This window comes from Piliocolobus tephrosceles, chromosome 11 (genome assembly GCF_002776525.5).
Source record: "Piliocolobus tephrosceles isolate RC106 chromosome 11, ASM277652v3, whole genome shotgun sequence".
Classification (NCBI taxonomy): domain Eukaryota; kingdom Metazoa; phylum Chordata; class Mammalia; order Primates; family Cercopithecidae; genus Piliocolobus; species Piliocolobus tephrosceles.
In genome coordinates, this window is record NC_045444.1 from 36,294,152 (window position 1) to 36,356,194 (window position 62,043).

The 62,043-nt window shown below is 38.2% G+C and overlaps 1 long non-coding RNA gene across 1 annotated transcript; it reads left to right on the plus strand.

Moving 5' to 3' along the window:
- The first annotated feature begins 39,861 nt into the window (after nt 1–39,861).
- On the plus strand, nt 39,862–45,971 carry LOC111546172. The gene is made up of 3 exons (XR_002732672.2): nt 39,862–40,086; nt 43,276–43,365; nt 45,640–45,971. It is a non-coding gene; the product is annotated as an uncharacterized LOC111546172 (long non-coding RNA).
- The last annotated feature ends 16,072 nt before the right edge of the window (nt 45,972–62,043 follow it).

Here is a 62,043-nt window from a genome sequence, read left to right on the forward strand (position 1 = left end):
TAGAGCGAGACTCCATCTCAAAAAAAAAAAAAAAAAAAAAAAAAGAGAGAGAGAGAGAGAGAGAGAATAACCAGCAAGAAAAATCTTAGATAGTGGTGGCTCCTGTTGTGGTGGGATAACAAGCATCTCAGAAAACAGGCTGGCAAACACATAAAGTAATTGTTACATGCAACATTGAAATGTAAATTAGAAATTCATGCTTTTGGGAAAAGTAAGGGACTTGGGTAGACAAAGTATAGAATAAATAGATTCTATTTGAACAAGAATTGTTCTGCTTTGTTTTCTGTCACTGTGGTTGAAGAGCATTTCGCAAATGAGTGCGGGTAGTTAGCTGTTACCATGGGTCAGGTGCATACAGTATGCATAAGTCAACTGTCAGGAACCAAAATGAGTCCATCTGCTCCCTTTAAAAATCTTTTCCAGTTATTCATTTCTGCTTTTTTATGCACCAACAACATTATCTCTTGCAGATACTCTGCATAATTGGTGATTTCTGATTGCCTGCTGAAATTCTGTCTTGACGCTGGTGGTAATCATTGCCTGATGGGAACATTTCATTCTTCAGCATGTGTAGTCATAATTATTTTAGATTCCTATGTAAAGTTAATCAACCCTGAAGGGGAACCCCTGGATGTCACCACAGAGGTAACGTCTAACATTTCTGCTATTTTACTTTGTCTGATCTTTGTTGAATAAGTAATCATCTTCTGTTTACAAAACTAGCCTAGTAAAATTGAAAGTATTATGTGAAGCATAATTGGCAGATAAATACACCTAGTTATTGATATGTGCTGAATATCATTATTAAAAAATATAGAGTTACACTGAATGAATGAAATAGGCACCAGGTAATGTATTTCATTCTTTCTTAAATTGCCTAGAAAGGCTAAGTTAAACAAGGAAGTATTAGCAATTGCCTTCCCTGGTACTTTCCTCAGATTTTTCTTACCTGCCGTGACTGTTACCAGTAATGCTGAATGGAAAATTTGTGACATTTTCTATAATAAGACAATTTCGACACCAACATAATATACAATATCAAAGATATTTCTAGTCTCAAATACCTGCTGCTATGGCAACTTCCAAAGAATTCACTTTTCAAAATATTTGGATATACTGAGAGCATGTTAAAAATTTATTGACTTTTCCAAAACTCTCTGATTTGAATTAAGGCCTATTTTTATCAACCTGTTAAAATTATTTCTGTTCATTATAATTTTTGTCAACTAGTTTTAGAGGTTAAACCCTAGGAGATAAGAAACCAAATAGATTAGGATTTCAAGAATTAAAACATGAGGTGATTGAAAATATTACATGTATATATTGAGATTCTGATGCAGTTAAGGCCAGCGTTGTTTGGCGTTCTCTGTTGGAAATCATGCCCAATAGATGTAAACTGTAGGCTGCCATATTATGGTTTTGGGTTTTTTTTTTTTTTTGAAGATTAAATATTAATCCTGTGTCTTTTTCTCAGAACATATAGGCCAGTTTTGGGAAGTAACGACAGGTGTAGAAATTACAAGGGACTACTCTATCCACATCTGCACATTGTCACGTTTGAATGGTGTTGGGCAGTGTTAATTGCTGGAACGAACAGTCTGTTTTTGCTGCAGTGGGAGTCATCTCTCTGATCTCTTTGAAAGAAGCTGTGTACATTTGGGAAATAAAGCAGACTGTCGGATGTTGTCATTGCCCCAGTATGGCTGTACGTACAGCTAACATTCACAAGATATCAAGACCATGAAAAAAATATTCCAGAAAACTAAATTTTCTCCATAACTTTCTACAGAGAAGCACTTTATGAAAACATTCTGCATAGTGGCTGAAGCTTGCTGTATATGTGTTAATCAGATGAAAGAAGTTAACTATAGGAAACTTTCTCCATCTCAGGAAGACTTAATGATAGGCTTCTATGCTATTTTCAATTGTTTCATTGTTTATATATATATATATATATATATATATATATATGAATTTTTTTTTTTTTTTTTGAGACAGAGTCTTGCTTTGTCACCTAGGTTGGAGTGCATTGGCGCAATATCGGTTCCACCTCTCGGTTTCACCTCTCGGTTTCAAGTGATTCTCCTGCCTCAGCCTGGGGTTACAGGCGCTTACCACCACGCTCAGCTAATTTTGGTATTTTTAGTAGAGATGGAGTTTCACTGTGTTGGCCAGGCTGGTTTTGAACTCCTGACCTCAAGTGATCCACCCACCTCGGTCTCCCAAAGTGCTGGAATTACAGGCGTGAGCCACCATGCCCAGCCAATATTTCTTTAATCTTTTAAAAACCCAATAATAAACCCAGATCAGCTATTTTGCCCTGATATAAAAAAATAAAAATTTGTTTGAATTATGTATAAAGTCATTATAAAAGGCACAGACTTTAGTAAGAATCTCTTCATAGACAGAATTTCATTGATTTTTCTTCCAAAGTTCAGACAACTTTATTTATTATCTGAATTGTTACTGTCTTAGAGTTACAGTTGAATGTAGCTAAAATAGAACTGAAAAACTCTTTAGAATGTTCTGATTCTCTGTTGAATAAAACTTGGTCTTCAAGGAAAGCCTGGCCTCTCAGGACATTTACATTTCCATTATGCTAATTGGAGGTCAGTATAAACCTGACAACAAAATGAAAAGTGCAAAATCCACCGGTGAGCTCAGATTCAGAGGGCAGATTCTAGGCTCAGTTATCCCATTCTTCATTCTATATTTCTGACTAAAACTCTTAGAGTCAGAGCTTCGTGACACAAATAAATTGAAAGTCTGAAGTGACCTACAACATCATCTATTCCAATCCTTTCATTTTAGAGATGAGTTGAGGCAGAGAGATGGTGAAGAACTTGCCTAAGATCACTTGTCTACTTTGAATGCGTGCTAGGACTAGAATCCCAATCTCTGGGGCCTGCTTTTCTCATTCACCAAATGAGGTTGGACTGGATATACTCACAGGTCCAGCTTTATTCTTTTATGTTGTCTCCATATACAGTAAGTACTGGAAGAGACCAAGGATCTGAATATCTATGGTACCCCTGCTCCATCTCAAGGGATATTTCTATCCAAGGAGAGGTGGGAAGAAAGAGAAAATTCAAAGTGCGCATTTTGTATTGGAAACTCCTTTTGTAACCTACTACTGATGTAGTCAGTGCTAGCAGCCTCATCCTGGATATTCATGAGATTAACTCATTAAAATAAAACCCCAGTTTCTTAGGAAGAGAAGCCAAAAAAGCTCTCATTAAAATTGCATTTCTATTCATGCAAATATCTGGTTTTGCTTCAAAAAATGGCCAGTCCATGCCAGGTTTAAAATTTGCATCGTGGTTGCATGATGGATCATGGATGAGTGAACAAATTTCAGCTCTCAAATATTTTTGGCCAGAGTTGAAAGTTAGAATATATCGGGTAATATGGCACAAACATTCCTCCCCAACCCCATGTCCATTCCACCCTTTTTAGTAATAGAATCTCTAATTTTTAAATAGGCATGCAGCCTCTCAGAATATAGGTTTTAATTTCCTGTCTTCCTTTCAGTTAGTTACGGCCATATGACTAACATGACTAAGCTTTTCAGGATTTCTCAACATTGCCATTATTGACATTTTGGGATGAATAATTCTTAGTTGTAGGGGGCTGTTCTTACCTTGTGAAAATGTTAGCACCATCCCTGGCCTCTTCCCATCAGATGCCAGTAGTCTCCACTGCCTCCCATCCCCCATCCCAGTTGCAACAACCAAAAATATCTGGAGACATTGTCAACTATCAGCTAAGGGACAAAATGTACCCCAGTTGAGGACCACTGAGTTAAAGGAATGCAAGTGAAAGCATCCTGTTCCACTTCTAAGGAGTATCTTTAAATAGGATGTTCTTTGTTATTTCATCTTTCCTGCTGTGATGGCTGGAGCTTGAGCAGCTATTTAGGACAAACATGAGGCAGTGCATTATTAAAGACAGAAGTGGAACATGATATAGGAAGAGAGGTTCCCTATGATCAGTGGAGCCACCCTACAGCCATAGGTCTGCACACCTCTAGACATTTTACATAAGAGCAACATAAACTTCTTTCTCCTTTATTTCCTTGTTATGTTGGGTTCTCTAATAAGGACACAGTTTTCTCCACCTTATTTTCAATCCCTTTCTGGTTTCCTAGAACACAGTTATGTAAAGAGGGAAATATTTATAATCACAATTCAGAAGCAATCGACTGGTCATTAAAGAATCTAAATTTAAAGATCCCTCCTTCCTCACATAAATTTTTTGATAAGGCAAATTGAAGGTATACAAATGTAGATCAGTGGCTTGGAAACTTAGCTATATATTAGAATCATCTGGAGAGCTTTTAAAAAGTCCTCATGCCCAAGCTGCATCCCAGACAACTTCCAGCAGAATTTCTGGGAGTGGGACCCAGGCATCAGTGCTGTTTGCAATGCTGTTTGGGTAATTCCTGTATGTGCAGCCACATTTGAGCGCTGTTTGTGTAGAGCATTTTTCTTCAAGTTCTGCTTGCAGTTAATTAACCTTGGCTGCTCTTATTTGCCTTGTAAAGGTAAGGCATATGTTACATCATGCACTGGAAATATTCTGCAAAATATTATGTTTTTGCTTCTGGAGATACTCACATTTTAGGTGCAAATGGTTAGTGTGGGCCAGATATAATTTTGTACCAGTCAGCAAAATCTGGCTGCAGAAATATTTTGATATCTCATGTTGCTGAAAATAATTGAGCTCATTAAATGGTAAGTTCCATCCTCACTGTTCCCTCAACACACACACACACACACACACACACACACACTCTTAACATAATTAGTAAAGGCTGATGAACTTGGGAGAAAGTAGTTTTGCTCTGATTGTTAAAAGTTAATAGAATGAAGCCTTCTGTAGGTGAATGTGCGGCTGCTATTGGGCTCAGATGAATTTTGAAACCAAATTAGATTCGTTTTAATTTTCCCCAGAAGAATAAGCAAAACAACTGTTAGGTTGAATTGCAGTTTTTGCCATTACTCTAATGTAAATCAGACCTAGTGTCATCCATGGTGCAGTTGTGCAATAAGAAGAATGTTCCATACCATCACCAACTCCATCTATTTCAATGAAGACAACCTTGATTAGGGATCAGGAGGACAAATGACAGTTTGCACTGTTCTTATTTCCTTTTTGTCCATTATCTTCAAAGAATATTTTATTCAATGTCTACTGTTAAAAGGTTCTTAATGAAGCTACAATATATGCATGATCTGAGAAATATTACAACAGGCTGTCATCACAGAAACCATTCTCCAATAATGGGGTTTCTGTTAATGCCAAAGGAGGTGAAAAGAGGGAAGAAAGAAGAAAAGAGAACAAACATGCATTGCATTTCTACAATAAGTCGGTCACTGCAGTAGGCAAGTTATTTGTATTATCTCTAAACAGTAATTTAAAAACATATTAACACATCAAGGTACTTATGAGAGTTACAGTAAGTTGGAGGTTAAATAAACTTGAAAGATCATCTGCAGGTTAGAAAACTGACTACTTGCCTGGGCTCACTTTGCTGCCTGGGACAAAACTGGGTGCAAAATGATGATCTCCTAGCTCAGGGTGGGCGTCCTCATTTCCTGCCTCTGTCCCTACCCACTCATTATTTCCAGAATCTAGTGAGCAGAGGCTTTTCCTCTTCATCAAGAACCGAATAAGGAATTGGTTTAAGCTGCAATACAAAAGATTTAAGATGCAAGACAATTTCCTGATGCCAACATCCGCTTACCATCAGAGGACAACATGGAAGATCTCTTTTATGATATAATTGCTTGTCATCTATTTATGAGAGTAAATCTCAGTAGACTTTGCTAAAGGTAAAGAGTACAGGGTCTAGTGTAACAGTTCTATGAAATGTCTTCGGCATCCATAGCATGTACAGAGAAGGCTGAGAACTTTGCTTAGGCTCAACTCATCACCACCTGGCTGGCAATCGTCAGGGATGGCCTTATCATCATAGCTTATTCAAGACTAATAACAACAATAGCCCATACTCATCTCACACATACTGTGGATGAGCATTGCCCATGGCACTTAACGTGTCTTTGTATTATTCCCATTTTGTAGATTAGGAAACCAAGAAATTTATTTGCTTAAGGTCATGTAATGCCATCAGCAAGGGTGGAAGCTGGATACAAACTCACATGATTTTCTTTCTACAGTTCTGACTTTAAACTGCTAGCTGTGAGCTCTGTGCCATAAATACAATGACTCGTATTTACATTATTAATGTGGTTCTAAAAAGGACACATGCTCCAAATGCTGTATTTTAGGTTCTATCAAGAAAATCAAGGCATCAGATTATTTCCAAAATCACAGTAAAGTGATTCTCAGAAATTGCCAGTCAGAAGTGAAAGAGTCAATGGCGGCTAAGGTTTTTACTATCATGCTAAGGTTTCGGTAGGAGAGTCTGCCCTGTGGCCGTCATCTGAACAGCACCTGGCGCAGGATTACTCACAGGGTTCAAACCTTGTTTTATCAAGGCTTAGTAGGAACTTTGGAAGTTAGCCTCTAGGAGGAACAAAAATGGGAGGGGGAAGAAGCATACAGCATTCAGACTGGAAAAAGGGTTCCTCATATATCAAAGCCATATGTTTCTACAATAAGTAGCCTCATGGTGAGCCCCCATTTTTCTGGCTTAGAGAAGACTTGTCTGGATCTGTCTAGAGCTGTATCTATCTAGATCTGGAATCTTTTGATATTCAGCAACTCAAAGGTAATTAAGTGACAGAGAAGTGGGTAGTTCATTTAATGCGTGCTATGATTTGGATGCAGTTTGCACCGTTAAGTATCCTGTTGAAATTTGATCCCCAGTGTTGGAGGGGAGCCTGGTGGGAGAGGTGTTTGGATTGTTGGGGCAGCTACCTTATGAATGGCTTGGTGCCATTCTCGTGGGGAGTGAGTTGTTGAGAATTGTTGTTGAAAAGAGTCTGGCACCTCTCTCTCTTCCTTTGGCTTCCTTCCTCTCACCATGTATGCTTGTCCCCTGTTCACTGTCCATCATGAGTGGAAGCTTCCTGAGGCCCTCACCAGAAGCACATGCTGGTGCCATGCTCCTTGTACAGCCTACAGAACAATGAAACAAACAAACAATAAAACCTCTTTTCTTTCTAAATTATCAATCAAATAGTCCTTTGTAGCAACACAAACAGACTACGACAAAGTGTTTCCCTCAGAATCTGCTACTTGCTGAAGAGTTTGGGGAATGCAAGGAGGGTATATAAATTTAGCACCAGATGGTGGATTGGACAAAACAACATCAAATCTTCCTTTCAGCGAAGAGTCCTATAAGCCTAAAGGAAATGGAGAATTAAAGTTTAATGTGGCCCATTCTGGACATCACACAGCAAAAACAACAAATAACCCACATACAACACATAGGAAATAGAGCGGATGTGTTTCATGGTCCAGGCAGCTTCCATACTCTGTCACCTCTTGGGAACCTAACAACCATCAGAGCTAACGATGAAATGACTGAAAGCTCAGGCACTTCAGTACTATTTTCCTGAGCTAGCTGCGTACTGATTTAGACACATGTTTCAAAAGTGCTAAATGAAATCCTATTCCCAAATTATGAAACTAAATATTTTCCTTAGACATATCTCACATTGTTCCGTATATCAGGGAAATTTCCCATGACCCTTGAAGTCACCCCTATTTATTTGCTCCCATACACACTTTTTCTGGGATGTAAGACAATCCGGTTGAAAGCTAACATGTAAGTATCCAGTGGCATGTCAAACAAAGCTGTTATTTTATAAGGAAGAAGTGAAAGCTCATTTCAGAAACTGAAGCTTCTCAGGAATGAATTAAAATGGTTTGGTAGGCATTCCTTGAAGCCTATCTGAAAATTACAAGTATTGTTTAGTTAGGAGATAGGAATTAACTAGTTTCTAAAATGCCTGAGTTTGGGATGAAGAATTTCAACAACTTGGTGCATTCATGATGGAGAATCCAACTAAAAAAAAAAAGTGCCACCTACATAGTTTTATCACTGTGAAAACAAGAAACGGGTTTAAGCTATTATGTTAACAGAGATTTTTAAGATACACCATGAAAAAAAATTGCATTTCAAGCAGCTGACACACCAAAGGCAGTTAAATTTGGTTTAATTGTTGATTGCTTTGCAGAGTCAGAGACAGAAAATTAATTAAAGTCAATACTCAGTAGACTTGGTTGCTATTAAGTAGCATTTGAAATCTGATTTAATTCACAAAATGACTGATGGAAAGCACAACAGCCCAATTTTTCAAATCAAGCAAAATTTATTGTTTACCTCACTGATAAATGTTTAAATCTAAAAGAGCCAAAGAACACAAACAGGCACAAGTGGCAAAATCAATTTAAAACTCACAAAGACCCAAAACAATTATCAAAGCAAGTGACAATGGTAAATATTTTAGTGGCATAACAGCAAGGGGTTATATTGCTGAATGCACTATTGTTCAAACTGTCCCAATCACTTAAATTCATCATGTCCTTTCAAAGTACCCAGTATTCTTTCTGTTTTCTTATTTTTCTTCCTTTCTTTCTCATTACCTTGAGCAAAAAAAAATGATTTGTTTTCATCTCTCTGGCAAAGAAACCAGACAAGCAGCAAATGATAATAACAGTTGTGACATATTTAGGCTTGCAGGGGGCGGTGAGAGGGCGGGGATGTTAAACAAGAGTAGAAGACCAACACAAACATAAAACATTTTAAAATATGATTCTATATATTTCTATCTTATTAGACTCTCATTTCTACATCATGTTGGCTGACAATAGCATCTCTCTTCTAGCTTCTAAATGCCTATCTTTAAATTTCTAAAATTAGTTTTCTAATGTTTTATGTACTGGATTTCACTACTCTAGATGTATTTTGTCTTTGTCTTGCCATTTCTATGGTGACTTCTCTGAGTCTTCACCATGACAGGATAACAATGCATAAAATTTCTGCATTTTAACATTGATTTTTCTATTTAATTTGTATACCGTTAGGAATGGGTAAAATATGCATATCTTTTTTTTTTTTTTTTTTTTTTTGAGACGGAGTCTCACTCCATCACCCAGGGTGCAGTGCAGTGGCACAATCTTGGCTCCCTGCAAGCTCCACCTTCCAGGTTCACACCATTCTCCTACCTCAGCTTCCCTACTAGCTGGGACTACACGTGCCCACCACCACACCTGTCTAATTTTTTGTATTTTTAGTAGAGACAGGTTTTCACCCTGTTAGCCAGAATGGTGTCGATCTCCTGACCTCGTGATGTGCCCACCTCAGCCTCCCAAAGTGCTGGGATTACAGGCGTGAGCCACCGTGCCCAGCCATAATTCCTATTTTTACAACTTACGGTTATGATGATAATATGCTATAAGTTTTAATTTTATTGTATATTGTAAAATATATACTCAGTGTTGAGGATTTTCTTTAATATGCTAGAGTTTATATTATTCAATGATTATAATTTTTTTGAATATTGCTTTTTGAAATACTGACCTATACGGATGGTAGGTGCCATATATTATTCCCTCCAGCCTACAGATTCATTTCTTTATGGATTACTTTTATTTCCATTATTAACCATTGCTAGATCAGCTGGAGAACCTCCATTTGCAGCCTCAGGGCCACTCTCTAGCCGTCTCTTACCCTGTTCAGTACCTATTGGCAGAGGCTGCTCCACACACTGCATCAACGGGCTCTGTGGCCCTCCATCTTCCTGTTGGGTTTGACATCTGGCAGAAGATCAGAAGGCAAGAAAAGAGCAAAGTTTGGGTGTTTATTCCCTCTGGTTTCCTCCCTGTGAGGCCTCTTTACACTGACAGAGCTGCAACCAAAGGCCACACCTCTTGCCAGATGGCCCTTTCCACACAAGGCCCCTTTCTGGATTCCAGTAAAGGTTTCTTTCACTATGACCTTAAGCCTGGAGGTGGAAAGCCTGCTGCTGCCACTACCTCTGAGGCATTGCTCCCTCATTTTCAGACTGCTTATACCCTCTTTACAACTTTGTAAATTATTCTTTTTATTAATCTCCTTAAATTACCCTTCTTGGATGTGCCATGCATTTTTTGTCAGAGCCTAGTCTGATAATGAGGCTGAGTGTATTTCCATTTGTTAGGATATTTTTCTATGTGATAACTTTCATGTATCATGATTTGTTCTCTAAAGGATTTGTTGTATTTTAAAATAATCCACAAAATATACAAAATAAAATAAAATGAATATTGGTAAGAAAAGGAAGAAAAGAGACAAAGGGAAAAATAAGAGCAAGGACTTAACTAAAATTGGGAATTATATTAGCATGTGAGAAGTGGAAGCCATTTTGTCTCCAAACTTGCTAACAGACAAAGCCAAAGAGAAAAAATATTTAAAAAAGAAGTTCAGACTGGGCATGGTGGTTCACGCCTGTAATCCTAGCACTTTGGGAGGCCAAGGCGGGTGGATCATGAGGTCAAGAGATCGAGACCATCCTGGCCAACATGGTGAAACCCTATCTCGACTAAAAATACAAAAATTAGCTGGGCATGACCTGTAGTCCCAGATACTCGGGAGGCTGAGGCAGGAGAATCACTTGAATCCGGAAGGCGGATGTTGCAGTGAGCCAAGAACACGCCAGTGCACTCCAGTCTGGCGACAGAGCGAGACTCCATCTCAAAAAAAAAAAAAAAAAGGTCATAGGAGAAATACAACATTCGTCACATCAAGAACAGAGAAAACTCCTTTAAGGTAAAGAGGAAACAATAATGCAATAAATGGCATCTTTAACCACATTCTGAATGTCCCAATCAGATGAAAATATGTTCCCCAAAGTGACAAAATATTACTATCTGATTTGTATAATGTTTGCTAAGAGGAATCTTTACTAGTTTAAAAATAAAGTCATGTTTTCATTTTCTGGGGTGATAGAAGCTAACTTTTAATGGGTTTTAACTTTTAATGAGTTATAATGAGTGAGTTTGGAGTCTTATGCTTTAGTCTGTTTTTGTTTAAAAATATGTTTAAATAATTTCAGAATTGATTTGCAACCATCGAAATGATCAGGCACTAACAACAACAAAGCTAGATTAAAGATAGATTGCACTATATATGTTTATTTAATCAACCTAGGATTAAAATGATTATACATGAACAGAACTGTGGCGCTGGATTGGCATATATAGATTATAAATTAAGAAACCCTAAGAAAACATTTTTCCCCTAATATATTGTAATTATCACCACAGCCTATTGGCGGCACTAATCTGGAGAGATGTTAACACCACTAGAATATAAACTCATACTCATCATATTAATAATATAATCATGTAATGCTTTTTTAATTTGAAGAGGATTAGGGCACACACACACTGTTTTAATCCCACCACAGTTTGGTGAGATAGTCACTGCTGTCCTCATTTTTATAAATTAGGACAATGAGTGCAAAAAGGTGAGGTGACTTGCCCAAGGTCTTACAGATGGTGTATGTCAGAGCTCAGAGTAGAACCCCAGAGATCTTTCAGTGGGGATCCAGTGTGTTTACTGTATCATAGTCTATGACTCAATGCTTAGGGAAACTGAGGGGAGAGGGAGGAAGGAGGAATCCTCATGTGGAAAAGCAATATTATACCTACAACTAGAAAGAAAAGACTCGAGTGTATAAATTCCAGTGATTGAAGTTTAGAAAGGACTTTAGAAACCATTCAGTTCAGCCCCATGTTTTGTAGCTGTACAAACCTGAAATGGCTAAGATTCCCCAAATGGCTTCATTTTCATTCCCTCTGATTTGTAATACTTTTCTCAAAGGAGTGCTAAGCCAAGTGAAAGAATCTTTCAATTAAATATATGTAAATCTTTGAATAATGAAGCTGGCAACTTGGAGTATGATTTTTCAAAAGGCATCTTTTGAATTAAAAGCAGTCACAATTCATTTTTGGATGAGTCTTAAACTCAAGTGACAATATAGTCTACAGTCACCATTCCCAAGCTGCACTTAGGTGCCCTAGGGTGGTGCAGGGAACTCACAGGGACTGTATTTTAAACTTTGGAGGGAAACATGGTATTAACTGACATCTGCCAATAGCATGAGACCTGCTAGCTCAAGGTAGTTTAAACATTATTAGATCATGCTACATTCCTTTCCATGACAACTTCTTATTGTAAAGCTGAGTTTTTGGCAACTGACATCATAAAAACAAATATGGCACCACAATCAGTGTGAATTAGGAAATGAGGATAGCCACACCTAATCTGATTTCCAGGATTTGAAAAGCTGTGCAGTGCCCAATAGGTGCACACAGCCTGTTAGTAACTGACTGTGGCTACGTACCAGTGAACTAAAATATATTTTATTTTAATATATGTATATTATTTTTTAAATGGCTATTGAGTTGTTAGGACATAAAACTAAGTTGTTTTGACTTAGCTACTTTATAAATGAAACTCAAATATCTCTTGGCCTTGGGACAATGTGAAAAAAAAATTACTGTGATACTAAAGGTACCATGAACCCAAGAAAGTTTGGGCATCTTTGTCCTAATGGTAAAGAATGTGGACTCCAGGGTTAGCATGCCAGCTTCACCACTTACCGCCTGTGCTACTTTGAGCCAAGCCTCTCTCTGCCTCCATTTCTTCATCTATAATATGGAGCTTATAGTGGGACATACAACAATAGTTTTTGCGTGGATTAGTAAGTCAGCGTATGTAAGCTAGGTAGAAGAAAGCCAGTCACAGAGTATTTTTTCTATTAGTATTAACCATTATGCTTATATGACAAGCTTTCACTACAGGCCTTCCGATTGCAGTATGTGCTTGCTCAGTCAAATAAAGAACATGCAAGCTTGGGGATGCTGTGCATGTGGAGCCTGTGACCTAGAGAACTTTCTTCCTTCATTCCTTTTTTTTGTTTGTTTTATGTGGAAGGAAGCATACCAGAAATTTTTTGGAGAAATTTCAGCTAGCATTCAGTGCTTTCTCAGTCAGAATTCCAGAGAAGGTAAGGCGTTTCAATGTTCCACACACAGCTTCAGAAATTTTCATGTGTACCTTTTGCTTGGTAAACAGAACTGAAATAACTTCAGTCCCTGGCAAGGTGAGTGTCTGCACTGATCATCCTTTTGAGGAAATGACCTTTGAAAAAATTGCTATGCCTATTCCCACATCGAGAATTAGCTTTCACTTTCTTCTCTGTGGATCTTTATAGCTGTTCACAGCTATATTTTGGAAATGTCACATCTCTTGAGCTGTGTTTTGTCTGACTTCCCATATAATTATTAGTTTCTAAAGAAGAGGTGTATTTTATTTCTTTTTAAAGTTGTCTCTTTTTTTCTAACAATTACTGTGTACCTATTTTATGCCCCGAAAGTAGCATAATAGCTTCTAGAGAACAAAAGATTCTGTTTCAGATATTAAATAAAGATTTAACAATATGCAAATTAATTACAGATTCATACTATTATAAGTTATAGTTTTAGAAATTATTCAGTGACATTCTTAAACACAATATACTAATAAGCAAAAATAATACAAAATTGTATTATCAATATGGCCCTAGTTTTATAAAAATGGAAATTAGATATATTTAGATATATGTATGTACACCCATTTTAGAAGTCTGAAAAAATACAGCAAATATGATTAGATATATGCAAAAACTTCATTTCACTTACATTTTGGTTCAGTTATTTCAACTGAAAGAGACAGAATAGACAACGAACATTAAATAATAAAGATATTTCATCATCACAGATGTCTAGAGAAGGCTTACAAGCATTCCAAGGAACTAATATAAATATGTCATTTTATTAAAATTATTTATAGCGATGGCCAGCATAAGTACATGTGAATATGTGATCCCTTAAGAAGTTCATTTGTAAGTCCACAGGCTTAGGTTTGCCTAAAATATAAACTCTAGCAAGGTGCTGCTCTGTAAACTTCTCAGGGAAATGTGTGGCAGAATATAACAAATAAATCAGTTTATAAACTAGATATTTGCATACTTATTCCCATATAAAATCATAACTAAAGTTAATTCTCTTGTTATATTTGAGCACTGAAGCATAAAAACAATGAAATTAATGGTACATGAATGATAAGGCATCATGACTTGAGGTCATTGCCAAATTGTCCCAATAGATGTTAGTTTTAATAAGCTTGGAGATTTTAATAAATATTTATTTGGCCAACTGGAGATTGTGTATTATAGCATTAAACTGGTCATATTAATTAGATGCTTTAATTATTTCTAGACTCCCATAGCTTTTGTTGTTACCTGGAATACCAGAAAATTTCAAGATAATAATTAAATGTGAGGTTTAATATCGTCTCCAGAGCAGGGACCTTGTGCAGCATGTGCTTACCAATGATAATAACAGTTAATAATATAAATAATCAATGATGTTAAAGTTAGTTAAAATGAATTTTTTTTCAAAATTTCTCAATATAGCACATAATAAAATAAACCTAGTCATTTGGTTAATTAGTCATCACTCTTGATTTTAAAAAAAGGAGAGAAGGGGTTAGAAATATAAAGGATAAGAAAATGTAATAAGAAAGCTAGTGAGTAATTGGCCAAATAAGAACAGAACTGAATATTATCTCGTGTAACCATATAATTATAGGTGGGATATAAGGAAATATCCAAAGTGTGGCCTAGTGCACTCAGAAAAAATAGTATCACCCCCACGTTCTATTATGAACCATTTCAAACCTAAAGGAAATTTGCAAAACTGGTACAATGAGCACCTGTATGCTCACCACCTACATTCTAGCAAATATTTTGTACCCGAAAGAAGCATTAGAAAACAGAGAAAAGAGAAGAAGTCATTCAGGGTGGCAGTTAAAAAAAAAGTACAGTAAACAACTATCCTTATATCAAAAATAAATAGTAGGAAATAAAATTAAATATAAGATCCCATTCACAATAACAGCCAAATATTAAAATGTCAAGAAAGCAACAAGAAATGTGAATGATATATATAAAGGGAAATATTTATTTTTCTGAGTCACATTAGATAGTAAACAAGAAAGCATACACTCTTGATTTTAAAAAATCACTCATCATAAAGATGTAAATTCACCTTAAAATAATGTTGAATTTATTTGCAATCTTAATTAAAAGTAATCAAATTGCCTTTTACAAAAACACTATTAAAATTTGTTTGAAGGAATACACTTGTGTAAAGTGAGGAAAAATATGAAAAAATCTAAAAAGGGAGAAAAATATGCAACATATTAAAATGTTCAAAAAGCAATGTTCAAAAATGGTGGCACAAGAATAGACAAGGAAATCAATGGAGGAATCTGTAAGAGCCAGAAATACATTCCTAGAAAAACTGGAATTTTAGTGTGTTAAAATGGGGTTGCCAAACTGTTGGGGAAAGATGTACTATTTTGTACATGTTGTTGGTTCATATGTGTAGCTATTTGGACAAAATGCACTTACTCTTTACTTCATAATAAATTCTACACAAATTAAAGGTTTTAACTTTTTTTTAAACGTAAAATAACCAAAGACAAAACTTTTTTGGTAATCTTGGACTAGGAAAGACATTTCTCAGTATAACAAAAATCTGGAAGTAATAAACCAAAATCCAGATAAGTTTGTTTCAAACACTTATGTTTAATGCAAAACATTATAAACAAAGTGAAACAATAATACCAATGGCAGAGAAAAATAGAGTTGTTACATATGTGACTGAAAGGATTAATTTAATACACAAAAACTTTCATGTAAATCAATAAGAATAAGGCAAATTACTCTGTAGGAATTTGGACAGAAGATAGGAGAATTGAAAGAAATATGAATCAACAAAAAACACTAAAATTGCATGGCCTTGCTCTTAAATAAAAACAAGATACATTGCTTAAGTCTTTTAAGAAAGACTTAAAATTTATAAATAATACTGTGCATTAATAAAGTCTAAAGAAAATGCATGCATTAGCCAAGAGGTTAATGAATTATATCTAAATTATTCGTGATTAAGAATTAAGAAAACCTAAACATACGGATATAAATAGGTGCCCAAAATATATTGTGAGGGGAAAAAGCAAGTCATAGAACAGCACATAGTATGAGAGGATTTTGTTAAAAAAAAAAAGTACATACACGCATGCCCTGCATAATGACATTTTGGTTAACGATGGACAATGGTGGCCCTGTAAGATTATAATACTGGGCCGGGTGGGAGGTGGGCTGATCACTTGAGGCCAGGAGTTCGAGACCAGCCTGGTCAACATGGCAAAACCCTATCTCTACTAAAATACACAACAACAAGAGAATCAGTGGAGTATGGTGGCGCAGGCCTGTAATCCCAGCTACTCATGGGACTGAAGCACAAGAATCACTTAAACTCGGGAGGCAGAGATTGCAGTGAGTCAAGATCACACCACTGCACTCCAGCCTGGGCAACATGGCGAGGCTCTGTAGCAAAATAAATAAATAAATAAGATTACAATACTATAGTTTTACTGTACCTTTTCTGTGTTTAGATATGTTTACATACACAAGTACCACCGTGTTACAATTGCCTATAGTATTTAATACAGTAACATGCTGTACAGGTGTGTAGCCTAGGAACAATAGGCTATCCCATCTATTGTAGGTGTGTAGTAGGCTATAACAGCTAGGTTTGTGTAAGTGTACTCTGATGTTTGCACAATGAAATCATCTATGATGTTTCTCCAAAAGTATCAAGTATCCCCATTGTTAAGTGACACATCACTGTATACTCATATATATGTATGTTCACATATTTATATGTGTAGAAGTCCATATACTAAACTATTTTCAGTGTCGACTTCTCAGAAGTGAGATGATGAAGAATAGGAAAAAGAGTCATAGGGACTTTTATTTTTCTTCCACAAAACTTCACATTTTGGGATTTTAAAATTTTATCTATATAAGAACCTTTATTTTTTTCGATAATCATAGGCTAATAATTTTTTTTTTTCTTTTTTTGAGACAAAGTCTTCCTCTGTCACCCAGGCTGGAAGTGCAGTGGCATGTTCTCGGCTCACTGCAAGCTCCACCTCCCAGGTTAATGCCATTCTCCTGCCTCAGCCTCCCAAGTAGCTGGGACTACAGGCGCCCGCCACCACACCCAGCTAATTTTTTGTATTTTTAGTAAAGACGGGGTTTCACCATGTTAGCCAGGATGGTCTTGATCTCCTGACCTCGTGATCCACCCGCCTCGGCCTCCCAAAGTGCTGGGATTACAGGTGTGAGCCACTGTGCCCAGCTGGCTAATGATTTTTTTTTTACAAGGAGCATCCATTTTATAATGGAAGAAAATGTAAAAGACTAAAATACTTTAAGTAAAAAAAAAAAAAAAAAATGATAAAAATAGTTGACAAAAGAAAAAGAAAATCAATTCTGCAGCTTCTTTAGTGAGAAAAGACTGGATTTCACAGCCCCATGCTTAATGTGTCTTATTATATCTGAGTTAACTGTGTAGTTACACCGTTATCTCTACACTTGATACTTATAACCTATATATAGTTTTCATTCCATTAGGAGGGTCCAGTCATTCTCAGCTAATAATGTTTCTATCTTCATAAAGTCCTTGTTTAAGGAGCATGCCAAGCATTATTATAGATAGGTATCAGGAATAAGAGAACTCCACCTGCCAACCAGAATCGTGGTCTCGATTCTGTTGCTCAAGAGAGGCAGAACAGATGCAACCCCCCATAGCATGAGGCCCTCAGAGCCTCATTTGTGCCTGAGTAGACCACAACTTTAACTTACAGCAGACATTTGTTATAGCTACCTTTTGTTCTATACTTACTATGTGCCAAATGCAGCTCTAAACTCTTCATATTATTAACTAATTTGAATCTCATTAACAATCCCATAAGGTTATTATCCCTTTTAGTATTTTCAGTGTACAGATAAAAAAAAAAAAAAAACAAAAAACTCAGGTCTAAAAGGCTCAGTAACTTCCTTAATGACACATATCTGGAATGATGTTCATATGCTAATTCAGGATTTCCTAATTCTAATGTTCATATGGCTTTGCTATACTTAGAGTAGTGGAGTATCTAGTGAAGAGAATTTTTGGGGGGAGGATGGATAAGAAAACAACTATTGATATACAAGCTCAAGCTTGTATCATGGTTAGAGAGAGCTTGGGCAAATGTACGCAAGATCACAGGTCTTCTGAAATTTCTGCTCAATTTTCAAAGCTACTGTGACCTGTTAGGGTGGTCATTGCCGATGCCCAATGGCTGGGAAGGACAACAAAAGCTCCAAAGATAAAATTTTCTTGATGGCAAGAAAAAAATAGAGTCAGATCTATGTTATGAGTGTCTGAATACCAGAATCTGACCTAGTTTTATTTATGTTAGCAGAAAGAGTTTCTGTGAATATGAAGACTTTGGTAGAAGAGGCTATCTTAGAATGAGATGCCCTTAGATGATATTTCAAGTATTAAAATCTCTGGGGTCAAAGTCCTGCACTAGTGGAAGTGACTAAAATATGAGTTTCAGACTCAGGCAATCCTGCTTCAGTTACGAATGACATGCAGAATGTGCTGCTTAAATAGCAGCAGCAGATCTCTTTTGTCTGGGTCTTTAGATGCTCAGCAGGTCTCTGGCTTTGCTAGCAACGGTCATGATGAAAGGGGTGGGATCCAGTCTGTTACAGCTGGTCTCTAGAATTGGTTATGATGTTCCCATCCTGAAGAGAGTGTGTAGGAGTCATAGTCCAGGGCAGTTGGGAGCAAACAGGACCATTCCTTTGCACAAGTATAAGCATCCTAGGGGAATTCCTAGAAATACTGGGGGGGTTCCCTGAAAGAAGGATGCTGGGTTTCCTGTTACTCTGGGCTGGAGATTACTGAATGGTGTACTCTGAGGCAAATTATTCACAAACCACGTTGCGAAACGGCATTTCACCAGATGCATTTTCATGGCAGGCTTGTTGAAGGCAGAAAAACTGCCCAAGATTGGGACATCTTCTGGAAGTTTTGAAAGAAAAAAAATGGTACCTGATGGCCAGGAAGTGTGACTATCAACATAATTCCCAAGCAGTGAAATGGGTTTCTGATTTGGTAGAAGTTCTAAAATATTGATCATGACTGAAACATCACACACAGCAAACCTAAGTGAAATGTAACCATGGCCACTGGCTCTTGAGCAGTGAGTAAGTAATGCCCACTGTCCAGCATAAAATAGAGCTTAATGGAGTGAGAGCAAAGTGGCAAGTAATTAAAAGCCACTTCTAACAATCAAGTGTGAATGCCCCATGGGAAGGATATGTTCTGGACAGCTGGCCACAAAAGACTGGGGACCTCTTTCACTAAATGACAAGCCAATATACTTACTCTGTAATAAAGGTCTTCCTTCCCAGCCATTTGCATGGACATACAATCTGAAGATTTCATGTGGTGATCTCTGATTCAAAGATTTCCTTAGTTAAGCAAATTACTAAAGCAAAAACTTTCATGACCTGGAAGGAAAAAGGAAACAGAGCAACCAAGGATTCTGCCTATATATGGCAGGATTGAGCCTATTCCCCCACGAATGTGGAACTCACCGAGTGTGAACACTCAGTGTTGTGCTTCACACCTTCACAAGCATGAAGAATAAGGCTAGTTTGTTTCCCAGGTTGACTAAAGTAGATTGCAGCCATACCAAAGATAGACAGGATTAACTAATCGGACTCACTTCCTGCTATTACCAAGCATTGAAACTTGCAGTTGACCTTGATGTAGGTTTTAAGGGGGGGGAACACTTAGCCTTTGTCTTCCACGTATCACCTTCTTCTAGCCCCAGCTCTCATCACCAACACGAAGATGTGGTTCACTGAGTGTTGAATACCTCCTTTTGTGGTAAGTACAATGACAAGTATACCCATCACATTGAATGCAAAGTGGCCCATTGTGAAAATAGGTCACACATGCTGTTTCTATGTCGTAAATACCAAGGCTACCTGGACATTGTTTTTAGAAAATAGTATCTAATGTGTTTTTGCTTGTGTAAGTCTTTTATGAAGCCTTGATCATTTTCTGCCCTCACCTCTTCCTCAACATTTAGAAGAAACAGCTTCCAACTACTTCTCATCTTTTCCTGTTTTCTAAGACCCCACCCTCCCCCGCGCCCCCCGCCCAGAGACTTTCTTTCTTCTACCCCATAGGATTATTTTATGCCTGACATCTACCCCTACCATGTTGAGCCTCCATATCCTATCATAACATAAAGCCTGTACTCTCATGTAGGCCCACACTCTCAGGCTCCTCTTCATGCAGCCACCATGGGAAATTTAGCTTCTTTTTTGATCTCTGTTCTCTCATGAAAAATTGGCTTTTAACCTTTCTTGGTGGTAGGCAAAATGAAAGGCTCAAGCAGAGGTTGGGAAAGGATGTGAACCCTATCCAGGCTAATAATAATTGTTATTCTATGATACCTGTTTGCAACCTTTAGTGCTGTTTTTTTATTTTTCACTTTTTGCTATTGATGGTGTTGTTTGTTTCATTAACTGTTTTGTGGCCAGGCGCAGTGGCTCACGCCTGTCATCCCGGTACTTTGGGAGGCCAAGACGGGTGGATCACCTGAGGTCAGGAATTCAAGACCAGCCTGCCCAACATGGTGAAACCCTGTCTCCACTAAAAATACAAAAAATTAGCCGGGTATGGTGCCACGCACCTGTAATCCCAGTTACTCAGGAGGCTAAGGCAGGAGAATTGCTTGAACCCGGGAGGTAGAGGGTGCAGTGAGCCAAGATCATGCTACTGCGCTCCAGCCTGGCGATGGAGCAAAACTCCATCTCAAAAAAGAAAAACAAAAAACAAAAAAACTGTTATTTAGCAGTTATTAGTCTGTAGGTTTTCTCAGCATATTTGTCTTTTTACCATCCTACCCTAAATCTTTAGGAACCACATCATATCACAGGAGTGCAAGATTTTGCGTTTCTTTTGTCTTGTATAAATGTTTTCAAACTGGTTTAACCTTTGAGTTATTTTGGTTTCAAAACAAGAATTGTGATTTCTCTTCTTTGGAAGTGTCTCTCGCAACCTTACTCTTTCTTTTTACTTTGCTGGATTGCACAGTTGCTAACTTACTGCATGCTTAGGGCACAGAATACAAAGCATTCCCTTAATGACTCCAGATTTCACATGGAGAACTCAGACACATGTTTCCCATTTTTCTCCCTTTTATGCTGCATATTTGTGCTGAATCATTTTATTGGTAATGGGAGAGATGCCAGAATATTTACAGGATCATGATCATGGGAGCGTGCTGTTATTTGTAATATGTCTGGATAATACCAACATAATCAATCAAAATGGAAACATTTGGTCAAATAAGCATTTTCAAAATCATTAGTATAATACTAATAGCTTTGAGTATTTAACCAAACTTACAGTTATTTGGACATGATCAGAAACAAACTTAGCAGAATACCTTGTAAACACTTCTATTTCCAAAAAATGAAGAAATTTTGTTGGAATTTTGTGTAGTTGCAGCATCGCTCAGGAAAATAGGACTCCGTCAGCAGCACCAGCACTGATATTCTGAAGGAGACATAAGCAAGTTGCTTAACCATGCCATGCCTCAGCTTCCTCCTTTACAAGATGAACATTACTAAATCTTATTTATTTTGAGGGACCTTTGGGAATACAATGAAAACTGTGAACCCTCATGGATAAATAAAACATGAAACTTGCAAGTGACTTCTAGAGGTTTTACAGACATCCTAAAATCAATCCACACATCTCGTAAGGAGTTGTTAAGAACTCTTACAACTGATGACTTTTGAAGTCTTGTTAGTTGAACATTTTATGATTCTGAATTTTCTCCTCTATCCTCAACCACTCCTTTACCATGAACTCCTACAACGCATATTACGTGGGAGTTGTAGATTTGCTAAAACATGCTTTGTTGCCAATCTAGTAATGCTTCTACATTCTGTGGCTTCTTTTCGTGAGCAAAGATTCTCATAGAATTAAGAAACATGAAGAATCAGGATCCATTCCTGTCTCACACCCATCCAGGCATGACTGACAAGCACCACCTTCTGGAGGAAACAGGTAGTAAATGTCAAAGTTGACGATCCTTGATGCAACTATGCTTTTCTCGGGTACCCAGGGCCCAATCTCTCCCTGACTTCAGCATCAGTCTTACCCCACACTTCTTAAGCAATCTCTTTTTCCTTACTCTAACCAATGGTGAAGCTGCCTTTTGCCTGGGGAACCTACAAAATGGTTTGAGTCTAAAAATTAATTATATTAATTGAAAGAATTCTACCTTTCATTAGAAATCTCATAGTAACAAACTTCAGATCATTTGGATATACTAGGCTAGAGTTCATACTAGAGGCCGTATGTCAAAGGACTTTCATATGACTTGTCATTAAAATGTGGTGAAGTAGTTTAAAGTACTTAGTGGGAATAGGGAAGAGACTAGGAAAACAACAAATGATCTTGGATGTAACAATGATGAATTAATTAAAATAATGTTCCACTGTAGCCCTATGCATAACAAAGCATCAAAAGAGTGATTCAAAAGATTTATTTTCAGCATGCAAAATAGTTTTGGATAAATAGCTATTCTTGCTTTTTCATATGCATAGTAACTTTTTATACATACTTTGGATTAGTTGTAAGATGCAAATTTATTAAATAACAGAATTGCCAGAAATTGTTTGTGGATATCCTCATTATGACTCAAAACACTTAATTTTCTGTTACAATTTTCATAGCAGGCTTTTTTATCTCAAAATGTTTTCTCTGGTTCACTGGGATCAGATCAATGTTTAAATGAAACCAGTTGCCCTGTGGGAATCCCTAGGAGTGGTAAGTTCCATAAGGGTTTTCTCCATTGTCAAATTGAAAGACCCCATCCCATTTATATCTTTTTTTAATCTAAGAGGCAAGAATGACTATGTTTCCTGAGAAATGATCCTTTTCTTTAAAATAAAACAAAGTATTTAAATCCCATTCACAATGTATCTTAGAAAACTTTTGAGAGTTGAGTCAGATAATGAAATGTTCCTTGAGGCCAATAATATCCCAGAACAACACTGGTTTTCTAGGGAGATAAATTGAGTACAATGAAGTTTACTGTGAAGGAATCGCAAAAATGAAACCTTAGAAATATAGACTCTAGACATATTAATATAGTTTTCCTGGAATTTAATGAAAAAGTAGGCATTGATTGTTTACTCCTAGGCAAAATTTCTCTGACCTACCTAAAAATCCTCAGTCTGTGAGTGTTTTGGTCTTCCCAAGGGGCTATTCATCATTCTGTGGCGCTATATTTATTTTTTGAACTTACTTTCCAGATGGACATATGTATGGTTTCACTAAAGCCAAATGTGGTTTATGAAATATGAGAATAATAGCTAATCATGCCAGTGAGAGCACCTGAGTGAAGCAGACTGAGGGCATTTTCAGGAAAATCAATAATAAAGTGGCTACCATTTGGGGGGTACCTACTATTTTCCAAGCACTTTTTATATAGGGATATAACTACAATCTTGCAGAATAAATACAGTTCCTATTTTATCAATGGAGAGATGAGGCCCTGAGAGCCGTTAAATGATGGAACCAGGATTTGGATCCAAGTTTGTCTGGTTCGGAGTCCATGTACTTTCTGTTCTGCACTACTGCCTCTGAAGGTAAGTGTTCGACCTTGGGGGCTTGCTAAATTGCACAAGTTCTCTATAACAGATAACTGGAAAATGAATAATTATGAAAATTCTGCTTAGTCCATCCATGCACAAAATTTTGTCTTTAAATAATATGCCTTGTTGGTAGATACTTTTTCATTGGTACTCTTCATCAAGCATCTCAGATGTTTGTTCAGCTGAAAAATCATCAACACAAGCATACACAGAGGTTCAGCCTACCAACCTTTAGGAGCACATTTGGAACATAAAAGTATGGCAATATCAAGAAGAGAATTATTAGGACAGCTATGCTGCCAGGGTCTTATGAATAAACAATGAAAAGAATAAGTCAGAGACTGATAAATCAATCCAAGACAAAGCATTGGTGCAAGACAATGAAAGCAATGATACAGATACTTGAAACTATTTTCAAAGAAAGGGAAAAAAGCTTCCCATGTATTGGGGATGTAAACCCAGCAGAAAGAAATCTCTCCCACACTCCTGCCCTCATCCTGTTGGGAGAAGTGTTGATAATGACCTCAAGGAAAATCTTGGAGGTTGTACTGTTTTAAAATAGGCACTTGGCCAAAGAGAAGAAGTCTGCAGCATGCCAACATCCAGTCTAGTACTGGGTGCTCCTGATAAGGAACAGATGTAAACACAGACAACTGTTCAAATTTGCCAGGAGAGCTGATCATCCTTTAGCCAGCAATCAAAGTCTAGAAAATAACCAGAAATGCTTTCCTATAAACAAAGAAAATTGGAAAAAGAATGGGAAACTAACATCCAGGTTTTGAAATTGCTGAAAAAGGTGAGGATGTGCTACACATTCACACATAACAAAGACACATGTGTCAAAGACGCAATGTGGTGAATGTTGCAGAGAGGGTCCAGGTGCAGTGCCCTCTCTGTGATGGGACATGCGGCTGGGACCTAACAGCCCTGCAGGGAAGGGCATGGGAAATTAATGGGCATCAATGCTGGAATTGTTCACATACCTCATCACACGGAATGAAGAAGTTTTACTGAAATGCTTCCCCGGGAATGGCCTGTAAAACCTCAGTGTGTCTGTTTCCAAATTAAGAACATGGAAGGTTCAGAAACTAGAAAACAAAACGCATTTTTGTTGGGATACTTCATGTTGCAATACTGAACCTCTGGGTTTCTAAGTTCAAGGCTCAAAGGTTGCTTTTTTTCTCTTAGGTATTTTGCTTTAGTTCTGTCTATAAGTTGGAATTGCCAGGATTCCAATAGAGCCTGGGTTAACTGAGAAAAAGATTAACAGTCTTTTTACTCATCATTTAAAACTCAAAAGAAGAATTATTTAATAAAGTTAAACAGCAGCACTAAAGAGCACTTTAAAAAGATGCTATAAAAATATAACCCTAATAAAACTGGGCCTCTCTGTGACCTACCTCAGCAAGTGTCCTACATAAAAGAAACACCTACCTGACATCCTAAAAGGTATTCAAAAGCAATTTAAAACATAGTGATGTCTATAGAGAGGCAGCCAAGAGGTCTGCCATTCACAACACATAGCAAAACCTCCTAAAAAGTCTTTTCCCCTTTCTCTCCCAAGGCTTCACATAACAGAATCACTCTCCTAAGTATGTCTCCACACACGTTTAAACTTGGTCTCCCCCAGTTGAGCCTATGTTGACTTTCCTCTCTCCAGATCTCTCTCTCCTTTCTACCCCATCGTCTCTCACACATTTGCATTCAGGAGCAAGATGAGCAATTATTCTGTATAACAAAATGGTATGCACCTTTTAATGGAAATTAGCTTAGCCCTTCACCTGTCAGCTCTGTATTTGTCCTTCATGTCAGATTAGAAAAGCAAACACCCAGAAACCAACATGATCTCTTCCTTCACTGGAAGGAAAAGGTATGGATATGCATTCTTTAGTGTTTTGTTGGTCCTTGTCATATTAAAAAAGGCTTAAAAGGACCCAAATCATACACAAGTCTTAATACTTTCATTCCTGTAATCTTTAAATCATCAATTATTACCTAACACACATCCTTCATTCTTGTTGACCCTGAATCTTCGGGTCAAACCTTTAGAAAGACATCTGTACTTGAACAACATAGACTCAACTCTCTGGCTTTTCTTATGATATAAAATTGTTATATGCACTTCCCAAAAGCTCTCTCACATTTTGGGAACTCTGTATATATTAAAAGATAATGGGAGACTTCTAAACAGAGCCCAGATGGTCTGGTTTTCAATTCAATGCTGGTTCTGTTTAGAGCTAGCTGAGAAGAAACGGCAGTGACATAAAGGGAAGAAGGAGGGGTAATGAGATCAGTGACCTCTGAAGGAGTTGCCTGAGTGAAAAAGGTAAGTGTGTCAGTCCCAGACATGCTTGTCTCACACCCACCCTTTCCTCCTCCTCTCTGTGTCCTCAGGAGGCTTATTCCACACACTATATTTCCTAGTATTTCTTGCCTGCTGGTTCGTGGTCAGTAGGAGCCACCAGTAGAAGGCTGGAGAACAGAAAGAAGAGAGAAACCAGAATATGTCTCCTACTACTACTCATTTCATCCAGGCAGCAACTTATTTCGTGACTGAACTTGACCAGAACTAACAAGAGGCCATTTCTTATCTTCATTCATCCCACTTTGGGTGACTATGTGCATATGTTGCTGAATTTTGTCAGGTGGCACTGATCCTAAAATACTGGGGGCCGTGGCATACTCTATGATACGTAGATTCCTTTCTAAAATCTGAAAAATTATGAGTTATGAGACTTCTCTACCCAAAGAAGTTTCAGATGAGGGACTACAGATGTATAACATACAAATTCCATATGATTTTTAATTCATAAAAAACTAGACATGTAATCGGACATTAAATTTGACTTTCCCTGTTGCCTTGGATTTTCAACAACAACAAAAAATGCAGTAGTATCTCCCACAGCTTAAAGAAGATGCTCTACCACGTAAGTGAGACACACTTGGTGATTATGCTGGTTATTCTGCCGAAGCTAGCCCATCCTGCACCTCCAGACTACAGAAGGTGCGGCCAAGAACTCATTTTGGGGATAGACTGATGATTAGATTTCTTTACAGAGACAGTTGTTGCTGTGTTGGTCAGCCATCCCTCTCCACTCTTGAAGCATCTAAGGAGTCCTCCCCTCAATCCAAAGGAGGGATGGCTCCAGGAGGAACCCTGAGAGAAGGACCTATGAACACCTAGCAGATGCAAGACAGGAATCTGGCTCATCCCCAAAAGAACGTCAATGCATGAGTCTGTATATGAAGTATCTGTTGCTTGGTGGTAGAGGGAAGGGACAGGTCTGAGTTGGGACAAGCCTGCACTTCCACAGTTTAGAAGGGCAAAGAGAAGATTTTCGTTTGGTCCAGATCCAGCCTACAAAAGGGGTGCCCTTGAGAGGGATTCTGCAGAGGTGAGGAGACCTAAGGAGTGCGCTAGATTGCTCAAAGCTTGAGGAGTCTCAGCAGGTGGGAAAAGTCATAAAAATATCCAGGTGAGACTCATCATTGGATATGATCACATCCAGAAGTCTCCAGTGGAAAGTTATATCATTCTCAGTCACAGAAGACTCTTTCATATCCTATGCATTAAAAATGAGATAAACTCTGGGTATGTGGTAGGGTTATCAGAAGAGAGGATTGAATATACCTCTCTTCTGCACTATAAGTTTCCTAGCCTGAAGGAGGCTTAACCAAGGGAGAACTTTAAAATTGAATGACAGTGTAAATTTTGAATGAATGATATTTCTCTAGAACTGGCATTCTGATGCTGGGAAGAAGAAACGACTTATTTCAAGGCAGACATACAAATAAGCAACAAGAAGCAAGAGCTCATAGGCTCCCTGTAGGCAGTGTATGTGGGATTGCCTGCAGTTCTGGGCAGGGGAGGACTGTCAGCCATGACTAGGCCGAGTAGGAAGATGTGCCATGACCACAGGGACTTGGGAACTGAGAGTAGAGGCACATAAGCCAGATACCTGTCATCTGTGGGTTAAGGAAGTGGTGATAGTAGACCTGGTATTCTTTCCACACCATGAGAACCCTTAGGAGTGAGTCTGAGATAGGGACAAACACACAGTAAGCACTCGGTAAATTTTTGTTGAATGAGGATAATGTAAGTTGTGGAGCAAATCTACCTTCCTCATGTTCTAGAATATTCTTTGAACATTTGAACGTGAGCTTCTGCTAAAGAAAAAAAGGGCTTTGATCCATTACTTGGCTCTAAGAATAACTACTGCCACCAATAGTATGACATGCCTGAAGGTCAAGAAGACCCCCATCAGTAGAGACCTACAACTCTCTAGAGGAGCTGTCATTGAAGGATGACTACTAACTGCCCAGCTACAATTTACCTATAAGGCTGGTGCTGCAATTTATCAGTAAGACTGGCTTATCATTTAGACAGTGTCTCTAAGAGGATGCAATCAGGATAGAAATAAGATGGAGTTGTTGAGGCACCTAAAGACCTTAAACCCTCTTCTTTTATAGCCTCCATCTTTTGGGAGCTCAGAAGTCTCTCGACATTTTTTTCTAATTTATGCATTGACAGACCACTCTCCTCTGCATTGCTAGAATTACTTAAAGGGATAATTTCCCTCCCTTTAAGCCATATCCTACCCAGTCGTCACATTTGTCTTCCTAAAATACTGCATTATCTGTATTTCTTCTTGCTTAAAAAATGTTCAGTAGCTGCTTACTGCTTACGAAATAGAACCCAAATTCCTTGGTCAGTTATGCAAAGCACAACATAGATTTAAGCAAAGATTTTGAGTGGAGTCATTTCACCGACAATGACACTCCAGCCACCATGAATGATCACCCTTTGAATGTTGATAGAATTGATGGATTCATGGTTTCCACCTGCAGTCTCTCCCTGTTCCAATATACCCAGCAAAACATCGCCAGATTTACTTTGTTGCAGAAACATTACTAGATACTCATTACCTACCAAAAAAATCCCTAATGTCTTAAGTCAATGGCTGTTAACTGTGAGTGTATGTTACAATTAACTGGTGGGTTTTGTAAACATGCCAACAATGCTCCAGTCATCTGAGTTAGAAGTGATAACCAGTGAGGCCCTGGGGTCGTCATTCTTTTTAAAGCTCCCCAAGTGAGTCTAATGCATAGCCAGAATCCAGAGTCACCATCTTGGCTGATCTTTCAGGAGCTCTGTATAGGAAATGGCAAGGACAGAGGCGTGAGAGGTAGGATCAAAAGGAGATAATTGAGGTAATTGAGATGTTGCTTGCAGATGCCCTGGGGATGAGAAACCTAGAGATTTTACTCTCTGAATGCAAATGAAAAATGAACTCTGCAACCAGCCCTTGCCAGTTACAGTTCCTGAGCCACCCTTCAGTCTTTTATATCTGGTTCTGGCAGAAGTGTCAGCAGTGCAGCCTTTAGCAGGTTCCCAGTAGTGCTTTGGTAGGCCACTGTCCCCATTCTGTGCCTGTGTGTCCCAACCCTGCCCTTTCCTAAGGGACAGGACTCTGAGAGGCACAATTGCAAAAGTAAGGCTTTATTGGCTGATAATTTTTCCCATTGCATAAAAAGGAATAGGGAGACAGAGTTTTGTCTGTTATAGCTACTTATAGGGTACTCATAGCTCTTTTCTCCCTGGGGTAGAATTAGGTGCAATTAATGTCACATAGCCTCCCTGCCAGGATTTCTACCCCAAAGTGAAACAGAGACTCTTGATGGACATAAATGATACTACTATGAGTGAACAGAGATAGCTGTGCCCCCTAACTCCTATTAGGAGGTATTAATGTCTAGGTTGTGCTACGAGACCTAGGGTGGGCTTTATCGAAGCGCTTTATGACTGTGCTTTTGAAAATGTTTCCCTCTAGTCATCATTATGAGGTAATGTATTAGGTAATGTCTTGAAAAATGGCCAGAGGGCTGAAGTGTCAGCTTTACAGCTCACATACCTGAAAATAACAATGTTGGTTATTATTTTTACACTACAATATATTTGGAATGCCTCATAAACAGAAATTAATCGTGACAACTCTGTCTCTGTATTTAAACACAACCTTACCAACAAAAAATGCTCAGAGAAGCCTAGGCCATGAACTTAATACTGTAGAGAAGAATTTCTCTCTTTTATCCCATCTAGAGAACATTCCCAGCATCTTTTGTCTCAGCCATAAGAGCCAACATCAGTTACGCGAGGTTCACTGAAATCCACAGATAATCTCCAATCAACATGTTTAAAGAGTTACGACCTCCATTTCCATCTTATCTTCTACCAGAAATTCCAATAACCACAGAGAAATGACTGAATAGATTCAGCTCTAAAGACAAAAAGACTACTTGAAAAGTGCGAGTGTTAGCAAAGAAATGACCACATTATTTTGAAACCCCATATGTATGTATATAACTCACCTCATTTTTAAAAAATTTTTTTAGCCCCGTATGTGGGATTCAGTGCTGTTTTTGTTTTGTTTTCCTTTGGTTTGTTTTTGGAATTTAATACCTTATAAATAAATGAAAAGACAACTTAGTGTCTGTGAACTGGGCCAAAAAAAAGCATTGATTTGTGTGGGTCCTATGCAGAAATCACTCTAGCAAGTATGAACTTCACATGCAAAGTTTGGTCACTACTCTGGAGTAACACTTTTCAGATTAGTGAAAGAAAACAATATTAATAAAATATGAATTAAGCATACACTATGTACAAAACAATATCAGCAAAATGCAAAGTAGTATCTCTACAGTCCTAGATTCTAGGAGATTTATATATAATTGAAGATATATATATATACACTGTCCTATACAATTACCTTGGACTCTCAATAAAACTGATAATTTTCTCATACTGCACTAATCCAATTATTCATTCCCATGAATGTCCTTCTGCTGGAGATTAGGGGCTAGGTCATACTTGCTTTGTTGTTGTTACCTCCAGGTGCCTCATAGAGTAGATATTCACATGAGGTAATTAATATATGTTTGCTGAATAAATGACCATTTATAGAGAATGTGTACACTAATATATGTATATGCAAATACATATATATGCAATAAATACATATCCAACTTAAAATTATATATATATTCACTTATATGAAATTTGATGTATATTTGTGTAAGATTAGAAGAAAGGAAATAACAAATGTATTACAATATTTCCATCATGCTGGTGTTACAAAAATGGAGCTATGTCTAAATTGTCCTTTAATGTCATCATACAAGTGGTGGCCTACAAGACACACGAGTAGGAACTGGTTTGGCCTTTATTTTAACTGAATCTCTGGCATAACAATGCCCTTTAGCACGTTTTTCCAGACGCATTCTCCAAGAGTTTTTCAATAAAGCAGATTTCGGCATTGCTGCTTCTTAGTGAGGTCCTGAGAAAACTGCAATGAAAAGGAAGATAACTTCCTTCCAAATATGTGTCTCTGTATTATATGGAAATAAACAATAAAACATGTGATACAATATTTTTATTACCTGAATTATGTATTTTGAGGTCCAAAGAATGAAAAAGATGTTCCATTTTTTTTCTTCCAGCTTGCTTGGAGGCAAATGTCCTTTAAAATTTGCACATCATGAGAATGGAATGTGCTCAGAGATCAGCTGAAAGTTTTTTTTTAAAAAATGAGGGCTTTGCAGCTGTGGCTCTGTGCTTAGGCTCAGCAGGAGAGGACAGGTCCCCTTCTGGTCATCCTACAGGGAGTTTTGACAAGCTCACCAGGGAATACAGACAATGCTCTCTACCCTGATAAAGCCCCATGTGGGCTCTAAGCCAAACAGATGCAGGTGTATTATAATAATAATATATTTTCTAGTACAGTTTAATCTGTTTCCCACTATAATCTTTTGAACTAGACAGAAAAGATAATTATCCCCAGGTTATAGACAAGGAAGCCAAACATTGGTGAGGTTTAGTGGCTTGGAAGTTTCCACAGTAGAAAGAGGTTCAATTGGAAATAGGACCTAGTATCAGATTCCCTATAGATGTCAAAGGATATAAATGTTTGCAGTCTTATTATTTCCTGACTTTTTGACCCTCTGCAAGTTTCTCAAGCTCTGAGTTTGACCAGCTTCTTCAATAACACAGAATAAAAGTCTCTCACATTGTTACTCTAAGGGTGAAATAACATCTGAAAATAGTTTTGTCAACAGCGAAGTAGTATTCAGAGTTCATGTCTGCTTACTCTTTTATTCCTCTCCAAACAGAAACTATAGTTTCCCAGATGCATACACTTACAACAACACAGATACACAATTCTTTATATACAATTCTGAAATCCCCAAGAATCTAAATCCAAAAGTATGTGTAACTCATTTAGAGGCAAAATCTTCTCAGAATTGACAGGCCTATGTATTACCTTGTTTTTCTTTATTTAGTATGAGTATTCATTTGTTTCACAACAGAAATACCAATGTAATTACAAGGTCATGAGTTGCTGACTCATACCTGTAGGAGGTATTCTGCAATAATTGTTAACATAACATTTTATCTTTATTGGGATTACCAAATATCCTGTATCCCAGTAAACATCTTGTCTTAGGGATTTTGGAGACTTGTAACATGAGGCTTGTAACATAGAATCCCATTGACCCAGCTTCCAGATCACCGGACGATGCAATGCTACAGTTCTAGGTGAAGATTGTTTGGTTCTCAGAGGCTGAGTAGTTCTGGGGTCAGCCATAGGTTGGGTCTACTCCAAAGTAGACTCGCGACAGCCTTGGAGATGCCAAACACTTCCCATCCTGAGCTTCACCTTGATCCCTGTGGCCCTTAGAATGATTCTTCTTACAGCAACACATCCAAGTGCTAGAACCAGTAGCCATGTTAAAAAATGGATGAGCACTGGCCAATTCAATCTGAGTTTGAATCCCTGACCTACCACTTACCAGTTCTGTACCCTTGACAAGTTTATCAAGTTTTTTAAACTTCAGCTTCTCATCCTTAAAGTGGGAATTTTTATAGCATTTTTGAGGGCTGTGTAAGTTTTAAGTGGCACAGCATATGTAAAAGGGCTTTCTGTGGTGACTTACTCATATTAAGTGTTCAGTAAAAGTCAGATTATTTTCCCCTTTCATTTGTTGGCATTTCTGTAGTAATTCCATAACAGAAATCTCTACCATAAGGCTATTTGTGAAGAGTTTCTTCAAATAAAGGATTTATTGTTGTGGTGGTTGTTAATTAAAATAGCTGATGATTGTCATTGTTTTTTTATTTCTGAATCTCAGTCTGGATCTGTGCCATTTTCAAGTCCAGAAAGTTGAATTGGTTTAATTCCAATAGCATTCTGCCAAGATATTTTTTTAAGAAAACAAACTCCGTTAATAATGTATGAGGTTTATAATGCACACATATCACAGTTTGCAGGACACAGAGCAAAATACCCCTAAGTGATGAAGTGTGTTTATTGTAGGTTAACTAATCCCATTTCTTAAACCTGGAATATATGAAATTTGATGCTTGGCTCTAGTCTGTAAAGAACTGCTGGGCACGGACTGTACCTTGGCTGTGATTCATTCTAATCTTCTGAAGGCTGGAACTCATGACAATAGAGTGTGAGCCTGCCATGACTAATTCCCTTATAATTATCAAAAGGTCTTGAGTCAAAAAGTTCTCTCCCGAGTTTGATCACAAGTCGTAAATGCACAAGGAGATATTCCCTCCAGTTTTCAAGTTTCTCTCTGCTGCTGACTTGGGCAGCATGAGAGTCCCTTCTCAGTCTACCAGGGAGCCTCACGGTCAGGTGCTGGATGATGCTCTTGACCCTTCTCCTCAAGTAAAGGAGGGCATGCTACACAAGGAAGGATTGCAAGTTTATGGAGGAGGCGTTATAGGTCAGTGGGGAAAGGAAGGACAATTCAATAAACAGTCATAGGACAGATAGACATTATAAAATAAAATAAGCCTCCCTAATTTGGATTTGAGGAAATCAATGCCAGGTGATTTAAAGACTGGAACAGAAAAAATTTTATAAGACAATACGATATGACTTCAGGACAGTGATACAATTTAGATGTTTGTTCCTTCTGAGTCTCATGGTGAAATGGAATCCCCAGTGTTGGAGGTGGGGCCTGGTGGGAGATGCTTGGGTCATGGGGGCAGATCCCTCATGAACCGGGGGTTGGTGCTGTCTTCCCACCAATTAGAGCTCTCTCTCTAATTTCACGTGAGATCTGGTTGTTTAAATGTGTGGCACCTCTCCCCTCACTCTCGCTGCCTCTCACCATGTGACATGCCTGCTCCTGCTTCACCTTCTGCCATAAAAGTTTCCTGAGGCCTCACCAGAAGCTGAGCAGATGCTGTGCCATGCTTCCTGTACAGCCTGCAGAACCATGAGCCAATGATACCTCTCCTTTATAAATTAACCAGGCTTACATATTGCTTTATAGCAATGCAAAAATAGCCTAATACAGATAGGGAAGGAGTCTTAAAAAAGACAAAAATGCACAGACCATGAAAGAAAATGTTGCCAAATTTTACTAAATGAAAGTTAAAACTTCTGTAGAAGAAAAGGTACCAAAAGTTACCATAACACTATTTTTATAAAAATTGGAAATGTGCAAAATAGGTCTATATATTATTTTTATATTATGTATATAATATGTATGTTTGTGGGATGTGTGTATATATGTATGTGTATATAAATATATATATATATATATAGCATAAAATACTCTTGAGAAAAACATGCATTAAATCCAGAAATTACTGGAGTTACCTCCAAAAACACAGAGAAGGAAATGAGAGAAGAGAGTGATACACAGGGGACTTCACCTGTATCTGTAATATTTTATTTCTTTAAAATTTTCTTTCTTGGCTGGGCATAGTGGCTTATGACTGTAATTCCGGCACTTTGGGAGGCCGAGGTGCGTGGATCAGCTGAGGTCGGGAGTTCAAGACCAGCCTGACCAACACGGAGAAACCCCGTCTCTACTAAAAATACAAAATTAGCCAGGTGTGGTAGTGCATGCCTGTAATCCCAGCTACTCGGGGGGCTGAGGCAGGAGAATCGTTTGAACCCAGGAGGCAGAAGTTGCAGTGAGCCAAGATTGTGCCACTGCACTCCAGCCTGGGCGACAGAACTAGATTCCGTCAAATATATATATATTTGTATGGAATGCACAGTGGATACACAGGTGTTATTTTAGTAATTCTTGTATGTTTGAAAGATTCTATAGTTAATGTAAAAAATACTATTCACTTGATAAACAATTCACTTTGTGTTTACATAGGCAAACATTTGGAAGAACTAGCAAGCTTCAGAGTCCCTGGGCCTTTTGCCTCTCCTACAACATGGATCAAAGGCTGCTTCTCTGTCACCTCATTTATTTTTCCTAAGTTTGACTTGAGAGAAAACGTGAAAAGTTTTCCACCGATTGACTGGAGCTCTCCTCTGCCATCAGAGCAACACAGACAGTTTTCGCCTCCTTGCAGTTGTCTTTTATGGCTGGAAATATGTGTGTTGTTTCCCTTCCTGCTCCAATCCCCACATCCGGGAAGTCCTACAGTTTCCTCCTCTGGGTTCTGGGATGTGCTGAGGCATAGCAGAGTGGGTGATTGTCATTGAAACTTGGCTGCAGCTGCTGCTGCTTCTGACACTGGAGAATGCACTTTAGCATCATGTCCCACTCTCTGATGCTAAACAGTCCTTTTCAGTCTTTTAATAGATTCTTGGGGGAGGAGGAAGCGGAGGCTGAGGTTAGCTTTGTTCGCTTGTGTGCCTGTCTCAGTCAGATTGGCATCTGGCACCAAGCCTACTGTTTAGTCAGATGGTATTGTTTTCTGTTATACACACACACACACACACACACAGCGCGAGCTCAAACCATATGTCTCTATGTCTTCAAGTTACGTTGCACTGACCAAAATCATATTTACCACGCACTGAGGTATAAATTCAAAATACACGTTCTTTGGCGTCTGTAACCATGTCAAGTGAGGTTCTGTTTTTTCAATATGGCAGTGGGTTGGAGGCACTAGAGAAAACTCCCTCCAACTGATCTCTACTCTCTTTAGTGAAAAGAATGCATAGACTGTAGTGAGAGGACCAGTTCAACCAATTACCTCACGCAGAGATAATTCAATCTTTCTAGGGAAGCCTCAGTGGACAATTAATGTGAATTGAACTTCCCAAATCTTTCCCTCCCAGACTTCTAAAGGTGGCTAGAATGCATCTAGAAATCATATGAAACCCTGCCTTCTTTTTCCACCCAGACGTGGTTTTCTTCCAGCTGAAAGCTTCCCAGAGCCCCTTAAGACCTGCCTTCACTTTCTAGAGTGAGTTTAGAAACTTCAGAACTATGAGAACAGAGGTCAGCAAACTATGTCCCCATGGACCAAATCCAACCAGCTTCCTGTTTTTGTAAATAAAGCTTTACTGAAACAAAGCGATGCCCCCAACTGCCTTTTTTTTCTTTTTCTTTTTTATTCAACAAATTGTCCATGGCTGTTTTCATATTACAACGGCAATGTTGAGTATTGCCAGCAGAGGACGTTTTGCCCACAAAGCCCAAAATATTTACTATGTGGCCCTTTGCTAAAAACATGTGCAAGTCCCTGGGAAATAGAATCCTATGTCCTGAATGACTAATTGAATTAAACCAAGAAATAACAGGTCAAAAATATGCTGATATTCAATCCATACCAGGTTCATACCAGATGAGCTGTGAAACTAGTGGCCAAATGTGCCACCTCAATTAATATTCAAATATTACGAAATCAAAGAAGTTCTCTCCAAAAAGTAGGCCTGCCATTGATTAGAAATTATTCCCTGCTACCCTATTATCACTCTCCTCAACACAAACCTAGAGTAGCACAGGGCTTTAGTTTCTCTGTGACTCATCCTCTTTGTTCAAGCTGACATTGCTCCCCATACTTGTCACCCCACACCTAATAGCCAGGCACCAAGATGACCATAACATTGGCATAGCCAGCAGTGCTTGGGGATGTAATGACACACAGCGAACTAAATGTGATAGAAAGAAAAACACTAACAAGCTTTCTCAAGCTCTGAATCATACATTCATCACGAGCATGTGACTACTATTGTTCCTTTTGTCTTAGAAGAAAACTCATGTAGAGACTGACTAGGCATAAAAGGCAGATTTCATATACATTTATTTAACAGTTCTGTGAGTTCCAAAACTGCCTAAATAATTCAATCCACAGGAAAAGGACCATTCCAAAGAACTCCCATCCATGACTTACTAGAGTTAATGATGTCGGTTTCCAGACAGATTGTAACTGCTGATATTATATGCATAATAATATATTCGGTAAAGTTAGTTACCCTAAGAAAATCTACTCTGGGTACTTTTTTTTTAGAGCTGTCTGCTTTGTGGTGACTGGACTGAGAGCCAAGAGACTGGAAATCGTGTGACTCAGGGCAAATCGCTCAACCTCTCGGTTTCAGCCAGACTCTGGAAATGAGGAGTTTAGACAAATAACAAGAAAATCACCCTTCTACCTTACAAAGCACTTTTCTGAATGTTATCGTATGATTTTTAGATGAGTTGTGTATCTCCAACATACGTAAATGCCATTGAAAATTCTGAAACCAGCTTGGCAATTCTTCAATAGTCTAGAAAAAGCAGGTCAAAGTGTGCAGTAGTTTGAATATCCCCTCCAAAACTCATGTTGAAATGTAATTGTCATTGTGATGGTATTATCAGGCAGGGCCTTTAAGAGGTGATTAGGTCATGAGAGCTTCAACTTTCTGAAAACATTAGTGCCCTTATCATGAGAGTGAGTCAGTTATCATGGGTGTGGGCTCAGGATAAAAGGATGAATTTGGCTTGATTTCCTCTGTTTCATGTGTTGGCTGTGTGATGCCTTCTGCCATGTTATGACACAGGAAGAAGACCCTCACTAGATGTGACCCTTCAGTCTTGGACTTTCCAGGCCCCAGAACCATGAGACAAATATCTCTCTCTCTTTTTTTTTTTTTTTTTGTAAATTCCCCTCTCTGTGGTATTCTGTTATAGCAGCACAGACTAAGACAAAGTGTGAATCTCATTTTTTCATCATGCCCTTCTTTATAACAAAGACATTGCTCAAGAAATAGAGTATTTTAAGGGTTTGAATTTCTTTATCCAGCACTCACCTATGCCCACTTCTTACCTAGTCCTCTTCAGATACTTTTTCTAGGTAACTGACCTCAGTTAGTTGTGCCATAGGCCTAAGATTAGAACAAAGCCACTAAACCCTAACAGGTAATATAAAAAATGCAAGCCTGTGTGCACCAACATCACTCAACTAAAGCCTGATCTTTAGAACTAGAAAAGATTCAGTGAGACACTGTGGCATCCGTGTGTCTTGGGTACATTCCTCTCCTTCCACTAGTGATGCTCAGTTAACTTTGTGTGGAGTGTTTTACCAGACTGAGCCCCTCTCTTTCCCAAGCATCTGTGCTAATCCTGGTGGAGCCCTTGTGGTGAAAACCTCAGACTCCGGTCTTCGTTTTCAGAATTCCTATGCAGAAGAAATTTTCTGTGTTTCTGACTGTGTGTGCACAAGGGCACAGTTTTGTGGATTACAGTGTGCATTTGTGGGGCAAGGTTTTGCAGTGTATGTATTTGTACCATGGTAAAGCAGTGGATGGAATGTGGAAGGGTTAGGACACATTTTCTTGAGGCCTTTCCAAGTTGCTAAATGTTTTCTGTAAAGCTCAAGTGTATAGTCAGGCTTGGATTTCCTCTTCTGACATTCTCAGCTGGTGACATTTGTACCTCTGGGAGTACACCAGAGTGACTAGAACTGAATGGTTGGCATAAAAATCTTCTGGGACAATGGGTAAAGAAAGATGTAAGATCTGTCTGCCCAGTAGCTGAAAGTTTGGTGTGAAAAGAAAACAAAATCAACTTCCAACTCAGTTTCTTGCCCAGTTACATTCTGCTAGTCAATCAAGTCATCCAATCCCAAATGCTTAGGAATTTTAATGTGATTCTGGTAGTTTGGAAATTAAGTACACAGGCCAAACATCAGAAGGCTTGGTGAGATGCTCAGTCCTAAGTAAAAGCAAGAATTAAACTAGAAAAACATTAATTGTTATAGTATCTCTTCCTGATGGGTTAGTTTATCTTATATGCCCTGAAAAAGAAAAAATGTTGCATTTGAGTAAGAAAATAAAATAAACTGAAGTGCACATGTGTCTGACGAACATCTATTTTTAGGACATTTTTGAGGTCTTAAAAAAGAGTGTAAGTAGCTTGGAAAGATTTTTCAAGAACAACATTTAAGTTGACATAATTATATTGGTTTGGTAGACTTTTACTTTAGGGTAATGGTTTCCTAATTTGTTAGGACCCAAGCAACACTCATCTGTTTTAACCAAAGTAGCTACCCTTTCGTTTTCTTACTGCCTTCTGATTTTGAGGTTCTGTGTGTGATTTCCACTGCAAAAAAACTGGAAGAGCATTCATTAGGTCATTTCTGAGAATCCTTATGGCTTCTCTAGCTGATATAATGGAATGAAAAGGGAGATAAATCATAGAGAAAACAGTGTAACAGATACTGCTAATTTTCTACCTAAATCATCCTCCTCCCACTATTCTACCCTAATTGTTCCTTACTTGCTGAACCCCCAGTTTACTCTAATACTTGAAGCTACCATGAGTTCAAGGATGGAGACCATCTTTGTCCCAAAAGTGAACCTCTATTGATCTGTATCAATCAGAGTAGTCTTAATTGCTGGCCAATCATTGTCTCAGGCATGGACATGTGCTCCAACTCTGGGCTATGTGGAACTAGGATCTCCTCGAAGCATCTGAAGAAGACTTTTCTAGACAGAGAAAAGCCTTTCAAGGTAAAATCTGTTTTCTCTGCTGGATTTCTGAACCAGGGTTAGCCACATAATTTGCAGGCCCAAGTGAAAATTTAAAATGTGAAGATCCTTATTCAAGAAGCAGAATCAAACATTTTCCTTTTTTTTTTTTTTTTTCAATGGTCTCTCCTTCTTGACTTGTCATGGTGGTTTTTATTTGTGCTTTGGGTTTGGGGTACCCTCAGAGACACCTACAGCCTCGTTCTGCAACTCAGCATGTACAGCACACATTACTCTGACCCCGATTCCCTGCACCTATACTTCAACCTCTGCTGCAGGCAGAGGTGGGCAGCAGCTGTTGGGCAGTGACTGGGAGCAAGTGGCCTAGAACTTGTCCCAGCAAGGATGTCAGGCAGGACTGCCCATGAGTTGGGGCTCTGAACCCTTGGTACATGCTTCTTTGTTCCATCATACTTCACTTACAAAGCACAAATTCTAAATAGAATGACTAATAATTCCAATACGGTGATCACAGAGCATTAGCACCCAAGCAGGACCTGCTGAACCTGGGGCCCTACAGGAGAGCACTGATGGCCCACCCTTGAAAGTGGTCCTGGTCTTCATGTCTGCATCAGCCTCAGCTATCTCAAGACCACAACAGAAACACAGCCAAGTTAGAGAAGAAAGACCAACAGCACCGGAGCCCTTCATATTATTAAGCTGCTAAATTAACTAATCTTGGAAACTTCTAGACTCAACAATTCTTGTGGTATGAGGTAATAAACCCCTTGTTTTGTAGGCCATTTTGGGGGGTTCTTTTATTAATCACAACTAAAGCATTACAACTGATAGGAAAGACCACATATTGGTGAAAAATGTCTACAGAGGGACTAGCAGGAGATGGTAAAGCTAAAGGAGTTTTGCTCTAATGTTCAAACTCATGTCACCTGCCTTAGAGAATACTGTTCCTGCTTTTCCCTAGGCACTCTGCTGGGCATGAGAGGCCCCCTGTACTCCTTGGACCCAGAGAACAGAAAATGTCTTCACTTACACTCTGCCCCCGCACATTCCTCCACTCTTGGAAGATTTAACAAGTTCAAGTGAGAAGATATTAGCCAAATACAACAAGAGGCTAAACACAACACCCATGTTGATTGATTGGTGTGTAAGAATTGAGATGACGGAAAGAGGTCACTCTGAGCTTCAGGAATAGCTTGAAGCTAACTAATCAAACAGGTGAGGTTTGTTTTGGGCCCTCCTACCTCCCTCATAATATTCTTCCATCCTTCAGAAGTCATCTACTACACAAAATTCTGGTTTCATACTTGGTCATTCCTGCTTATGGAGCTAACTAATAAATGTAAGGTACTATCTTCCATAAAGGGTTGGCTGCCCAGTGCCTCAATTTCCTTTAAATGTTTGTGATTTCATGATTCTTCACTGCTTTATTCCTGCCCTCCTACCTGGGACGGTGGATTTTGGGGACCTTGAGAAGTTCTAAATTTATAAAACTCTACTCAAATTTATGGGACTAAAAGAAGATTAATAACATCCTCTGGAAAAAGTAGCTCCAGAGAAAAGTCATATGAAAAAAGGCCCTTGAAGGATGTGGGTTTGATCACATATGCATAGGGAAGCCTTTGGTCCTAGGAGGCTGGTAGTTTTGCACACGTGAAGCTGTCTCCCTCTGGTTGAGGAATGGAGTATGATCCTTAGAAGCATCTTTATCCGCATTTTAAAAATGGTTAGGCATGAAGCATGCTTCCCAGATACGTCTAGAGATTAGCACAGGGCTCTATAAATTATGATTCTTTATTCTTATAGGTTGTATACTAGGTTGAAAAATATCCCCACAAAATTTATGTCATCCCAGAACCTCAAAGTATGAGCTTATTTAGAAATAAGTGTAATTAGCTAACATATAGTCATACTGGATTCAGTTGGGCCTTAAATCCAATGGCTGGTGCCCTTATGGGAAGACAGATGAAGACACACAGAAATGAAGGTCACTTAAAGATGGAGAAAGAGATTGAGTTCTATTGCCACAAGCCAAGGAACACCAAGAGCCACCAGAAGCTGGAATAGGCAAGAAGGGATCTTTCCTTGAAGTTTCAGAGAGAGCATGGCTCTGCCAACATCTTCATTTTGGACTTCTAGGCTCTGGAACTATGAGAGAATAAATTTCTGCTATTTTAAGCCACCCAGCTTGTGGTAATTTGTTACAGTGGTTCTGGGAAAAATACACAGGTGAAAAATAGAAGTAGACCCCTCGTGGGGCACATTGACCATCATGGACTAAAAAGGCTTGCAAGCTGGCCACTGACTGGGCCCTCCGTTTCACAAGGGGACATGGAGGAGTATTTCTTCAGCACAATGCCTGCTCACTGTTGTGCATCAGAAGCTGTGTTTACTTTCCGTCTCATATGAGCCCATGAGGTAGGAAATATTGAATTGGATGCCATCTCAAAGGTCAGCATGCCTGTCTGTTTATATGCCATTCACACTCCTCTGGGTTTCTCTCATTCCTACCTTTTCATCAAAATCCTTCTACCGAAGTCTGATCAAAAGGTCTTCCTGTATGAACTGGTGAGTTTTTCTCAGTGGCATCGACAAAAAGGCTGAAAGCTGTTGGAAGCTTCCTCCATAGTAGATTAGCAGCACATGGGTGAACCAAGCTCATACATTATTCAGAAAGGAAAAATGTGGGCTTTGACTGAACTTTGAAGGAATCAGCAGCTATTCCAGAGGAGAGTGCCCTATTGTTCTGCCTCACAGAACACAAAGAGCAAGTGGCATTCCTTACAGCATAGCTAATGGAGGGCACGCAGACACTGTGATGAACTGACCAGTGGACATCTTTCATGAGCTCTGAAATCCTGTGCAGAATGACCTATTGCTGATCAGAGGGAAGATGTTCACACTTTTTTTTTTAATTTATGTAGCATTATAACTCATTGCTATCCAGAGGAGGAGGTTTCTGGAAGATAAAATGGTGCCATCTGTGGAGCATGTATTTATCAACAGTACCAGAGTCCCCTTGGAAAGGTTACCAGGAAGATTAGGTTGACCTTTGGATCACTGGCAGGTCTTTCCCAAAAAACATGGGAAGCCTTTCCTGTGTCATGAAGCAAGAAAAGAAATGGTTGTGTAATTCAATTTTTTAAAAAAAATAAAATCAATACTACACGTGTTTCTTTGATACCAGAAAAAGATTTTCCAAAATGGGAAAAAGAAACCCTGACCAAAATGTTCAAGTGAAGGCTAATAGGATCTTCAGTCAAGAGCATTTACAAGAATTCTGAATTAATTCCTGGTGAAGTATCTATTTAAAAAAAAAAAAAAAAGGTAAAAGACTGCTATTATAGTCCTCCTGAAGTCCTATTTTATCATCAATGTATCTGAGTACATCTTGAAGTCATGATTAACTCATTTAAAAGTTCACTTGTATATGCTTATAACTCCTGTTCACAGAGGCCCAAAGCATTTTTCTAGTATTCACTTACTTGAAATTTTTTCTAGCTAAAAATACAAGCAAAAAAAAATAAGCTCATAAGAATAATCAATCTCAGAGACAGAGGAGACAAATAAAGAAAAAAAAAAGTGTTGAAAAGTAGAGAAGATAAATGGATCTGAATAACAAATGAAATTTTCTCTCTGGTCCCAGTACTTTTCTCCCAGGTGAAAGATTCCGGATGCTGGCATTGCTGCCACTTCGGATGCGGGGCCAAGGAGATTAATGCAGGAGGAGACCTCTTAAACAGGGGCTTTATCAAGAATGGCCTACCACATTCATTCATTGGCCCTCTGCCATCTTTAATGTCCAAGCTAGCTAGATCGAGACATGATTGTGTTTTTAACTAGCATTCAACCTTTAGGTTTTACAATGGAATTATTTCCCCAAATCTGCCACGTGTTGTTTTCTAGAGTGGATTGACAATTATTCTCTGGACTTTTTGGTAACCAAGAAGTTCTAGCAACTAACCCTGGCATGACCACCAGAATCTGCAGGGCTGAGAGAGGGAAAGAAAGGCAAAAGTGGACGAACGAAGCTGAAGGTAAGGATTATACAGCTGTTATCTGATGTAGAGCAATGTTATCCAAAATGTAACTTGTGGTGCATTAGAGGCTTGGCCAATAAAATATCAAAAGAAGACTGCCCATTTTTTTCAGTTTTAAATTATTGGAGAAAATACCAATAACCAATAAAAGGAAGCAAGCAATAACACTGCAAATTGCTCTTTCAATATTTTTAAAACTTGGTTCTCTGAATATAATTCTTAAGCACTGAAATTAGAAAGATACTATCATAAAGATCAGTTAGTATTAAAAAGACATCTAAAAAAACCCCTATTGTTTGAAATAACAAGTTAATAACCTTGTAATTAATCTACCTGCCCAGGATATTAATGAAAACAAGAATATTTAGTTCAGCCACTCTCAGTAACTCAATAAACTACGCTGGGATCAAATTGGTTACTTAGTGATCAGTGGTACTTATAGATTAAGAAAAGTAGGCTGGGCACGGTGGCTCACGCCTGTAATCCCAACACTTTGGGAGGCTGAGGCGGGCAGATCACCAGGTCAGGAGATGGAGACCATCCTGACTAACACAGTGAAACCCCGTCTCTACTAAAAATACAAAGAAAACACTAGCCAGGTGGGGTGACGGGCACCTACTCGGAGGCTGAGGCACGAGAATGGCGTGAACCCGGGAGGCGGAGCTTGCAGTGAGCCGAGATCGCGCCACTGCACCCCAGCCTGGGCGACAGAGCAAGACTATGTCCCCCCACCAAAAAAAAGAAAGAAAAAGAAAAGTAGATTACATTTCAATTTATTACACCATTTTATAGAAACATAGAAACATAGAGAACTCTAATTATAAATATAGTTCCCACCCAATAAGATCTTTTTTTAAATTCCATTATAATAAATGTGCTGAACACAAGTTTTGTTAAACTTCATGTTGGCACAAGTTTTGTTAAACTTCAGGTTGCTTCTCTTCCTTCAGGCGATTTACTCAGCAATTAATTATATTCAGCCTTCATAGTTAGCTTTGCTTCAGGGTTATTTCCCCAACTGGATTTCCCCAACATCTAAAACCACATCCTTTCAGTTTGAAAGGACTTTTTAAAGCTCATCCATCTAATGCTTGCCCTCTACTCCCCACCCACCCAACGAAGGGAATAATTTATATCTGGCTTTAACAATGGCTGGGGAATCTAAAATAATTATCATCTTATTGAAGATAAAGCATCTCAATATTACTGAAGAAATAAATAATATGTTTGAACTATTCAAAATATCCAGTAGTTTCTCTAATGTTGCACAGCTGTAGTGCACACCTTACCCTGTGAGCTGGGCTACTCTTCTCTAGCTGGGTAAGCTGAGCAGAAGCAGGCCGCCTTGTTACTTAGTGGGAGATCACCCAGCACTGACATATAATACAGGTCTTCCTATAAAATAGTGCCTAGAATACAAAGGGAAATCAAATATTTGAGCTATATGGAGGCTGAATATCAAATTTCCCCAACAATTGCATTGATTCACTTGACTAGAATTCATTCTGGAGAAAAATATCAGATCTGTTGAGACGTTTTATTTTTTAAATAGCTAATTAAGATGGTAAACAATGTACTTGAAATAGTCTTATATTTTGAGCTTCCTGTAGTATAAAATTTCTACTTTTAATGCATCTATTTTCTAATTATCTTTCTATAGTATTTAAACATATGTGTTACCAAGGTTACTGAGTAGATAATTTCTGTCAAGTAATGAAATTTTAAATATCTGGGAAGACCAACATAAAACAAATCCCAGTAAATGAATTAAGCCTATATTTATTTGCCCACTATGCTAACCATTGTGGGATTCAACAAACACCGAAAAAAGGGTATTATCTTGTTTATATTTTGCCTGGCAAATATTCCTAAATATGTGGATTAAACTGATCTTTCGTCATTACACCTGCTTGATCATAAGCGAAGGAAAGTGATTTGTTGGGGGAATAAATATTTATATTGATAGTCCAAATTTTGATTTTTAAAAACTGTCATTATATTGTCATTTTTCTGGTGTTCAGATTTTAAAAGCACAATTCAATTCATATAGTACTTAAAGAAAAGCAACATGATTTTTTATAAACTTATTTAATAATACCTATAATGCTTAAACTTATTAAGTAATTTGGTAATTTGAGAAATTTGTTAATATTGAGTGAAGCTATATGAATCATTCCAAGTAGGCAGATTTGCCCTAATAAAATTCTTTAGCATTTTTACACATAAAAATTATTTGCAATTCAATACTTCATCCCTTCATTCATTTCATAGATGCTATGGAACTCCTATCACATTCCAAGTGCTGTGTTGATATCTGGAGATACAGACAAGATCAAAGCAGATGCAGAGTCTTTCTCATGAGTATTTGAATCAGGTAATATGTTCCCCAAATTAGCAAAGTATCTCCCAGATTCTTTCTTTGATGATATATTTGAAATTCTAATGCTGAAAGTTAAATTATCAGGGTTTTAAAACTAGAAGCAGTCATTATCAGAATTTTATATACTATTTATTTTTAAGAACATAAATTGTCTAAGTCTTATTATCATTTTAAGTGAAGTACTTTGGGTAGTCACAAATAAAGTAATGGGCAGGTATTTAGTGTTCATATTGTGTGGATTCAAATCCATACTCTGCCACTCAGTATCTCTGGGATTTTGATGAACGATCAAACTCCCCGAGCCTCAGTTTTCTAATCTGTAAAGCAGAACTGATAATGGTATGTAGTGATTAAAACAATTTACTAGTTGTAAGTGCTTAGAACAGTTCCTGGAATATAGAAAATTTGCAGAGACATTTTAATTTTATTGTTTACAATTTAGTTAATGGAATGGCTTCAATAATACAGTAAAATGAAGATATTCAAACAAGCAGGAGGCAGATGAAGAGTATTGGCCGCAGGATGCAGGTGAAGAGTATTGGCCTCAGCTTTAGAGACCAGAGGTTAAATCTCAATGCTGCCACAAAAGGGTTCATGGAAGTCAGTAAACAATGCTTTTTTTTTTATTATTATTGTTATGAAGATACAGTGCATGGATCCCTCTCAATTGTCTATTCCTGTCACAAAAATTTGCCTGCTTTTTGTTACCATGTGAGAAGCAAACGAATTGAACTAAATGGTTTCTAATGCCTTGCCCACCTTGAAAATTCTACGGAACTGTGATTTCATTCCAATGGGCCATTATCAGGACTTGGCATTATTTTCATCAGTGAACCATTTCGTTAGAATTTTTTTTTTGAAATGATATTAGTAAATATTGAAGGAGGCTTCTCTCACAGAGCTTCTTGTACAAATTAAAACAGGGCAGTAGAAGGTTTTCAGGTTGGTGAAGTCAACTCTGGCTTTTAGTCAACCATTCCAAAAAACATTTTCTTTAGAATCCAAGGGCTTGCAATTGTTGTGAATAAAGGATAAAGAAGCTGTTCTGATTTATTAAATAGAAAGAGTACCACATATTTAATTTTTAAAATGTTTCAAATTGCTTTTGTATTTATTATTTCATTTTTTCTACCTTGGTGGTAATTTTAAGAAGAGAACTTCACTGGAAACCTGACACCCTAGGCTTTGCATTCATTATATGATTTACCTGTAAGGAACAGATTACATGTCTTTGAGTCAACTCACTTATATGGTGCCTTTCTCTTGTGAACATTTAAATTTTTTTTTCAAATAGTTACTTGGGAAAAGTTAGTCCTCAAATAGTCAAGTTATAGTTATAAAAAGAAAAATGAATTAGACACCCAAACACAGTCTTGAGATTTAACAGCCTTTGTAAGCAGCACATTTATTTCCATACATAGAGTTTTAATCATTGGCACATCCTACTCACAACTATACATTGGAGGTTAAATAATTATTTGAAACATTACCATGACATTTTGCAAAAGCAAACATACTGGACTAAAAAGAAATATATTAGTGGAAAGAAAAAAATGTTCAGCTATCTTACATTGCCTTGAGATTTTCTTATTAAAGATCCTTACAATATTGTGACACATTGAGGACATGTCCAAAAACTGAAAAATGTTAGGAAGGTTCAATGTAGTAGTTTGGCTCATCTTGGCTGAACATCATTGCCTGGTAAATCAAAAAAATAATTGTGCAGGTATCCATTATGATGATGAAGAGAAATGTTTAACAACAAAAACAAATTGGTCAATACAGTCATTATATACTATCAATCTTCTATTCCTCAACTTTTAAAATAAAGCAGTGGTAAAATTAAATCAATTAGTTTGCCAACAGATAGATATATATGGAACACCTGCTGTGTGTTTTCACCTGTGGAATATTTCGTAGGTTAAGACGTGTCATCTGTCTGTGGTGTGGTTTTTTTTTGTTTTTGTTTTTTTAGATGGAGTCTCGCTCTGTTGCCCAGGCTGGAGTGCAGTGGTGTGATCTTGGCTCACTGCAAGCTCTGCCTCCTGGGTTTACGCCATTCTCCTGCCTCAGCCTCCTGAGTAGTTGGGACTGTAGGCACCCGCCACCACACCTGGATAATGTTTTTGTATTTTTAGTAGAGACGGGTTTTCACCATGTTAGCCAGGATGGTCTCGATCTCCTGATCTCGTGATCCGCCCACCTCGGCCTCCCAAACTGTTGGGATTACAGGTGTGAGCCACCGCGCCCTTCATATAGCAGGAGAGGTCACATGTAAACACGTGAAACAATTCTTCCAGCTTCGTTTCTAACACCTTAGCCCAAGGCACCATCATCTCCTCCCCAGATTTCTGCATGTCCTCTGTTTCTTCACTTGCCCTTTTATAATATTTCTTCTACACAGGAGTCAATGATCATCCATTACACTTAAAATAAAACCTATACTGTTTAGCACAAGAGGAGGAGAAGGGTGAAGAGGAAAAGAAATCATGCTATTTTCCCTATCCCATACTTTTCAAATTTCTCCACAGTCTGACCCTATCTCTCTTACCCCATCTCTTGTCACTTTTCACCTTGCCCAGGCTGCAGTCTATCTTTTTCTGCCATAAGTAATGCCGATGGGAGTAAGTGTCCTTACCTGTCTTGCTCTTTGTATCTGCATTGTCTAGAACAATGTCAGGCATGTAGGAAGCATATAATAAATATTTAAAATAATAAGGAATAAAAGAGTATTATGTACTTTATATATATTGGTAGGCTAAATTTGCAAACTGTTTACAGACATTAAAGAACAGAATAATCATTTATTTTTATTTATTTATTTATTTTTGAGATGGAGTCTCGTTCTGTCGCCAGGCTGGACTGGCTTCAAGCCATTCTCCTGCCTTAGTCTCCTGAGTAGCTGGGACTACAGGCACGCACCACCATGCCCAGCTAATTTTTGTATTTTTAGTAGAGATGGGGTTTCACCATGTTGGCCAGGATGGTCTCCATCTCCTGATCTTATGATCCGCCCACCTCGGCCTTCCAAAGTGCTGGGATTACAGGCGTGAGCCACCGTGCCTGGCCCAGAATAATCTTTTATAAAATCATAATACATACCAAGTTCAAAAATAAAATAATTTTTAAAATAATTGGGACAGTAAGCATAAGGTAGACCTCATGGGAGGTTAAGCCTTGAGATGGGTCTAGAATAATAATCTGAATTTAATAGGTGAACAGGAGGGATGAAGTATAGCATTCTAGCACAGTACAAAACCAAACGTGAGCCAGGAGTGGGAGTAGATGTGTGAATGTGGTTGGAAGAGAACATTAAGAAGGCCAAACTGATAGACCCACACATTCAGATTAAGGAAGACTGGAAACGAAGTGTGGATAAGAACAGCCAAACTATTAAAAGACTTGGGCAGATCAGCAAAGGAGATTATAATTGATTAAGTAGGAAAGCAAAATGGATTAAATGTTTTTGAGGAGATTGCCATCACGACAAAAGTAGTGTTTTAGGAAGATTCATCTTGCAGCACATGGAAGGTGGAATAAAGGAGGTAAATAACTTTAGGTCGGAATACCTGCTGACCAATGTCAATCTTTGAGAATGAGGTGATAAGGTGAGGGCCATAGTATGAAGTGACAAAGATAGTAAGAGAAAGGGGACCAAACCATAGAGGACAAAAACAACTCATAGTGTGAATTTGGGTATGCAAGAAGGGAGAAAGTCAAAGCTAGTAAGACACAATGTGTACTAAAAAACACCCTTTCCAGCAGGAGACTGGAGACAAAGGAAGCCATATTGCTAAAGGTCAACCTTCTACACCCCAAAGATAAAGGTTACCCATGTGCTTTAAGTTTCTATATCTTTCTCAGTATTTGAACAAATTTAAAATATGTCATTCTAGAATCCTATTATTAGATTATGGCTCTTTCAAAGTCTCTCAGTGAGTTATACATCTATATTTATAGCTTTCTTATCATCAGTCAATCAATAAAGTGTTTCAGTATAATTTATAGGCTGTTTGTCATAAATATCCACTAAGGTGTCTTCCAAAACACCCCTTTTCTGCCTACTCCATTCACAGAAGTAGATCTGGTTGGCAATACCTGATTGAACACTGACATGGGCACCTGTTTTAAGCTGGTCCAGTTAGAACCTGGCCTTGAGAATTTTAACCAGTAAACAATAGGCAAAAAGGAATAGATGCATGTTCCTTACGGAACTCTAGAGAAAAAAAATCCATGAGTTTGGAGTAGTTTTGTCTCCATCCCTTCAAGTGCTTCATTGTTCAAGTCTTTTTTCATTTCTTTTGTCCCTTTTTATCATCTTCTGGTTTCTATTGTATACAACTCAAAGAAATTTAATGAGTACCTAGCATAAAATACTTACAGAACTTGCATCAAAGGCAGATGCAGATGTTTGTAGTGGAACTGGGAAATGAGAGCAAAACAAATGTAATTGTGGAACTTGGAAAGAAAGCTTGCACATTAATAAAACCCTTTGCAAAACTCGTCTAAAACAGGCAAGCAACATTTGACTCATAAACACAGGATTAGACTTCTGTTTGTCTTTCTCTTCCCAGAAGAGTGATGTTTTTGGTACGAGGTTTTCCTATGTTTTCCCAATTTACCATCTCCTTGGTCAAAGAAATAAAAACTTTTAAGTTTGGAAGGTATAAGAACAGATGAGCTGTGGTTTCATTTAAAAAAGATAGAAGGGTATAAAATCTAAATTGCCAGAAATAAAATGTGAGTTAAGACGTAACAGTTTAAACGGCGATGCTAGCTAGCTTCCCCTGGTCACTGGGATTCTAACAGTACAAACGCTTAACAGGGTTGAGACACCCACTCTCTTATGGATGGAGAGAATATGAAAACAGCAGAGCCTGTTTTTGTTAATGGCACCCAAGGATGTTTCTACTCACCCAGAATAGTTCTTCAGTTCATTAACTAAAATACTTTTGTATTATGGTAGATTGGTTTTGTATTCGCTTTACTTTGGAATATTTTATGAGATGCTTACAGAGGTAAGCTTAAGAAAAACTGGGCTTTTAAAATAAGAATCAACAGGGTGGGAGGCGTTGGTATATTCTTTCATTTATTCATTTATTCAAAATATTTCTTATGCTGCCAGGTATCATGCTAACAAAGTGATTTCATAGACTGTTTGTTTGATTTAAGGATTTGGTTACTGCTTACATAAATCTTGCTCTGATAGAAAGGCAAACATTAAGCAAAGAATTGTGTAATAATATGATTACAAACTGTGACAAGTAAACTGAAAGTAAAAGCAACTGACAGAAATATTATTTAGTTAGGAAAGCCTCTCTGAGGAAGTCTGGATGAGTGTGAAAGAATGACTGCATCTTAGCCAAGAATTGAGGAGAAATGGTTTGGAGTCAGGGAAAGGGCATTCTGGAAAAAGTGAAAAACTTATACAAAGGTTTTATGGCAGGAGAGAACTGAGTGCCGTTGAATAAATGAAAGGGGCCAGAGGGCTGGACCCTAGTGAAGCAGGAGTAGCATACAATCGGAGGAGGCTGGAAAACTGGGGAAGACAAGATAACATAGGTCCTTACAGGGTAGGTTAAGGATTTGGGGTTTTATCTTGAGTGCAACAGAAAGCATAACATTGAAATGCTGGAAAGCCTATTCGACCTGCTATGTTGAGAATGGGTTGTTGCAATGAATCAACAGTGGAAGCAGGGAGACCAGTTTAAAGGTCAAGGCAGTAGTCCAAGGAAAAGATGAGATGCCATCAATGGAGCAGCAATGGAGAAATGATAGCTGAGTTTTGGAATTAATGCACTTCTAATCCCCTAGATCATGCCTACAATTTGACTTGGGAAATTACTTTAAAAAGACATTTAAGGCTAGCCATATGGCATCCTTCCATCACTATTCCATCTGAGGTGTTTTTGCTTGAGTATTTTATTTTGCTTTTTTTAAAAACAACGTTTTCTATAAAATGTTGAAAAATAAAATATGTATAGAAAGACAAAAAAGAAATTCATTAATACATCATTTACATGTGTGTACACACACAAACATGTATTTATTTAAAAATAAAATTATATGAACTGCTTGTCATTGCTGTTTTACACTTAGCAATATGTTATAGATATGTTTCCTTGTTAGATTATGCAAATCCTGAGTCCTTCTAATGGCTTATTAGTCTTCTTACTCTATGAATCAACTATAACATATTCAGTATAGGAATTTAGGTTATTTTCAAATTTTTGTTACTACAAATAATGCTGCATTTCTATTATCACAAATTATCCTTCAGGGGACATCATTATTTCTGAACACTTTTATAAACACTCTAGAAAATATTTCTGTAAAATTAATTAGTAGGAATAGAATTGCTAAGTCAAAGGGTTTAAATACTACATAAACGTATAACTATTGGAAAGTTGCCCTCTCAACTCTTTTGGTTGAGATTCCAGCAGCTTTAAAAGTACTTTCAAAAATACTGGACTTTTACTAATCTGGTAAGGCTAAAATTATATCTCTCTGTTGATTTAATTTGCATTTAAATGACCACCAGAAAGGTGGAACGTTGTCCTACATGTTGATAAACTACCTGTATCTTTTTGTCTGAACTTTTTGTTATACCCTACTTCCTTTTTGTGTTATATTGTTTGTCTGTTTCTTACTGTATTGTAGCAACTCTTCCAATAGTTGGGATATTAGCCTTTGATGATGATATTTGATGCACATATTTTCTTTTACACTGTTTTGTCTTTTCACATCCTCTTATAGGCTGTTTTATAGTGAGGAGGTTTTAATTTCATATTTAGGGAGTCAAATTTGTCCCCTTTATAAATATTTCAACTTTGAGGTTTTATATCTGAATCTTCCTTACCTACTATATATCATTAAATACTTCAAAATAAGGAGAAACATGCATAATGTGTTCACTGACTTAGAAGCGATGGGCTTGAATTTCTAACAAGAAATTACACACATAAAAACATGGAGCCTGATAATCTCATAAACATGGAATTGGTTATGTCTCACTGATATAATTCACTAAATACTATCTAGGTGCTAGTCAAAAAGTTGAGGTTAATTGTTACCTGATTGTCCTAAGATAACCTACTCTTAATTCATGAGAAAAATTGCTTCCGCTTTTATAGGATGTTGTCAATTCTGGCCTGAGGACACAGCCTACACTCCCTCTTTTAAAATAATCTAGTGATAAACATTGTTTGTGACTTTTGTCTCCAGTAGCCAGTTCCTAAGCTTGTTATTACTAGGATCTCTATATACATTTAGACTAGAGACAACTGAACAAATATTACCAAATCTGTGACAAACAAGAAGTAACTCAGTTTGATGATAAGCTGTGATTAACAAAAATCATTTCAGCTACCTTCTTCTTGATGTATCATAACTGAATGCATTAAAAACAATACACAACCTTGAACCATAATTGCATTGTAGTTCTTTGAAGGTTCCTGATTTCATGCTCCTCAATGTAAAATGCTTCTAGACAGCATAATGTATTCTTTACCACAGTTTTCCTTTTGATGATTCAGTGCAAACTATAGCAAATATGTTCAACATATTATGGGAGCTTGTTTGATAAAGGCAATCAGGTTCCAAATGTTTTTGAAATGAAATAATCATATTAACTTGACTTGAAAGATTTGTTTTTAAAGATAAGTTGATGAACAAGATAGAAACTTGCAAGTTCTTGAGGCCATTGGGAAAAGTATTTCCATGGTTCTACTAGCAAGGGAAAAAGGAAGATATATGTACTCAACATCATCTTTGATAATTCCATTCTATTTGCTTCCCCAACTGTGTGTCATAAAAGATTCCTACAATATTCCTAGGACCACAAAAATAAGCCCTTCTAATCAAAGAAGTTTGGGGAACATGGAACTAAAAATAGTTACAGCTGGAGAGCTGTATTGTAGAAGAATCTGCAGGGCCCTTAAGATGTTGATAATCTTCATTAATCTCTAAGAGAGAATATTGTTTGTTGCTTTCTGAAACCAGAATTTATTTTCCAAAAAATAGGAGAAATACCTCTGAACGTTGCATGGATTTTAAGAACAACAGTCTTGGATAGGCTGCCCCACGGCATTCATTTGTCTTAACTACACTGACTTCATGTCTTTCCTCTAAGACTAGAAAAATATTAACTTTTTGTTCGTCTCTTCTAAGATTTACCACAGGCCTGACATGCTACCTGTGGTCTTCTTCAAGTTATCCTTTTAATTTCTGCTTCTTTACCTTTTCTTCATACAAAAATGTTTAGGATTTCTTCATACAAAAATGCCAGTATTGTCACTCTGCTGGTTCAGTTGTTTATGTATATATTTTATTGCCCATTTTATTTGTATGTACTAGTGGGCTTTAATTTTATGTTTCTTGTTAAACCATCAATACCTTCAGATTACTAAAACATGTTCTCTATTTTCCGTGTAATTACCCTCCATCCTCCCCCAGCACACACACAGAGTCTAGAATAGTTCTCTGCCCAGCGTCGATTCCAGAAGATGTAGCTGCCTGATCTATCTAAGAGCAATGTGCTGTTGCTGTGTGGGCTGCATGAGTATGAGTTTACGTGCGTGTTTGTGGATGGTGACTGCCTCCAAGGGCAACACCTAAAGCAGAAAGGAATCAATATTCAGCAGACTCATTTCTTCAGCAGCTGAAATGAACCTGCAGGAATCTTGCTGTCACTGATACATTCTTGAACGCCTGCAACTGTAAATTCACCCACCCACCTGAACACGCTCAAGGGAAATAATTTTCTCAGCTTTGGAATGCAACCCCCTCACAGTGGGTCAGATAAAAAGCCTTGAAGCAGTAACCGATGAGTAATGAGAGACTGAGAGAGTTGAGTCCAAGTGATTTTTGTGGGAACCTACAGTAGGCAGAGTGTAATGACAGGATTGAGGCTTAAGTGCTGCTCTTGAATATTCACCTTCTGCTACTTCATATGTCCTTCCTCTGCCTTGTCATCAAAAGACAATAAATTCCTTTTATTTGAGGCGCTAGAGAATGGGATGCTTTGGTTCATGCAATATTCTGGTTCCTGAGTACCATCCCAATAGTTTAATAGTTAATTCTCATTAGCAATCGTTCTGTATTTTACTGGAAAGCTTTGGAAATAGTTATCTGGATGAATCAAGGATATTCAAGGTCTTGCAATGACAGGGGCATCATCAGGACATTTCTATGCAAAGCATTGCATGCACAAAAAAAAAAAAAAAAGCTAAAACTGTTCTGACCATAACACATGCCTTAGAAGTTGTTAATTTGGAAACAAACCTTATTTCCATTATTTACATTGTCCATGTCACCCACAAAAACGAACCATGAATTAACTTTTTTCTATGCCATTTAGTTGGTGTTTCTTTTTCTATGCCATTTAGTTGTTTGGTAGTAAAAAACAGAGTTTATTCTCTATTAAGCAGTTTTCTGTGACAATAATGAGCCTATCATTGCATATTAATTTTCAATTGAAATGTTCTTGCCAAAGAAGCAGGCTGTTGCCCAGAATGAGAAATTGCTGACCCCTCCTGGGCTTCTCTCCACTGGAAGTGTGCTCCTCCAAACATGGACACAGCTCAACCCCACTTAGTTCCTCAGAGCAGATGAGGTCATATCCTGGTGCTGTAGCGCTCTGCTCTGTACAGTCCCAATAATCTGACCATTGCTTGTATGAAAAGTAATGCTCAGAATTTTAGATTGTACAGCTAGCTAACAGAGGAGGGTACTGTCTGTGTGGGGAACACTACGTGATTCATATTTTCTTTGAAAAATTAGAGTCATATTTCTCTGGTGTGTCAACAGTGATGACTGAAAGCAGATTGCAGATTCTTTGTACTAAACTAGAGGGAAAATGTTGAGAAAGAGAGGGAGAGAGCACAGGACGGCAAATGAGAGAGTTCTCTTCCAGCAGGGAGGACAATATTCCTAGCAAATATACCTAAATCAAGTGCATAGTCCTTGGAATGTAACAGTGTAACCTCATGATGTGAGAGAGGCCACAGTAAGAGGAAAATGTGAACAGAAATAATTATTCTTGGCTAGCTAGGAACAGAAATGAACTGAGGGCATTGAGGACATCTGAATGTTTGTGTGAGGCAAGAAAACAAGGACACACATTGAGAGAACAGGCAGGAAGAGGAAGATACTGTTCCCGAAATAATTTGGTGCTGGGACTTGAGTCTTGTACTAAGACTCTCTTGTCTTCCCTTTCCTTCCTCTGTGGTCATTCTGCTTTGATCCCATCAGCATCTCTTCAAAGACGCAAGACCCAGTTTATCCCTCTGCCAAACATATATTACACCTGCCAAAGTTAGATGGGAGAATATGAGCCCTATCTTCAAAACGGTTTCTCTAAATCTATTAAAAATACCTGATTCAATAGTCCTCTGAGGGAGGTGGGTGGTGGGTGGTGGGTGGAGGTGGCTGTCATTCTCTAAAGAAAAGAGAAGCTTGGGGAGGATGTTGAAAGAATGAAGGAAAGTGATCTATCCTCTTCCTCTTTAGGAAAGTAGCTCTCTAGATGATCTCACATCTTACTGATTCCCATAGTGTAGGGCCCTCACGGTCACCTGATAATTCCTTCAGGCACCAAATCACAGCACTTCACTCCCTTGCTGACCTTGTTTTCCTACCAGGCTTCTGGAAGCTTCATTAGATGCGTCTGCCAGTCCCTACCTCATCAGTGATTTGCCCTCAAACCAAGCCTAGGACAGAATCTAGGGGCACTCCAGGGAAACAAGTTCCACTCAATCCTGCATCAAGAAGCACATGTTAGGAGAAAGAGGGATTCACTGTTCCTTCTGGAGCTAGACAGAATTCCAGTCATTCCATGGAGAACTACAAGATGCATTAAGCAGCTGCTGCCCCACACCTAGACAATGTGCACTTTCTCTAAGAAGACACATCTAGCTCTCCAAAAATGGCCTAACATGTGCAATCACCATCTCAGGGGAGAGGCTACAGAACTGAGAGAATGGATGAGGCTGATTGTAGAAGGTGCAACTAGGGTGGTGAATTTGGGGGCATTATATAAACCATTAATTTCTACGAATTGAATCAAATGCGATTTTCCATGCTGAGGCCTATTATTTAAATAAAAAAAAAAAAAAAAAAGGAAGAAGCAGCAGCAGCATGAATGGTGCTGAGGATGACTGGATGCCCCAGCACACAGAGCTGTTCTTACTGAAACCATGAAATACTCTTATTAAATGAAGTTAGAGAGAATATCCAGCAGGGTTCCTCTATTGCTTTTCAGGAAGCATTACAAAATGGCAGGGGTGGCAGTCTTTCCAAATTATAGAATATCAGGCTGACAGCCCTAGCATCATGGGCTCACAAAGACCTCATTGAATGTGACAGGCTGGAAATCTAGGTGGCATAATGAGGCACATAAGCAGTATTTTCAAGGGTGCTAGCAGCTATTTCATAGCTCTTTTCCCCCAAGGCATGTAAGCTTCCCAAAATCATCTGTCTATTTTCATATATTTTCCTTTTCTTCATTGTTCTTCCCCCTATATCTAATGCACTGACATTCAGTGAGTTCTGCCAGATTTCAAATATATACATCCCTTCAGGAAATAAAAGATACTCAGACTTCTTGACCATTTGAATTAAACGTGAACATCTTACTAGAGGATATATGATCACAATAGTTGTTTTCTAAAGATAGTCTCATGTAAGATTTCTGCCTTGCTTTATTCAGGAATTGTATTCTGTTTGAAATCATCAATGTCACCTTGCATCAACACTTTAAAATTCTTTTAATTAAAATAAGAAATCATCAAGGTTTATATATGACAACTACCTATGATATTTATTATTTTAGAGATGGGCAATATAGAATGAGATTGACACTGTAAATAACAAGGATGGTGTGGACTGGACTGGGATTATATAATTGAGGCGTCCCAGTTTTCTGCAGAGGCTGACCTCAATTATACATGGAATGAAGTATCTGGATTTACTGTTTCCATGATGCACATTTAGGAAAACATTATAGCTTAAATGTAGAAAACTTTATGTACAGATATGCAATGTATAAGGAACAGATAAACTGTGAAGTTAACCTTTCTATTTTACAGACAATCTTTCAAGCATATTTAACCATACAGTTTTGGTGTTCAATGAATGAGTATCATTTGTAACATGATACTACACGAGACTGTAACTATCATTACTTTTTCCAAATAAAGCCTTTAGTCATTTACGCAACCACTGTGGAGCAACCACACAGCCATCTTCAACCACCACAAGAGCTGGGAGTTGAAAGAGACCCATGCTCCATCTGGCATTCTGTATATTCCCACACTTTGCGGGGGGAAAAGCAAGACTTAGTACAATGAGCAAGTACAATTTTGAATTTGTAGATCTGAGTTGATGATCCATTTCCTGACCTTTTCAGCAGCAAGTCCTCAGAAGTATTTCAGTACTTTCAGCTATGAAATTTTCAGCTATGAATATTTCAGCCCTTTCACACGGAGTTCTGGCTATGAGAATCTTTCTGAGTGATCTCTGATTTATTCATTTTCTTCCTCTCCTCTTTTTCTTCTTTCTCCTTTCTTCCTGCTCTGGCTCTCTCACTTTCTCTTTCACTAATGTTGGGACCAATATTCCTGAGGGTGGCAAGCAGTTCACTATGGGAGACAGTCACTAACCTCTGGCCCAGAAAAGGGGACTTCCATGAGTGTGTGTGGATAGGCAGGACAGGAGAACAAAAGAATGACAGACGATGTTTCCTCAGAAAGTCCTGTTAACCCTTGTCCCCTAGCTCAGCCTAACCGCATTGCTCTGCTTGCCTGAACTTCTACTGGAACCTGTTTTCACTAACAAAGGCACTGTCTCTGTTAAGTCTTCCTGAGTACTTCCTAGAAAAGGTCAAATGCAAATAATGATGTTTTACAGGAATATTGCACCTTCTCTCCTGTCACCTGGAGTGTAAGAGACACAGTCACAACTGCAATGCACATAATATCTCACATTAGTCAGACAGGAATTATTTTAGGGATAAAATTCTTCCTCCTCCTCCTCCTCATCATTGCTAGAACTTCACTATGCTGCTTTTACTGTGTCCTTGGTAGAGTGCTAAGCACATAACCCTCAGTATATTAATTCACCAACATTATGAGATAGGGGGTATCAACATTCCCATACTGCAGCTAGGGAAGTCAATATTCCCCAAGGTCACACAGCTAGAAAAGATGAAGGCAGAGTGCAATCCAGGCAACTTGACTCCAGATCAGCACTGTAAACCACCCACCATGATCATAGCAACAATGGACTTCTCTATCATGCAGAACGATCTTCTTGCTCACTTCCCTTTTCTAATTGACTACAGCAATTGCGATTCTTGCTGAACCATTCTCAGCGTGTTTGTGTTACTTGAGGCATCTGACGGTAGGCTCTACCTACAGTCCCTGATGCCACCTCTACTCTCATTTCTTGCTTTGCTGTTTTCTTGTAAAGGCTGTTGTTTCTTTGAGTCCCCCTTTCTTCATCTTTTGCTGCCTCTCTGGCCCTGAGAAGTCATTTAAGTTTTGTTTTACCTGCTTTCTTCGAATGAAACCTTCTTTCTTGTAGCTCTTTTGTCCCTGTTTGCCCCCCTCCTTCACCTCAGTCCTCCCTTTCTTTTCTTTTTAACCAGCCCAAGCCCTCCTCCACAGGAACATTAAAGACTGGGAAAACACTTTACAAATTATAGAGTATTGGAAGAATGTTAATTATTCGTAAGAATTAAAGTACCATTATTCTGTAAAGCAATCTAGTGTGGAGTGAAACGAGCATGAATATTGCCATCAACCTGAACTAACTTTAAATTCTGGTATCATCACTGCCTGGATGCTTGTACTAGTGTGTGTATAACCCAAGGATGTGAGTGAAGCTTTATAAGCCTCAGTTTTTTTATGTTTAAAAGAAGGATAATAATGCTTACTTTACAACATAGTTGTGTTAGATTAGGCATCTGATATTAGTAATAACCAGTGTTTAGTAGTGCAACTAATAGTCTGGCTCTGTGCTATGAACTGAATTGTGTCCCCTCTCCCCAACCCCAAATTCATCTGTTGAAGCCCTAAACTCCCATGTAACTGTATTGGGAGATAAGGCCTTTGAATAGATAATGAAGGTCAAATGAGGTCATAAGGGTAGAGTCCTGATCTGATAGGATTAGTGTCCTCATAAGAAGACAGCTGTGTCTGTCTGTCTGTCTCTCTGTCTCTCTCTCACACACACACACACACACACACAGAGAGAGAGAGAGAGAGAGAGAGAGAGAGAGAAATAGAGAAGAGGCCATGAGAAGACACAGGGAGAAGTCAGCCGTCTGCAAGCCAGTTCTGGAGGCTGGGAAGTCCAAGATCAAAGGGCTGGTCAATTCAGTTTCCAGAGCCCTTACTGGATATTGAATTGGTCAGCACTTTGATGTTGGATTTCCCAGCCTCCACAACTGTAAGAAAATAAATTTCTGTTGTTTAAGGCACCAGTCTATGGTATTTTGCTATGGCGGTGTGTGCAGATTAATGTAGCCCTTAAGTGTGTTACTTTCTATAAGGATAGAAGGTAGGGCCTATAATTATTTTTACTTACAGAAGAGAACATCGAACTTCAGAGAGACTAAGTAAAATATTTAAAGTCCCATGAAGTGGCACACCTGGAACTCAAGCTTAGTGCTGTCCAACTCCAAATGAGGTTCTTAATCACTATGCCCTTTTGCATCCTTTAGCTAATAAAATACACAAGTGGCCTGAGCAGTTCTGAGAAGGTGTCACCTTTCCCCATTATATTTGGTCCAGATGTGTCCACTGGCATTTTTTAAGAATCAGGGCTGGCCAGGTACAGTGTCTCACGCCTGTAATCCCAGCACTTTGAGAGGCCAGGTGGGCGGATTACAAGGTCAGGAGTTCGAGATCAGCCTGACCAAGATGGTGAAACCCCATCTCTAGTAAAAATACAAAAATTAGCCAGGTGTGGTGGCGCACACCTGTAGTCCCAGCTACTTGGAAGGCTGAGACAGGTGAATCACTTGAACCCAGGAGGCGGAGGCTGCAGTGAGCTGAGATTTGTGCCACTGTACTCCAGCCTGGTGACAGAGCAAGATTTTGTCCAAAAAAAAAAAAACTAGGGGACAATTCTGGGTCCTGTGGATGGCTAGAACTTCCAGAACAACAGCAGCAAGTCCAGAAATCTCTTGATTAGTTGGTTATTGGTTCATGATCCCAGAATTGTCCCCAAAGATGTAAAGCCAGAGAAGACAACTGCCTGAAGGTGGTGCGACACTGCACCTGGGACGGGGCCATAATTGGATTGTAGACCTTGCCTGTGGGCCACTAAAACTATTATTTCCCAGCTGGCTGTGCAGGTTTACTCTGCTCATTTCATCAGTTTGCGATATCACCTGGCATTTTATCCACTGTTGGATTTTTTGTCAGAATTTTATGGATAACCTTCTTTTGACTTACATTTCAGTTTCACTTCTGGAAAATTTAAAACATATTAAAACCATGCAAAATTTTGTGTATATATGTCAGTTTGAGTTACATTCTAGGTTTAGATAATTTGTGCCTATTTCTGACGTGAATATCTGGTAGTAATCTCAAAAACTCTGTGAGACCCAGAACAGTTCCTTCTTGTGTGAGACTGTCTCCATGTATTGCTGGACATGTAGTATCCCTGGCTTCTCCCCTCTAACTTCCAGCAGCTCTCTACTCTTCCACTCCCCACCCCTCATGCTGCCCCTATTAATTAAAATTCTCCCGAAAATGCAGTCTGTCTTTCTTCAAGAATCACTAATAGAGGTTGAAACATGGGCTTTGGAGTTAAGATGTGGATTCTAATTTTAATTTGCATGTGAGGAAAATTATTCAAAATTAAGACTGGCTTGGAGTTCAATCCTATATTGAATTCTTAGAAAGTTCCTTGAAATACTTGAACCAAATATAAAGTCTCTCTTACCTAGAAATTGAATACCTTTTTTCATTTAGCGAATGTTATGACTATCTATTATATCCTAGGGTTTTCAACAGACAACGGCAAAGGTGGAAGTGAATAAAATATGACAAAATATATCTTTGCCAATGGGAAAGAGCTGGAATCATAAAATAATTCAGGATACCCAGTTAAATTTGAATTTAGATAATCAACTAATAGGTTTTTTCTAAGTAAAAGTATGACCTATGCATTGGGACATATTTGAATTTTATGGGAACTACCAATGCATGGGAATATTTATACTGAAAAATATTTGTTTATCTGAATTCAAATTTTTTTTTTTTTTTTTTTTTTTTTTTTTTTTTTTT